The following is a 72,089-nucleotide window of genomic DNA, read 5'->3' on the forward strand; positions in this document are numbered from 1 at the left end:
TGCAAACTCCACACAGACAGGCTGGAATTGAACCTGGGTCCCTGGCGCTGAGAGGCCGTGATGTGGAGATGCCGGTGTTGGATTGGGGTAAGCACCAGGTTAAAGTCCAACAGGTTTATTTGGCGGCATGAGCTTTCGGAGCCTCAAGCTCCTTCATCAGGTGAGTGAGGACTTGTGTTCACAAATAGGGCGTGTACAGGTATAGACAGATTGTGTCTGATTGGTCAGTACACATGTCAATCTCGCTGCTGGAGGCGGGACTGTTTCTTTTCCGAATCCTATTGGCTGTCAGCTGACGGGGGCGAGAATTGCGGAGCTGATTGGTGAAGCGGCCTGCCAATAACAGCGTAAACAATAAGGCAGGGCTACGTGGTGACGTAAGGGCATATTAGCCAATCACCACTGCTCTGGAGTATATCCGTCTCTGATTGGTTACTCAGCCCGTCAATCAAGGCGAGAGTGAGCAGAGACGGACTTTGATTGGTGAAGGAGGCTGTCAGTCAGGTTGGTTGCCATGGTGAGAGGCGGACGGCTCAGGCAGGGCGCCCTGATTGGCGAATCTGACTGTCTGTCAGGCCGGTTGCCAGGGTGAGGGGGGCGGGACTGCAGCCGGGGGGCGGGGGGGACCTGGGGGAGTCGCTCGGCCATGGTGGGGAAGCGGAGGGAGAAGGAGCTGAAGATCCACTTCAGCCCGGGCTCGGTGCGGCTGCTGGAGGTAAGCGGGAGGCCGGCTGCCCCCCTTGGGGGCCCAGGCCGCGGCCCTGAGGCGGTGACAGCGCTGCCGACTCTCGACCCCAGCGAAGCGGATCCAGGCCCCGATCCCGGGGCAGAATCGCAACAGCCCGGCTCCGGGCTTCAGGCCTCGGTCCAGAGACTGGAGCACAAAACCCAGCCTCTGGCTTCAGTGCAGGGGCGGGGGCACCGCCTAGGGGGCAGCATAGAACCCCTACAGTGCAGGAGGAGGCCATTCAGCCCATCGAGTCTGTACTGACCACAATCCCACCCAGTCCCTATCCCCATAACCTTAGCTAGTCCCCCTTGACACTAGGGGTCAATTTAGCATGGCCAATCCACCTGACCTGCGCATCCTTGGACTGTGGGAGGAAACCGGAGCACCCGGAGGAAACCCACGCAGGCACAGGGAGAACGTGCAAACTCCACACAGACAGAGACCCCAGGCTGGAATTGAACCCGGATCCCTGGCGCTGTGAGGCAGCAGTGTTAACCACTGTGCCACCGTGCTGCCCTATCTTGGAGAGTTGTCCACCTGAAGGTGGTTATGAAGATGGTGAAGGCTGAGGCTACAGAGGGATTTGAACATACGGATGAGAATTTTAAACTGAGGTTTTGCCAAACTGGGATCCTGTGACAATTAGGAGTAATGGTGCTTCCGATAAAGTAGTCTAGTTGTAGAATGGGTGTGAAGTTCAGCTTAGTTCAAGGTACAGAACACACGGGAGAGAATTGGCACTTCCCCTCACCCACAGACTTTCTTGGTGTGTAAGTAAGAAGTTTCGCAACACCAGGTTAAAGTCCAACAGGTTTATTTGGAATCATGAGCTTTTGGAGCGTTGCTCCTTCAATCAGGCAAGTGTTCCTTCGCGCTGCTCCCTCATCAGATGCCTCACCTGATGAAGGGGCAGCGCTCCGAAAGCTCGTGATTCCAAATAAACCTGTTGGACTTTAACCTGGTGTTGTGAGACTTCTTACTGTGCCCACCCCAGTCCAACACCGGCATCTCTGCATCTTGGTATGCATTATCCCTGGAGCAGCATCGATCTCAACACCATCAACACCAATTTGGTCATTATCCTCTTGCTGTTTATATTGGGAACATTTGTTCATTGTACAGAACAGATGCAGCTGTCTTTATCAGTCAGGCAGAGATCAGATGTTAATGCTTAACAGTTCAGGCAGGCAACAGACCTGAACAGATAATTGGGGCTGGGCAGGTGTGTTTAAGGCGTCTTAATCTGAATCTTAATCTATGATGTTGGCAAAGGAATCTGGAGTTGGAATTGTCTGTTGTAATAATTAAAGTCCGGAATCTTGAGCAACAGAGTGACGGGAGAACATGAACAGGAGAAGGCCACGTGGTCCCTCAAGCTTGTTCTGCCATTGTCTCTACTTTTATCCCATTGCTCGATTCCCTCAAAGTCCAAAAATTGATTTCAGGCTCGAATATGCTCAACAGCTGAGCATCCATCTCCAGCCCCCTCGGGTGGAGAAATTCAAAGATTCACAACCTTCTTAGCGAAGGTATTTTCCCCATCTCTGTCCTTCCTCTCAGCGTTTATCCTATAAAACCCTCTTAGAATCTTGTGTTTCAATGAGGTTACCCCTGAGGGCTTCTGAACTCTGGAGGGTATAGATCTGTTCTACTCAATCTTTCCTCCGAGGACAACACCCATGAATCAACCTAGTGAACCGTTATTGCAGTCCTCTCTAAGGCAAGTGGAACCTTCCTTAGTGTGATTACCCTGAAGTCCTGTACAGTTGTAACAAAGTTTTCTTACTCTTGTTCTCTAGCCTCCTTGCTTTGTGATTTGATTTGATTTATTCTTGTCACATGTATTTGTATACAGTGAAAAATATTGTTTCTTGCATGCTATACAGACAAGGCATACTGTTCATAGGGAAGGAAAGGTGAGGGCGCAGAATCTAATGTTACAATCGTAGCTCGGGTGTAGAGAAAGATCAACTCCTGATGGCAGCAGGGAAGAAGCTGTTCTTAAGTCGGTTGGTACGTGACCTCAGACGTTTGTATCTTTTTCCCGACAGAAGAAGGTGGAAGAGAGAATGTCCGGGGTGCGTGGGGTCCTTAATTATGCTGGCTGCTTTGCTGAGGCAGCGGGAAGTGTAGACAGAGTCAATGGATGGGAGGCTGGTTTGCATGATGGATTGGGCTTCATTCATGACACTTTGTAGTTTCTTGCGGTCTTGGGCAGAGCAGGAGCTATACCAAGCTGTGATACAACCAGAAAGAATACTTCCTATGGGGCATCTGTAAAAGTTGGTGAGAGTCGTAGCGGACATCCCAAATTTCCTTAGTCCCCTGAGAAAGTAGAAGCATTGGTGGGCTTTCTTAACTATAGTGCCAGGGTGGGGGGGAACAAGGCAGGTTGTTGGTGATCTGGACACTTAAGAACTTGAAGCTTTCGACCCTTTCTACTTCGTCTCCATTGATGAAGACAGGGGCATGTTCACCACTATGCTTTCTGAAATCGATGACTCTGACCTTTGTTTTGTTGACTTTGAGGGAGAGATTATTGTTGCCGCACCAGTTCACCAGATTCTCTATCTCATTCCTGTACTCTGTCTCATTGTTTGAGATCCGACCCACTAGGGTGGTGTCATCGGTAAACTTGAAGATCGAGTTGGAGGGCAATTTCGTGCTAAAAGCGAATTACTGCGGATGCTGGAATCCGAAACCAAAAGAGAAAATGCTGGAAAATCTCAGCAGGTCTGGCAGCATCTGCAAGGAGAGAAAAGAGCTGACGTTTCGAGTCCAGATGATCCTTTGTCAAAGCTAAAAAGGCAGAAAAAGTAGGAGATATTTATCCTGCAGGGTGAGGGAATGAAAGATGAGTCATAGCCACAAAAACAAGAGGAAAGGCTGCTGGTAGCAGTCCATAGAGAGATTGGAAGGTGTGAATGGCCTTCCTGTTTACCTTAATTGCTGACTTTACCTGCATGCTGTGTTTGTGAACAGGGACACACAGATCCCGTTGTACGGCAAAAATTGATCGTTTCTGACCATCTTTTAAAAAAGCTGCCTTCCATCCTCCCTGGGTTGTGCTTCATTTGCCACCTTCTTGTCCACTCACTCCTCTTTATATCCCATTGCAGATTTTGTGTCCTCTTTGCAACTTACTTTCTCACTCATCTTTGTATTGTCAGCAAACTTCAATACATTGTACTCAACCCACTTTAACTAAGCCATTGATATCGATTGTAAACAGCTGGGATCCAAGCACTGATCCTTGCAGCAGTCCACTAACAGCCTGCCCACCTAAAAATAGCCCATTTATTCCTAATCTCTATTTTCTGTCCTTTAACTAATCCTCAATCCATGCCAATATCCTTGAATCCTTGTCTTAACAGCTTTTCTTGGCACTTTATTGAAGCCCAAACATAGAAAGAACAGACTTATATTTACTTAGTGTTGTTGACGACAGCAGGACATCTCAAAGCCTTTGACAGTTCTTTGAGCATTGTCACTGTTTCAATACAGGAAAAGCAGCAGTCATGTTACACAGTGAGTTCCCATCAACAACAGGATGGTAATGACTAAATGCTCTGTTTTTATAATGTTTATTGAAGGATCAATATTGGCCAGGACACTGGGGATAACTCCCCTATTCTACGTTGAAATAGTGCCTTGGGAACCATTACCTCCACCTGAGAGAGCAGGCCAGGACCCCCGGTTTAAAATTGCCCCTGAGAGAAGGGACCTGCAACAGTGCAGTACTCCATCAGTACTGCACAAGACTGTTAACCTAGATTTTTACCATTCTTTATAGTAAAACTTGAGTCCACATATGATTCATTATCATATTGCCTGCTGTATGTGAGAGGCTTCTGTGGTTAGATTCTTAGCTCGTGAACTTTAAACTGAACAATGATCTCAACTTCAATAAAAGAAAGCTTGTTTGCAATTTAGATGCAATTCACCGGACGATTTATATGCTTAAATATAACACAACCTTAGGAATCTCTCATTAGATAATTAACTTCCTGCTTTATAGCTTGTGCCTGTTTTCAAAAACCTGGACTCTAACACGTTTGCAAAGTGCCCTTTTCAGAAATAGGTTGTTAGAGTGGAAATAATTCTTGTGTACTGTAAATCTTTTAGGTTTACAGAAGTGCCCTTTTTTGTGGATTCTGTTTGCGTGCACTGACATGAGAAAGACTCCTTTATGAAGAAAAAAAGGGTGGCACAGTGGTTAGCATTGCTGCCTCACAGCGCCAGGGACCTGTGTTCGATTCCCGGCTTGGGTCACTGTCGGTGTGGAGTTTGCACGTTCTCCCCGTGTCTGCATGGGTTTACTCCGGGTGCTCCGGTTTCCTCCTACAGTCCAAAGATGTGCAGGTTAGCTGCATTGACCATGCTAAATTTCCCCTTAGTGTCCCAGGATACGTAGGTTAGAGGGACTAGCAGGGTTAATATGCGGGGTTGCGGGGATAGGGCTTGGGTGGGATTGTTGTCGGTGCAGATTCGATGGGCCGAATGTCCGCTTCCTGCACTGTAGGGATTCTATGAAGTGTGTGGTTAGGATTTGGAATTTGAGTGTGGTGGAGGCTAATTCAATCCCTGGAATATTGGACAGTGGGAAAATTTGCAGGAGCTCTGGAGAAAAGGTGGGGGAGTGCGTCTAGCTGGGTAACTTTGGACACAATGTGCCAAATGGCCTCGTGTTATAGGGTCATAGAATCCTGCAATGCAGGAGGAGGCCATTCGGCCCATTGAGTCTGCACTGACCACAATCCCACCCAGGCCCTATTCCCACAACCCTGTCAATTTCCCCTAGCTAGCCCCCCGACACTAAGGGGCAATTTAGCACGGCCAATCAACCTAACCTGCACATCTTTGGACTGTGGGAGGAAACCGGAGCACCCGGAGGAAACCCACGCAGACACGGGGAGAATGTGCAGACTCCACACAGACAGTGACCCGAGGCCAGGAATCGAACCCGGGACCCTGGCACTGTGAGGCAGCTGTGCTAACCACTGTGCTGCCCCATGTTGTAACCATTCTATGGTTGTGTACATGTCTGTAATACAGATTTCTCAAATGCAGTTCTAAACGTTTCCATAGTTTCTCAGTAACTTCTTCTAAAGCTGTGGAAGCAGCTCCCTCTCCCCTGCTGCAGGGTAGCTCTTGGAAGGGAGTGTCCTTCCAGACTTGTCAGTTTGCCAGAAAGGTAACCTGGAGAACAACAACAGCTTGTTGCAGCAAAATCTGATAATGGGTCACATGAGCAGAAATAAGGATGAATGACCAAAAGCTTGATCCACTGATCGGTTGTAAGGAGCATCTTAGAGGAAAAACAGTGCTCTTAAATAAATAATGAACAAATGTACATGATTCAGTCCTGAATATGAAAAACATCAAAATCCAATCGCAATGGTAATTTGTGAATTCGTGCTGGAGAGGTTTAGGGAGGGTATTACAGCGCTTGGGGCCCTGGCACTGCTGCCTCACCGCTCCAGGGACCCGGGTTCAATTCCCAGCTCGGGTCACAGTCTGTGTGGAGTTTGCACCTTCGCCCCGTGTCTGTGTGGGTTTCCCCTGGATGCTCCGGTTTCCTCCCACACTCCAAAGACATGTAGGTTAGGTGGTTTAGCCACGGTAAATTGCCCCTTAGTGTCCCAAAGTATGTAGGTTCGGGGGATTAGTTGGGTAAATGCATGGGATTACGGGAATAAAGTGGTGAGTCTGGGTAGGATGCTCTGTCGGAGAGTCAGTGCAGACTCGATGGGCCGAATGGCCTCCTTCTGCACTGTATGGTTCAGTGTTGGAGTGAAGCAAGTGGCTATGAGAGGGGCTAGATTTCAAAGTGTATAGAGACCTCAGCAGGTTGTAACAACACTAGCCACAGAGTCTGAATCTTCATAGGCCTTATGTGTGATCCGTACATCTATAATGTAAAACTCTTTTGCTTCCTGTTTGCACAGCTGACTTTCTGCTGACCTAAGCCACCATTTAGTTGCCACAACAACATCATCCTCATTGAGTGTGGGACTTCCCTATTATAGGAAGGATATTATTAAACTAGAAAGAGTGCAGAAAAGATTTACTAGGATGCTACCAGGACTTGATGGATTGAGTTATAAAGAGAGCTGGATAGACTGGGACTTTTTTCCCCAGCAGCATAGGAGGCTTAGAGGTGATCTTCTAGAGGTCCATAAAATAATGAGGAGCATAGACCAGCTAGATAGTCAATATCTTTTCCCAAAGGTGGGAGAGTCTAAAACTAGAGGGCAAAGGTTTAAGGTGAGAGGGGAGAGATATAAAAGGGTCCAGAGGGGCAATTCTTTCACACAGAGTGTCTGTGTCTGGAACAAGCTGCCAGAGGTAGCAGTAGAGGCGGGTACAATTTTGTCTTTTAAAAAGCATTTAGACAGTTACATGGGTAAGATGGGTAGAGGGAAATGGGCCAAACACGGGCAATTGGGATTAGCTTAATGGTTTAAAAAAAAAGGGCGGCATGGACAAGTTGGGCCGAAGGGCCTGTTTCCGTGCTGTAAACCTCTATGACTCTGGAAATCTGTGATGCTCTTATGATGCAGCTTCTTACACCACTGCAACTATTTACACAAAGGAAAGATTAATTTGTCCATTAAGCTATGGAATGCAGCTGAAATTTTAAGGATTCATCTCTTTTATGGTACTTACAATTTAGCATTTAACTTAAATTCACTGCTTTAAGTTCCTCGTAGGCTTGGGCAGGGCTAATTGAGCAAGTCAGCTCTCTGCTGGAGAGCAGGTGAGATTACGTAACTGGCCTAAATCTGACTCTGTAACTGCCAGATAGTAGAATCACTGATTAGAGGATGAGATCTCGTGAGGAGGAGGATATGGAGGTGTTCCGTTCTGTTTTTAATCGTTCTCGGCCTCCACGGGGCAAGGAGATGTCCAATTACAGCCCCCCCCCACCGCCTTCCATTAAGAACCGCCTTCCATTAAGAAGGGTCAACTAGAATTGAAATGTTGGCTATTCTCTCTCCACAGATGCTGTCTAGACCTGCTGAGATTTTCCAGCATTTTCTGTTTTTGTTTTAGAAAGTTAGATTGGAAAAGTGAATTATTTTTGAAAGAAATAGCCACTTAACTTTATTGCTTGTGTTTTCTTAATTAAATCTAAGTCAAGGGCAGACAAAGTATAGTCGTAAAATTAAACCAAAGTAATAGTTAATGATTTGGACTTAAATGGGGGAGCTCAAACACAGAAAGGAGCTCAAACACAAAGAAACACAGGGAGGCACGGTGGCACAGTGGTTAGCACTGCTGCCTCTCAGCGCCAGAGATCTGGGTTCGATTCCCAGCTTGGGTCACTGTCTGTGTGGAGTTTGCATGTTCTCCCCGTGTCTGCGTGGGTTTCCTCCGGGTGCTCTGGTTTCCTCCCATGTTCTGAAAGACGAGCTGGTTAGGGTGCATTGACCCGAACAGACGCTGGACTGTGGTGACTAGGGGAATTTCACAGTAACTTCATTGTAGTGTTAATGTAAGCCTTTCTTGTGACTAATAAATAAACTTTACTTATTCCCCATAAAAGGGAAGGTTTTGAGAGGGGCTGAGGAAGTGAGAGACCTTGGAGTGTATGTCTGCATGTCCTTGAAGGTGGCAGAACAGGTGGATAATGTGGTTAAAAAAAGCCAATGGAATGCTTTCCTTCATTGGGCGAGGTTTTGAATACGAATACAAAGATGTAATGATGGAACTATATAAAACACTGGTTAGGTCACAGTTGGAATTTTGTGTACAATTCTGGTCTCCACAGGAAGGAGTCTAACAACACCAAGTTAAAGTCCAACAGGTTTATTTGGTAGCAAACGCCACTAGCTTTCGGAGCACTGCTCCTTCGTCAGGTGAGTAGGAGATCTGCTAACATACAGCAAACAGAACCCTGTTTGCTGTTTATTAGCAGATCTCCCACTCACCTGATGAAGGAGCAGCGCTCCGAAAGCTTGTGGCTTTTGCTATCAAATAAACCTGTTGGACTTTAACCTGGTGTTGTTAGACTCCTTACTGTGTTTACCCCAGTCCAACGCCGGCATCTCCACATCATCACCACAGGAAGGACATGATTGCTCTAGAGAGAGTGCAGAGGAGATTTACAAGAATGTGACCAGAGCTTGAAAATTGCACCTATGAGGAAAGATTGAAAAGGATTGTTTTCCTTACAAGAGGCTGAGGGATGACCTCATTTGAGATGTACAAAATTATGAGGGGGTTAGACAGGAAAGACTTGTTTCCCCCCAGCTGAGGGGTCAATAACCAGGGGGCATAGATTCCTTGTTGGTGACACATTTTGGGGCACAGCGTCAGGGACCCGGGTTCAATTCCCGGCTTGGGTCACTGTGTGGAGTTTGCACATTCTCTTTGTGTTTCCACGGATTTCCCCCAGGTGCTCCGGTTTCCTCCTACAGTCCAAAGTTGTGTGGGTTAGGTTGATTGGCCATGCTAAATTGCTCCTTAGTGTCAGGGGGAATGGCAGGGTAAATGCGCAGGGACAGGGCCTGGGTGGGATTGTTGTCGGTGCAGACTCGATAGGCCGAACGGCTTCCTTCGTCACTGTAGGGATTCTATGATTTAAACTGATTGATAGGAGAATTAGGTGGGACATGAGAAAAAACATTTTCACCCAAAAGGGTGATGGGCATCTGGAATTCACACCTTTCCCTTCCTCCGCAACCTGCCTGCTGCCAATCTCTGTGTCTGTCCCTCTGTCTGCTGCCACTCTCTTCACCTGTCACTCCTGTCTCTCTTGCACCATTGAAACCACCCTCCCTTCACTGTTGGGAGGGTGACCACTTTCTCGGGCTCCAGCTCAAGAACACAAGCATTATTCCCATCTGTTGGTACCGAGTCTGGAGGTTGCTGCTGAAGGAGCCTTGGTGAGTTGGTGCAGTGCATCTTGTAGTTGGTACACACTGCTGCCACCGGGTACCATTGGTGAAGGGTGTGAATATTGAACAAGCTTGTCCTGTCTGGTGTTGGTATTGTTAGAACTGCACTCATCCAGGCAAGTGGATAGTATACCATCACACTCCTTACTTAGAAATACTGAAATGTGATATCCTTGCAGTGTTTTAGGGATGTTGTTAAGATTGGGTGCAGAATCAGAGTGCGTTCAGTAGTGATATATCCTGTGTAAAGAAATATCTTGCTTGTCTAATGTACTCTTCACAACCTCTGCGTATACTAGACTGGTTTCCCTGGTTGGAGGTGTTCAGGAGACAGTGATGTTATCAGTGAAAGGATGGTTAGGGACTGAATGGTTGTTGCATCTTATGTTCCAGGTGGATACATGTGTGCCAGACAGACGTGCCCTGATCACTGGGGTGACAGGACTGCTCGGCCGTGCCGTGTACAAGGAGTTTGTGGATAATGGCTGGGACACAGTGGGCTACGGTTACAAGAGAGCTCGACCCAAATTTGAAAAAGTGAACCTGCTGGACCCAGGAGCTGTGCGGCAAATTATCCAGGATTTTAAGGTATTGGAAGCCAGCGGAGAGTTTTAACTTTTCTTGTAAAACAGTTGTTGCCTGGGAAGGGGCTTGGATTCGGGGTGGGGGGGGAGGCGGTGTGGTGGTGCTTAGTGTGGCACGGAGCCTCACTGGGGCGAGACTGAGCACAAGTGAGGCATACTCTTCTGTTGAGGGACTTGCTGTTTGTAATGTCACAGATTCACAAAATAGTTACAGCACAGAAGGAGACCATTTGGCCCATCATGTCAGCGCCGGCTCTCTGAATGAACAAATCACTTGGTGTCAGTACAGCTACAACACTGGCATCCACCAGTAATGTGGAAAATTGCCCAAGTATGTCCTGTACACAAAAAGCAGGACAGATCCAACTAATTATCACCCCACCAGTCTATTCTCGATCATAAGAGTCATAGAGTTTTATAGCACAACAAAAAGAGGCTTTTCAGCCATCATGTCTGTGCAGGCCGTCATGTATCAACCTATTCGAATGCCATTTTCCAGCACATTCCGTAGCTTTGTATGTCATGGCGTTTCAAGTGCTAATCATCAGTAAAGTGATGGAAGGGGTTATCACCAGTGTTATCAAGCAGCACTTGCTTAGCAATAACCTGCTCACTGATGCACAGTTTGGTTTCCGCCAGGATCACTCGATTCTTGACCTCATTATAGCCTTGGTTCAAACAAGGACAAAGGAACTGAACATCAAGAAGTCCGAGTAGAACTGGGGAAATCTCTCTGCTGGTTGGACTCATACCTGGCACAAAGGAAGGTGGTTGTGGTTATTGGAGGTCAGTCATCTCAGCTGCAGGACATAACTGCAGGAATTCCTCAGGATCTCCAGCCATCTTCAGCTGCTTCAACAATGAGTTTCCTCACGGCATAGGGTGAGAAGTGGGGATGTTGTGATGATTGCATAACGCCCAGCACCATTTGTATCCCCTCACATATTGAAGCAGTCCATGTCCAAATTCAGCTAGGCCTGGACAATAGCCAGACTTGGGCTGACCAGTGGCAAGTAACCATCGCACCGCGCAAGTGCCAGGCAATGATCATCTCCAAAAAGGGAGAATCTAACTGTGGTGACCTGAGACCACAAATAAGGTAGCTGAATGTGTTGTTTAAAAGAAGGAGCTTCTTTATATGAATAAATAACAAAGCTTAACAGTAACTCAGCAGAGCAGTAATAACTATGAAAACAGGAGTACTAGTAAAACAGCTCTTGCTTGCAGAGCTCTCTCTTGCAGACTGAAAAGCCCCTGAAAACCTGCACATGCTCAGAACCTTCAACAGATCCTAGTAAAACAATTACACAGGAGAAAAGGCTTATAAGGACACTCTGTACTCAAACACTCTAAAACTCCCCCCACACCCCCTCCAATTCCCCATTGGGACAGAATTATAGTGAAAGTAATGTCCTAACTATACGAAAGTCTGTCAGGAGCTTTCCCGTTGTGACCTGCGCAACACTACTGATAAATCTTGTAACGGTTAATCTGGAATCATAGGTGAAGAGGTAGATTGAGAATCTGTACATGAACGTTCCTCTTTCACTCCCACAGCAGAGTCAGCTGGCAAACCTGGAAACACAGGATCCACTTCCTGGTGAACGCCCACAGCAGCGTTGCTTTCTGCAATGCTCTCTGTAAAGGTTGCTGACTCTGAAACTTTTCCTGACTTTCAGTCAGAACGTAAATGAATATGGTCTTGGTGTCTGTGAAAAACTCTTCTGTGTTGCAGTGTCACAACCCAGGATACTGGACCTCTTTGGTTTTGAAATTGTTCCCAGTAATCACCTCCGTTTACTACCAAAGATCCTGATGGAAATCTGATCATCCGGTTTGAACTGCTTCTCTTTGGTGTGGTAGTCGTGTCCCTCCTCCTGCTTCTCTTGTCTCCTGCTCACTTTCACCCTCAGATCTGGGTGAAGCAGACCCAGATATGACTTGAACCCCAGTATTTGCATCTATTCTGCACACTTAACTCATCCTTGCATTTCACACAAGGTCACAAATCATCATCTTCAATCACAGTTAGCCATTCTTGCATCAGAAATCACTTGACTTGACTTGAGATAGGATAGGATCGGGTCTCTATCCATCCACTGCTTAATTTGTTTAGCACTCGCTGGAGATTGGGCAAGTCTCTCTTGTAAGAAAGTTGTCTCAGGAGGACACAGTACCTGGGATGACAAATCCAGTGAAGGGCAATAATTCAATGTGTCCCCATTTCTGTTGCTTTTCCCTGCTCTGTACACGATATTGTGCGGATAAGCTGAGAATGTCAGCTCCCAGCCCTGTATTCTTGCTGAGGCCATGGGGGAATACATTTTGACTCGCTGAAAAGATTCATCAACGGCTCGTGGTCGGTACATCTGGTGAATGAATGACCAGAGAGGCACTGATGCAATCTTTTCGCTGCAAAAATCAGGTCTCCAAACCTGATAGGTACCCCATGCCCCGGATCAAAGATTTGTACCAAAAGAGAAAATGCTGGAAAATCTCAGCAGGTCTGGCAGCATCTGTAAGGAGAGAAATGAGCTGACGTTTTGAGCTTTGACAATGGGTCGTCTGGACTCGAAACGTCAGCTCTTTTCTCTCCTTACAGATGCTGCCAGACTTGCTGAGATTTTACAGCATTTTCTCTCTTGGTTTCAGATTCCAGCATCCGCAGTAATTTACTTTTATCAAAGACTTGAACGCTAAGTTTCCAGTGGGGAAGACATTCTCCAGTCTGAAAGACATGCTAGTTAGGTGCATTGGCCATGCTAAATTTTCCCTCGGTGTACCCGAACAGGTGCCGAAATGTGGTGGCTAGGGGATTTTCACAGTAATGTCATTGCAGTGTTAATGTAAGCCTGCTTGTGACGCTAATAAATAAACTTAAACTAAGGTTGGACATGAGCCACGCCTTCAGCTTGAACTGAACGAGTTCACTCAGAAATATGTGACAGTCAACACACATAAGGGACCCATGGTAGTGGCCTGACAGGCCAGGGGTGTGTCTACATGTGGACTTTGCAGGCCCTTTTGTGAGTTCAGTGTTTTTAGTCATGGTGAATGCACACTGCCAAGTGGTTGGAAGTGCATGGGGTGCTTGACTTCTCAGGCTATGATCGAGAAATTCATAGAATCATAGAACCCTACAGTGCAGAAAGAGGCCATTCGGCCCATTGAGTCTGCACCGACCACAATCCCACCCAGGCCCTACCCCCATATTCCTATATATTTTATCCACTAATCCCTCGAACCTACGCATCTCAGGAAACTAAGGGGCAATTTTATCATGGCCAATCAACCTAACCCGCACATCTTTGGACTGTGGGAGGAAACCGGAGCACCCGGAGGAAACCCACGCAGACACGAGGAGAATGTGCAAACTCCACACAGACAGTGACCCGAGCCGGGAATCGAACCCAGGTCCCTGGAGCTGTGAAGCAGCAGTGCTAATCACTGTGCTACCGTGCCGCCAAATTATGGCAAAGCTTCAGTATACATGGAATACTGGGGGTCCTGGTTTCTGGTAACGGCACAGCTTTTACTAGCAGTGATTTTCAAACTTTGTGTACTCCAATGGTATCTGACATGTCCGAACTGTGCCTTATTACTAGGGGGCACAGGTTTAAGCTGCAAGGGACAAGGTTTAAAGGAGCTGTACGAGGCAGATTTTTTACACAGAGAGTACTTGGTGCCTGGAACTCTTTGCCAGGGGAGGTAGTGGAAGCAGATACGGTAGTGACTTTTAAGGGGCATCTTGACAAATACATGAATAGGATGGGAATAGAGGGATATGGTCCCCTGAAGGGTAGGGGGTTTTAGTTCAGTCGGGCAGCATGGTTGGTGCAGGCTTGGAGGGCTGAAGGGCCTGTTCCTGTGCTGTAATTTTCTTTGTTCTTGATCATTCACAATGGACTGGCAGAACACATGATTCAAACCTTCAAAAATGGTATGAAGAATCAATGAGTGACATCCATGGAGACTAAATTGGCACAATCTTTATTCGGTTACAGAACCGCACTGCACATAACAGCAGTGTTTGCCCAGTGGAGCTGTTAATAGGGCGACGGCTTCGTACCAGATCGGGTCTGCTATTCCCAAACTTAGCGGAGAGGGTGGAATCCGAACAAGAAAACCAAAAAAGAATTATGACTGTGCAAGGCCAGAAAGAACTTTTGCAATGGGTCCATGTCAGGAACTTCGGGGACTGGTCCCAGATAGGTCCCTGGGATTGTTATGGAGAAAACGGGACCAGCATCTTACAAGGTTGAAGTTCAGGGTAAAACCTTAAAGAAGCACTTGAACTATCTCAGACCCAGGGAGTCCCTGCCCGAGCAGCCCACCACCAGCTGTGGAGATAGCCACTGCCTGTACCAACTCAAAGCTGACTCCGTGTTGGCCCCTCCGGTTAGTGAAGGTGTGGTCTCTGAGATGGAGGCTGAAGAAGCGGGTCTCTGGATGAAGTGGAACCTGAGGAGGAACCCGCATCGGTAACCCTGCAATGCTCCCTCCGAGAGAGAAGATCTCCTGTTTGCTTTACACTACCTGACCCAACCCTGCCTTCAACAGACCACCAACCAAGTGCCAAGCGATGGAAAGGACCTCCTCACAGTGGGGATGCTGGAACAGATCTGGACCTAAAAACTGGGGGGACGTTATGATGGACACACAGGCCTAGGGGATTATCAATAGGTCTCCCTGTGGGCTTCATGGAGTACGAGCTGTCTTATTGAGTGAGTGGAGGCTTGCCCAATGGGAAGCAGCCAGTGGGGTTTTTTAATCCTGCAACTTTACCTTGGCCAGAAGTCCCAAGGTGATTACCTGACTGTCAACTGTGGGAGCGACCAGTTACTTTGGTTCACAAGGATGTTGGTGATGGGAAGCTGGCGTTTGGCTGAATTACTACACAACCCTTATACACGTTGATGGTCAGGTACTGCTTCGAATCTTCCTTGAGCAGGAGTTGTTGATGGGCCTGGTTCATGTCCAGCTTTGGAAGAGTCTTGCCTCCCACAAGAGTCGAAACAAATCTTCCACCCTAGTTAATGGATAAGCACCTAACTTGGAAACTTGTTTAATGGTGAGTTTGTAGTCACCACAAACACACACACTACCGTCATTTGTAAGGACAGGGGGAAACTGAATAGACTCAATGGTTCTCAGCCTTTGCAGCTGTTCCAATTCCTTTGGCAATTTGACTTAAAGTTTTCAAGATAATGAGAGGGGCAGATTGGGTAGATAGCGAGAAACTGGTTAAGGAATTTCGGACCAAGGAGACAGCCTAAAAGTTAGAGCCAGAAATCTCAGGAGTGAAGGTAGAGAACACGTAGCAGCTTGGAACACTCTTCACAGGCACTGATCGAAGTTCGGTCAGATGTAAGCATTTAATCTGAAATTGTTCAATTTTAACCCATTATGGAGAATGGGGAAAAGGTGAGTGAATGGCATTAGGTCACGTGGATCAGCTGTGATCTCACTAAATAGTGCAGAACAGGCTCAAAGAGATAAATGGCCTCCGATTCCTATGTTTCTAATAATGCACAGACACCAGACATTTATTGCATATAATTACAGATCTCCTGTGCTTTGTCATGGTAAGTTCTATGATTCATTGCCATATAGCCATGGATAACTGCAAAGCCATTTATTTATGGTGACCTAATCGAATACAGTTTGTATTTCCTATTAGTCCAGGATTTACAATTTTATTATCTGTCTTGCTACTCTCTAGTTTATAGGTTACAATTGTATCTACTTGACCACAGGCTTTCGGGTCAGACTACGCATGGGATATAAATCATTGTTCCACAGCTCATCATGTAGTTTTGGACGGGACAGTGTAGAGTGTGTTTTACCCTGTATTTTAACCTGGGCAGTATCTGCCCTGGGAGTGTTTGATGGTAAGAGTTTTAACAACACCAGGTTAAAGTCCAACAGGTTTATTTGGTAGCAAATACCATTAGCTTTCGGAGCGCTGCTCCTTCGTCAGATGGAGTGGATATCTGCTCTCAAACAGGGCACAGAGACACAAAATCAAGTTACAGAATACTGATTAGAATGCGAATCCCTACAGCCAGCCAGGTCTTAAAGATACAGACAATGTGGGTGGAGGGAGCATTAAGCACAGGTTAAAGAGATGTGTATTGTCTCCAGACAGGACAGCCAGTGAGATTCTGCAAGTCCAGGACGCAAGCTGTGGGGGTTACTGATAGTGTGACATAAATGACATAAATTTGATGGGATAGTGTAGAGCGTGTTTTACTCTGTATTTTAACATGTGCAATATCTGCCCTGGGAATGTTTGATGGGATAGCGTGAAGGAAGTTTATTTTGGATCTCCTTAAGAGCACTGTGGTTGTATTTACACAGTAAGAAGTCTCACAACACCAGGTTAAAGTCCAACAGGTTTATTTGGTAGCAAACGCCACTAGCTTTCGGAGCGCTGCTCCTTCGTCAGGTGAGTGGGAGATCGGTTCACAAACAGGGCATATAAAGACACAAACTCAATTTACAGAATAATGATTGGAATGCGAGTCTTTACAGCTAATCAAGTCTTAAAGGTACAGACAATGTGAGTGGAGAGAGCATTAAGCACAGGTTAAAGAGATGTGTATTGTCTCCAGACAGGACAGCTAGTGAGATGTTGTATTTGCATCACATGGATTGTTCAAGAAGGCAGTTTACCACCACCTTCTTGAGGGCAAGTAGGGATGGGCAATAAATAACCACCAGAATTTTACCATCCCACTCACCACGGGAATTGGAGCAGGCAAGGGGTAGACCATGGAAAGATCTGTTGACCTCGGGTGGGATTTTCCAGTTTCGGGGCAAGTGAGGCTGGAAAATTCCGCCCCTTGAATGAATTAAAAGCAAATCTAATCTGTGACGCTCTACCTTTGGTGAGATGGTGTAGAGGGAGCTGTGCCGTATCTGCCGAGGGAACGTTAGCTGCTGCTATCTGTCAGCACAATATAACAAGGAATGACGAGAAGGAAGAATGCAGGTTGTGTCCCTGTTAGCTTTATGCACTGTCTCTGTTAACAAAAATTGCAGATCTTTGATTTATTTTCTTTCTTGGATTCAAGTATAATTTGTCGTCTTCCTTGATAAAGTACATGTGATTGGGTCAAACTTGCTTCATCCGTTACCCTTTCTGTCGTGGATTCCCCAAGCCCTGCCCCAAACTGTTGATTTCTTATGTTAATAAACAAGAGTTCCTTCCCCTGCCTTCCCTGAACAGTAAAATCAAGCTGTGCTGTTAAAATCTGTTGGAATACCTTGATGAACGGCGCTGGAAATGGGTGAAAACTGACTGCGGGTCTTGTGTTAATCCCATTACAGCCCCATGCTGTTATACACTGTGCTGCAGAGCGGAGACCTGATGTCGCGGAGAGTCAGCCCGAATATACCAGACAGTTGAATGTTTGCAGCTCAGGATGCATAGCCAAGGAGTCAGGTATTAAAACTCTTTGTGGGCTTGAATGCATAAAAAATAATCCTTAGTGGCTCTTACCTGAAGGGATGTCTGTAAGACAGACATGTTAAGTTCTCAGGTTTTAAAATTATTCCTTGGGGGTGTGGGCGTCACTGGCAGGGTCGACATTCACTGCTCATTCCTGATTGCCCCGAGAAGGTGCAGCACGTTTGACACATACATTCTGGCGATTAAAAGTCAACCACTTTGGTATTGGGCTGGATTCACATATGGACCACAACTGAGTAAAGACAGTGGGTTTCCTCTCCTAATCACTTGATCATCTAGAACTTTATCACAATCTCACAGCCTCATGGTCTCTTGTCCTGGAGCTGACTTTTCAGTTCCAGATTTTTAAACTTGGAACTCCAGGTTCTGAAACTGCTGTCGAGGGATTTGAACTCACAAACTCCGCTGTCCTTAACTCCATTTGATCGACCACTCAGTTGTATCAGCATTTTCTCAGGGCAACTAAGGATGGGCAATAAGTGTCTTGGCGCCCCAGCTGCGTGCACACCCAAAGAACAAATAATCAACGGCAAAATACTTGACATGGTGCTGGGAGCTGAGTAAGCTGTGTCCCAACAAAGATTTGTGTCTTCAGAAAGAGGAAATGGGAGAGATGTTGCTCTCCCCCACCAACACCAAAACACAAATCTCCCTGAAGTAAAATGAGTGTAATTTGACTAGATTGAAACTGCTTCTAATGTTTTTAAAAAGCTGTTGTCTCCATTCTTTCCAGCTGAAATTGGAGCCTTCCTGATCTACATGAGCACAGATTACATCTTCGATGGTTCAAAGCCTCCTTATCGAGAACATGACACCCCGAACCCCCTCAACCAGTACGGGAAAACCAAGCTAGAAGGGGAGAGGATAGTTTTACAAAACCATCCGGGTGAGGCAGGAATCCGACTCCCACTTGCAGTGTTTGTGGTTGCCTCTAGGATGCTGAGGTTAGGAATAACTGGGATATAGCAGTGATCTGACAGGGAAGAATGTTATCAATGGCTTTCTCTGCTCCTGTTGTTTAAGACCAATAAGTCTCTTCCATCTTAATAGTGAGTACTCCACAGACTGCCTTATCTCCTTATGCTGCAGTCTCAGGATAATGGGGTTGATCAAGTCGGACTGAGATGAGGAGAAAATTCTTTACTCTGAGTTGAGAATATTTGGAATGCTCTACCCTAGAGGTTGTGGATGTTCCGTTGTTGAAACATTTAAGGCTGAGATAGATCGAGTTTTGATCTGTAGAATGAAGTGATGTAGGAAATGGTGCATTTGAGACAGAGGGTTAGCCATGCTTAGACTGGCCGAGCAGGCTCAAGGGCCTGTGGTGTCTACTGCTGCTTTTGTTTCTTGCATTCTTATTATTTCTTCCAAGTTTCTTCATGTTACATAGGAACAGAAGAAGCCATTCAGCCCCTCGAGCCTATTTTACCAATCAGTGATTGTGTTGTATCTTGAACCCTCTGGGCTGCTCCAGCTGTATGTTGCCACCCCATGCCCCCTGCTCACAATACTACACCCTGCTCCCTTACTCTTCACATTGCTCCCTTACTCTTCACCTTGCTCTCTTACTCTTCACACTGCTCCCTTACTCTCTTCACACTGCTCCCTTACTCTTCACACTGCTCCCTTACTCTTCACACTGCTCCCTTACTCTTCGCACTGCTCCCTTACTCTTCGCACTGCTCCCTTACTCTTCGCACTGCTCCCTTACTCTTCACACTGCTCCCTTACTCTTCACACTGCTCCCTTACTCTTCACACTGCTCCCTTACTCTTCACACTGCTCCCTTACTCTTCACACTGCTCCCTTACTCTTCACACTGCTCCCTTACTCTTCACACTGCTCCCTTACTCTTCACACTGCTCCCTTACTCTTCACACTGCTCCCTTACTCTTCACCATTGAGGCTGGTCCTCCAGTCATTGCACCCTTCGTTTCCTCTTGCAATTTCCACATCTTCCTTCAACACCACCTATTATTCCCATCCGTGCAGTATCCAATTCCCAATGGAGAATCCTCTTGACAATTAAATGAGAGCATGGGATTGGTTAAATGATTCTTTCAAGCACAGAAACAAAGGGCCGATGTGATGTGAAATGCTGTGACAAGTGCAAGGTGAAGCAGCTGTAAGTTATTTCATATTTATGTTGTCCTTTGTTGCACCTCATTATTTGAATCCTCTCTGCTTAGTTGTTAACTCTGAATTCTATTGCATTGTGGTAGGTGTCCACTGTCGCTCTCTGTTTACAGTGTAGGGAAGTGTTCACTTTCTGTCTCTGCCTGATGCAGGGAAGAGTTCACTATCCGTGGAAGGGTGTTCAGTTTTAGTGTGACTCTGTGTACGGTTCAGGTTGGTGGAGAGTTCTCTTTGTATAGTGCAGGGTGTCAGGGCAGAGACATTTCTTTTTCTGTACAGTGGGCTGTGAGAGGGGTGTACTCTTTGACCCTATAGTGCGGGCGATCTTTTTGCCTATGCGATGTGGGGGCATGCTGGTATTCACACTTTTAGAGTCTGGGGAGGCGTTCACTGTCTTTGCTCTCTGGATTTCAGGTGCTGCGGTGCTCCGTGTTCCACTCCTTTACGGCAAGATCGAAAAGCTGGAGGAAAGTTCAGCCACTGCGCTATTTGCAAAAGTGCAGTGCCACAGCGTAATGGCCTGCATGGACCACTGGGGGCAGAAATTTCCAACACACGTCGATGATGTAGCCAGAGTGTGCCGGCAGTTGTCAGAGCGCCGACTGCAGGTACGGGTAGTGGACACCATTGGCAGCAGCTGTTAGCTAGTTTAAAGCACGTGGGTAGGTTTCACTCAAACCTGACTATCACCTGGCAGTGTTTTCCTCATTCCTGGGTGCAAGTGATCTTAAAGTTCCAGAAACCCAGAACCATGTCCCCCCTTGTAGCGCGAGTGCTTCAAATACCGAGTGTGCACAAATTTTACAAAGGCCTGTCTTTGCCTGGAAGGGGTAACTTGAGCTCAGAGGAATTATTCGCTTTCAAACATGTTAGCGAGAAGAGAACCTGTCCTGACTCTTTACTGTGTGCATGAGGTGCTGTGTGAAACGAAACCAGTGTTGTCCAATAGAAATCACCGGACTGGCCACAGATGTTGCTGTAACTGTAGCCCACAGACTAATTTCGGAAGCAAATCCCTCGCACACAATATCGGTAAATATGGTTATTTGGTTGGTTATTTATGTGGTTATGGTTCATGGGTGTATCTTTTACTGAACAAACATCTTCTGCCATTCACTAGCCAAGAAAATGAAAGAATTCCCAGCAATCAGAAAACACTCATGTTGCTTTCTTAAGCACCTTCCCAACCAGTGTGCAAGAAGGTTATGGTTCACACACTTGCGCTTTGAGATCCCATATTGGTACCTATTAGTCACTAATCAGAAATTCAGTTCACCATAAGACATAGGAGCAGAATTAGGCCACTCGGCCCATCGAATCTGCTCCGCCATTCAATCATGGCTGATATTTTTCTCATCCCCATTCTCCCTGATTCCCTTATTAATCAAGAACCTATCTATCTCTGTCTTAAAGACACTCAATGGCCTCCACAGCCTTCTGCGGCAAAGACTTCCACAGATTTCTGGTTGAAGAAATTCCTCCTCATCTCTGTTTTAAAGGATCGTCCCTTTAGCCTGAGGTTGTGCCCTCTGGTTCTAGTTTTTCCTACTGGTGGAAACATCCTCTCCATGTCCACTCTATCCAGGCCTCGCAGTATCCTGTAAGTTTCAACAAGATACCCCCCTCATTCTTCTAAACTCCAACGAGTACAGACCCAGAGTCCTCAACCGTTCCTCATACGACAAACTCTTCATTCCAGGGATCATTCTTGTGAATCCTAATGTGCACCACTTATGAATTCCCAGTTAGCCATGTGAGGTAAGTGGCTAAGGTATTGAACTGTGGCCCAGATAACCTCCAGCGCCCAGGTGTAAAAGATTCCGAAAGGTACAGGGTCTTTTCCTGGTCAACATTGCAATCTTCAAGCAGAAGGACTAAAACAAAATAATGGAACTGTTGGTGCCCATTTGCCATTAATGGGATCTTGCTGTTGTCATGTTCCGCTGTATCATGAACTTTTGGTCAATATTTTAAACGTTTTGAACACTAGCACAGAAAATTAAAATGACTGCTGCAGACCATGTGACCTTTAGCATTTTGAGCTCCAGAGAATCCCAAGTCTCCACAAGTACATGATTAATAATGGACATTCACAGCTATCCGGAGAGGTCACATTCCTTTACGGATGGAGTATCGACTAAAGAACTGTAGCATTTCAGCCGACTCATCTTTGTCATACCATGGACAAAAGAGACATTAAAACTAGATGAATGTGCGTGGATTTGCATTGACCTCCCATTGTATTGCAATGGTCCCTCATCCAAACTAGACTGGGTGGATTTTTAAGGTGTCAAATGACAACACAGGGTATATAATCAACGCACTGACCCTTTTTAGAAAAAGAACTTTGAACATGTCCAAGATGTACGAATCACATGGTGAGAAAGCCATTTTGTTCTTCTAAAATATCAGCAAGAAGGAGTTCTGCAGAGTGAGTTCCATCAGGAAGCCATCAAACCAGGTGTGAGTTATTTAAGATCATAAGACATAGGAGCAGAATTAGGCCACTTGGCCCATTAAGCAACCAGGGTAATAAATCACAATGCCTTAAAAGTGGGAGAAGGACTCCCGTCAAACTGTTCCAACTTCAAGTTCACCTGAGAGCCAACCTCTCGGAAATTTGACCAGAAGACACTTTGCAGGTACTGAGAATTCTCTCTTTTACAAGATTTTCACTTCAACCAAAGCATCAACTCATCTAAGAAACTACAGGCCTACCACAAAAAAAAAAGAGAGACAATCATAACTATTATTTTACCTTCATTTATATCAAATCTTGTGTGTGATGGTGTGTGAGTTGAGTGAGTGAACGGAACCGGGGCGAGTGATAATAAATAGCATTCTTTATAATCTAAAATACTCTCAAAGTTTGCTGCTGAGATTATTTAAATTAGGGCAATCACTCTGGTGTAAGAAAACTCGCACCTTTTAGATATAAAGATACTGATCACAGGAAATAAAAAAGAACAAAATTCTGTTCATGACACTGTTCATTGGCTTCCAAGAGTGCCTGGATTCAAAAGAAGTTCACCATGAACTCTGAACATGCTACACCTATCGGGGCTTTCAACACAAGAAATGCTCATCTTGGCATAGCACAAGGTGACCAACCATCCTGGAATTTCTGGGAGCACCTGTAGTTTGGCCTTCCCGCCCACACTATGTATTGGAATTGTCCTGGAATTCATCTGTCACTCCATTCTTTGTGTTTTCCCATGCGTCATCCCCGGAAGTCCCATGATTTATGCGTTGAGCTTATCAGTGCTTGTCCAGGAGAATGTTCTATCAAAGTCACGTGGTCGTGGTTGCTCTGAAGCTCCATTGTTATTCGAGAATTGGTCGTCCTGGCAGTGCAGCTCCTCCAACAACATAATTTTCTTATTGTTGCTCTTTATGGATTAATATTTTTAAAATTCTCAGTCATTGTCCTTCAATATGTTCACCCACTCAAACATTGTACCTTCACTGTCACTGCGCCAAATCCTGGAAAACTCTCCCTAACAACAGTGGGCTTACCTTTGCCTCATGGACTTCAGTGATTTAAGAAAGTGACTCGCCCTTGCCTTCTCGAGGACTGTTGGGTAATAAAAATGTTATCCTAACCGGCACCGCGCACACCCCATAAAAGAATGCAGAATAAACCCTGTTTCTCTCGCTCTCGCTCTCTCTCTCCACACACTCCTTTTGTACTTTTTCATGAGTTGAGAGTGACTGATGTGGCCAGTATTTACTGCCCCTGTTAATTGGTGATAAGCTCTTTTGTCAGTTTCCGAGTGTCAGGGCAGTTAAGAGTCAACCATGAAGTGACCTATAGGCTAGATAGGGTAAGTAGATTTCCTTTCCCAAAAGTTGGGTTTTTACAACAAACCATTAATTTGATATACTTTTTTAATTCTGGATTTAATTGAAACTAAATTTACCATCTGCCAAGGTGGGATTTGAACCCCGGATCATTAGCCCAGGCTTTTCAATTACTACTCCAGTATCACAACCACTTGTGTGACTTCTTGCCAGTTCTTGCTTGCGCATATTTTCCCCCACCACCAGAGAGATGGGATCACTCTGAGATGAGAGTGCACTGTCACTGCTTAGCTCTTACAGTACATTAATATAGATCAGTGACGCGATCAGGTTTATTATCTTCAATGAAACTGTTCTAAATGTTTGAATAAATGTTTGACCTAATTGCTTTTAATCTTTATCCTCCATTTAAAATTTATTTCCGTTCTCTGCCTCTTGACAGGACCCATCGATTAGCGGAATTTTCCACTGGTCTGGGAACGAACGAATGACCAAATATGAGATGGCTTGCACAATGGCGGAAATCTTCAATCTGCCAAGCAACCACCTTCGGCCAGTAAGTCCCCTGCAGAGCTGGATGCTTTAAACCTGTGCGCTGCTGCAGTCCGTGTACGGGGGTGCAATTCTCACTCTCTCTCTCTCTTCCTCCTCCTCCTCCTCCTCCTCCTCCTCTCTCTCTCTCTCTCTCTCTCTCTCTCTCTCTCTCTCTCCTCTCTCCCCCCCCCCCCCCCCCCCCCCCCCCCGGCTCAGATTGCTGACAGCTGTCATGACGACAGTGAAGCTTCAATGGTCCTTGTTCCTCTGTGATGGGGAGACGGGGACACCAGGCAGTAATTGCAGCCTGGAGTTTTTCCTATTGAGAAGCGTGCGACATCAGCGTGTTTCAAATAGGCAAAGCTATTATTTTTTTTAAAACCTGAAAATCCTGCACGATAGAGTATCTGTCCTTCCTTTATGGATGCTGTCTGACCTACTGTGTATTTCTAGCATTTTCTATTTATTCTAAGAATCCTGGTGCTCTGATGCACAAACATAGAGTTTTACAGCACAGAAAGAAGCCCTTCTGCCCATCGTACCTGTGCTGGCCATCAAGCACCTATCTATTCTAACCCAATTTTCCAGCACTTTGTTCAGAACCTTGTATGCTACAGTGTTTCAAGTGCTCATCTAAATGATTCTTAAATGTTGAGGGTTCCTGCCTCTACCACCCTTTCAGGCAGAGAGTTCCAGATTCCCACCACCCTCAGTGTGAAAGAGTTTTTCCTCAAATCCCTTCTTAATCTCCTGGTCCTTACCTTAAACCTCTGCCCCCTGGTTATTGACCCCTCTACTAAGAGGAAATGCTTTTTCCTATCTATGTCCCTCATTCTTCTATACACCTCAATCTGATCCCACCTCAACCTTCTCTGCTGCAAGGAAAACAACCCCAGCCTAACCAACCTCTCTTCATAGCTGAAATGCTCCAGTCCAGGCAACATCCTGGTGAATCTTCTCTGCACCTAGTGCAATCACATCCCTACTATGGTGTGGCGTCTAGAACTGCACATAATAATCTAGTTGTGGTCTAACGAGCATTTTGTACAATCCATCAGAACTTACCAGCTCTTATATTCTGCTCACTTCATTGACATCACGGGAAATATAAGGCTGGCTTGTCAGTATTTGTAATGAAAATCGCCTGTTCTCTAACCATCTGTGGAGTCTCCAAGGTGCCAGTGTTAGCAGGGGGTGTCTAAAATTGGTGAGAAAGAACCCCTGTAATTCTAGCAGGAGTGCGGAGGTCCCGATTACATCCATTACGTGTGACCTCTGGGGAGAAATGCTATGGTGCCACCTGGAGCTCTCATTCACATTGAATTAAAATCGTACTTTGAGCATCAGACAGTTTACAAATTGGGGGTGTTAGTATGGTCGCGGTGCAACTGGAATGTGAGGTCAGCCCCCACCGTTCCAACAGCCATTCCATTTTGTCGTTGGTTCAAAGCCTTTACCCAACGGCAGGTTTTAGCAGCTGCCATTGGACGGATGTTCGGAAAGGTGTCAGATAGAGGTTTTAATTGGGTGCTCAGCTTGTTTCCACTTTTATGTGGTGGTGAATTTTTTCAATCTGTTTTTTAAACAAAAACCTTCGTCACACAGCACTGATTCACGAAGGCAGCTCACCACCACCTTCTCAGCGGCAGCTTGGGATGGGGAATTAATGGCGTCTTTACCAACAATACCCTCAACCCGAGAATTAATTCAAAAGTAACAATACAAGTGACCACAAAGCTATCGGATGGTCGCAAAACCCCAATTTATCCAGTAATGGTCTTCAATTAAAAAAAACCTTGCCTCCTTACACTCATAGAGTCATAGAGGTTTACAGCATGGAAACAGGCCCTTCGGCCCAACTTGTCCATGTTGCCCTTTTTTTAAACCCTGAAGCTAGTCCCAATTGCCCACGTTTGGTCTATATCCCTCTATACCCATAGAATCATAGAAACCCTACAGTGTAGAAAGAGGCCATTCGGCCCATCAAGTCTGCACTGACCACAATCCCACCCAGGCCCTACCCTCAAATCCCTACATATTTACCCACTAATCCCTCTAACCGACGCATCTCAGGACACTAAGGCACAATTTTAGCAAAGGCCAATCAACCTACCCCGCACATCTTTGGACTGTGGGAGGAAACCGGAGCACCCGGAGGAAACCCACGCAGACACAAGGAGAATGTGCAAACTCCACACAGACAGTGACCCAAGCCGGGAATCAAACCCAGGTCCCTGGAGCTGTGAAGCAGCCGTGCTAACCACTGTGCTACCATGCCACCCCAATGTGGCCTTACCAATGTCTTGTACAACTTCAACAAGACGTTCCAACTCCTCTATTCAATGTTCTGACCAATGAAACCAAGCATGCTGAATGCCTCCTTCACCACTCTGTCCAGCTGTGATGCCATTGACCATCTATTGACCAGTCCAGGTAAAGTGCTGCATTTTGATTGGAAGGATAAAGGGAGGGGAGAGGTGGAGGATGGCGGTGAGGGGGGGAGGACGGTCCTACAGTCATGAGCCCTCATGGGGTAAAGGGAAACAAATCACTAAATGTTGAATGCAGGCAGTTTTTTTGAAAATCAAATTTGAATTGGGAGGATGTACTTACCAGGAAATGCTGAACAGGCTGCTTTCTCCAGAACAGCAAAGGCTAAGGGATAACCTGAAAAAGGTTGTTCAGATTATGAAAGGATTGGTATGGTTTGATGTAGACGAGATATTTCTAATTGAAGACAAAACCAAAGTTAGTGGTTGTAGGTAATATATTAGCATGGATGGAGCATTGGTGAACAGAGAGGAAGCAGAAATTAGGGCTAAATAGGGTATTTTTAGGTTAGCAAACTGTAAATAAAGGAAAGCTGTAAGGTTCAGTGTTGAGGCCTTTGCTATTTACAATCCATATTAATGGATACGTTACATTCAGTCTCTTTGTCTAAGTTCACTGATGATGCAAAGTTCTGTATTTTGTGAGGCCTCACCTGGAATGCTGTTTACAGGTTGATCTCCTGACCTTAAAAAGGATATAGTAACATTGGAGGCAGTCCAAAGAAGATTCACCAGGCTAATTCCTGGGATGAGAGGGTTGTCCTACCAAGAGAGACTAAATAGTCTGGGTCTGTATTCCTTGGAGTTTAGAAGATTGAGGGTGGCCTTATTCAAATGTATAAGATGCTGAGGGGACTTGACAGGGTGGATGGTGAGATGTTTTGACTAGTTGGAGAGTCTTGAACAAGGGGACGTAGCTACGCGATAGAGGGCCGGTCATTTAAAACTGAAGTGCGTAGAAATTTCTTCTCGCAGAGGGTGGCGAATCTCTGGAATTCTCCGCCCCAAAGGATGGTTCAAAGCGGAGGTGAATAAATGTTTGATAGATTGAGGAATAGAGGGCTATGGGGAAATGGCACAGAGAAGGAGCTGAGGCCGGCATAGGTCAGCTATGATGGTGGGGCAGGCTTAAAGAGAGCCTGGTGGCCAACTCCTGCTTGTGTTTCTTGTGTAGGGAATGTAAGGTGCAAGGAAGATCGAGGCTGCAAGAAAGATGTAGATAGGTTGTGAGTGATAACAAGGTGTAATGTAAGAAGTATGAGGTGATTCACTTTGGTCCTAAAAATAGGAAAGCAGAATATTTTAAGCCTACTTGTGACAATAATAAACTTAAATTTAAACTCTTTTTTAAAGTAGTCATCTGGTAGCAGGTAGCACAGAACTTGAGTATTGCTGAAAAAGTCATCGTCGAAGCTTTTCATCTTGCACATATCAGGGCAATTGCAAAAAATACCAATGTCAGGTTCTGCAAGCAAGGGTTGGTTAGGTACGGTCTGTACTTGCCCATTACAAATAGTGAAAGGGGCATGCTGTTTGATATGATCTGCCAGTCTCTGGGACGTACAGCCAATATACCTAGCTTCACAGTGAAATTCATAAACCACATGACTCATTCTGTGATAGGCAGAATGTCTATGGTTTGACAGCAGCAACCTGTTGGTGGTGAATACCAGTCGTGTTACTGCTGCACAGTAGCAGTGTGCAACAGCAAGCATCACCTGTTGCTCAAACATCTGAGATACCTTACTCTACATCGTGAATACCTTACTCTGCCAGATTAATTGGACAAAGAGTGGGCACTTGCCAGCCAATCAGCAGTCGTCTGCAGTATAAAGTTGTTGTTTCCTCTAACATTGGTATTCTTGCGATTGTCCTGATGAGTGCAAGATGAAAAACTTCCGCACACTGTCTCTTTACAGCGATATTTTCGAAAGGGTGTAAAATTTCTGATGGTTCTGATGTAAAAGGAACACAAAGTTAGTGTTCTGGTGCAGCGGAGTAGGCAAATGGCATGTTCGTCTTTATTGGAAAGGGATTGGAGTATGGGAATAAAGAAATCTTGCTACAATTGTATGGCCTACACGTGAAATACTGTATGCAGTTTTGATCTCCATATCTGAGGAGTGCCATACTTGCAATAGAGCTGGTATGGTAAGGGTTCACTAGATTGGTTCCTGGAACAAGGGGGCTGACCTTTGAGAGGCTGAGTAAACTGGGCCTGCACTCTGGAGGTAGGAAAATGAGAGCTAATCTAATTGAAGCATATAAGATTCTGAAGGGGCTTTACAGGGTGGATGCAGGTTTGCTTCCCCACGCTGTGGAATCTAGAACATGGGGCACAGTCTCAGTTTCTTTAGTAGTGGGATAAGAAAATTCCTCACTGAGACCCCAGAGGATTGTGGATGTTCCAATCTTGAGTATATTTCGATGGAATTTTGATGTCAGGGACTCGAGGGACACAAGGAAGGTGGAGTTGAGGTAGAAGATAGTCAGCAGTGATCCCTGCGCTCCTTTATGCTTTGGAGAACCTACAGCAGGCACCTTCAGAACGCTAAAGTACCACCGCCACCAGTGCTCCAAATCTTGTGGCAAGAAAGCTAGTTCATCGACAGCATCCTCTCCCAAGTCAAGTTGCTCAGCATCGAGGTACTAATCAGTCAGAACTAGCTTTGTCGGGCTGGACATCTCATTTGTGTACCTGAGACCAGGCTCCTGAAGCAGTTGCTCTACTTGGAACTTGGTTGTGGCGGGAGACTCTCAGGAAAACAGCAGAAGCTCTTTAGGGATGTTCTCAAAGTGCTCCTGAAGGGGTCAAACGTCCCCACCAACTCATGGAAGTCCCTGACTTGTGACCGACCAAAATGGAGGCTTATGTGGGAAAGCACCAAGCACATCAAGAGACTTTCTTGGGAACGTGCAAAGTCACAGTGTTGAAAGGTCGGATAGATTGGTCCAGTGTTGGACCCATCTAGCCGACCCTTCAAACCACTGGTCCCACATGTGGCCGAGCCTGCAGATTGTGCATTGAACTTATCAGCCATCTCCGAGTGGAAGCAAATCATCGTCGACCTCGATGGACAGCGGATGGAGAAGAATTGAATGGGGCAAGCTCCAGGAGTCTAATGGTCTACTCTTTTTTTTCTTGTGTCTCAATGCAGTCCAAATGCCACTAAACTCTCCTGGTAGAGTTAAAAGTGAAATTGAACTGTAGACTGAAAATATTCCCCCATGCTGCTTAGGCTTTCCTGTCCGTACTGTCTCCAGCCTCCTCCAGTGTCATTGTTTTGGAACAGATACAAGTGATGTCACTACTTTTCCAATACCCACAGATTTGCCTGTTGCTTATCACTGTGCGTTTATCACAGGTGGAGTTTGTAGGATGTTGAATGCTGGGGAATGAACTCCGTGATCTTCACACCTTTTATTCTGCAGCTGGCCTGAGCCCTGCTGATGTTCACTGATTGAATATCCTGCTATGGAGCACTTACCTGTTGTTGGGTTAAACTCAGAAGAGCCACAGTGTGTTGTTAAAACGTTGCACCATCTGGTTCTGAGTCTGTCAACAGGAAATACTGAGATCATCGTTAATCTGAATGTAATTAAGAGACGCAACGTTATCATTTTAAACCCTCGGAATCGCCATGTTGTAAATTCTGTACCTTTTCAACAGGCAAAACTTGTGCTGTAAACTTCACACACACACAGAATCCAAGTACAGAATTGAACCCTGGAGCTGTGAGGCAACAATGCCACCACTGGAAGCAGTTTCTCCATATTTTCTCCATCAAAACTGTTTATGATTCCGAAAACCTCTACTAAATAGTCATCATTTTCGTCACAGAAGGTGTCCATTCACCCTATAGAGTCTATGCTGGTTGCACACACAACAATCCAGTTAGTCTCACTCCCTGCTCAGTCCCTGTAGCCCTGCAAGTGCCATTCAAGTTATTTTTGAAATAATTGTTTCTTCATCCACCACCTTCCTTGACAGCCAGTTTCAGGTTATTACCACTTGCAGGATTTTAAAAAGTTCTTCCTGACTTTTTCTCCATAGCATCCCTTGGCCAAAATCTTAACTTGGTGTTGCCTAGTCCTTGTACAGATGGGAAGCGATTTTCCTACTTTCCCTAAGCCTGTTATAATCTTTTGCACATTTTAAATCTCCCCTTTAAATGTCCTTTGCTCTGAGGAGAACAACCCCCAGCTTTTCCAACCTAACCTTGTAACTAAAAACCCCCCATCCCTGCAATCATTCTGGCAAACCTCCACTACACCCCTCACTCGATAACCTTTGCATCTTTCCCAAAGTGTCCAGAACAAAAGGCAGTACTCCAGTTGTGGTCTAACCAGAGCTTTATATACGTTCAGTAAATTTTTCCTTTTATGCTCAATGCCGCTGAGTCCCAAGATCCCATCTGCTTTAAAGATCTATGTACATGCACTCCCAGGTTGGCCCCTGTGTCCCTGTCCACCTTGTAGAGCAGTGTTGTTGAGTATTGCCTCTTCCTACCCTTTCTGCAAAAATGCAGCACTTGGTGTTTCTCTGTTAAATTCCGTCTGCCACGTATCTGCCCATTCAGCCAGCCTATGTCCTGTTACAGGCAATTTGTATCACTCCCACTGTTTGCCACTCCAAGTTTACCATCTGCAGATTTAGAAATCTTACCCTCTATTCTAAGATCCTTGCCCTGCACCTTGAACCATATAAAACCCTCTCTGTCCCTAATAGGATCCACTCCACCTCTTAATACTTGCTTCCTTCTCATACTTTCTCTTTGCCACCCTTGCTTTCCTCTTCATGTTTGACCTGGTTTTCACTTGAAGAGCTCAACTAAATGCCCTCATTTTGGAATTGGGTACCTGGTTTGGTGGTGGAGGCAGAAACCTTTACCCCGTTTAAAAAGTACCTGGATGTGCATCTAATGTGCTGCAACCTGTAAGGCTACGGACTGGATGCTGGAAGGTGGGATTAGAACGGGCAGCTAGTTTTCTATTTCTCAGCCAGTACAGGCACGATGGGCCGAATGGTAATCTCTATCTCCCTCATTGTCCCGGGAGCCTCCATTTGTTGGAATGTTGTCAGTCACTGGTTCCATCTCACCCTGACTAGGTCCCTTCTCGTTACATTGAAGTATGCCCTCTTGTGGTCTAGAAGTTCTATATTAGATTGTTACTTGTTTTCCTCCATTACTAATCAAAACCTTATGGAGCTAGAGTGGGAAAGTAGAGTTGGAAGGACATGATTGAACCTTAGAAAATTTAGGGCACAGGATGAGGCCATTCGGCCCATCGTGTCTGTACTGGCTGAGAAATAGAAGACTAGCTGCCTCCACCACCAAACCAGGCACCCAATTCCAAACATCCATCAGCCACTGGATTTCTCTCATGCTCCCTCTAATCCTGTCACCAATCACCTTAAATGGGTGCCCCTTGCTAATTGACCTCTCCGCAAGGGGAAACAGGGCATCCCTTCTCCATCAGGACCCTTATAATTTTGTGTATCTCAATTGGCTCACCCATCAGTCTCCTCATCTCCAAGGAAAGCGACCCTAGCCTATCTGTTCTTCCCTCATAGCTGTAATTTTCAAGCCTTGGCAACATTCTTGTAAATCTCTGCACTCTCCAGAGCAATTATGTCCTACCTGTTGTGTGGTGACCGGAACTGTACACCAAATTCCAGCTGTGGCCCAACTAGCATTTCATACAGTTCCATCATTACATTCCCTGCTTTTGATCCTTGCGGTACCCGAGTGACAACCTGCCAATGCGAGGATGACCTGTTAATTCCTGCTCTTTGTTTTTTGCCTGTCAACCCATGACAGTATGTTGCCTCCTATCCCATGTGCTTTCATTTGGCTAATTAACCTGCTGTGGGGGACTTTATCAAAAGCCTTTTGAAAGTCCAAATATACTATGCCCATTGACTCTCCTTTATCTATCTTGTTAGTAAGCTCCAGCAAGTTTGTCAAACATGATATCTCATTGGCAAATCCATGTTGATTATGCCCAATCAGATCATGATTATCCAAGTGTCTATTTTATGATTTGATTTATTATTGTCACGTGTATTGGGATACAGTGAAAAGTATTGTTTCTTGTGCACTATACAGACAAAACATTCAGTTCATGGAATGCATAGGGGAGAAGGAAAGGAGAGGGTGCAGAATATAGTATTACAGTCATAGCTAGGGTGTAGAGAAAGATCAACTTAATATATGGTAGGTCCATTCAAAAGTCTGATGGCAGCAGGGAAGAAGCTGTTCTTGAGTCGGTTGGTACATGATCTCAGACTTTTGTATCATTTTCCCGACGGAAGAAAGTGGAAGAGAGAATGTCTGGGGTGTGTGGGGTCCTTGATTATGCTGGCTGCTTTTCCGAGGCTATGGAAAGTGTAGATTGAATCAGTGGCTGGAAGATTGATTTGTGTGATGGATTGGCTAAGTTTACAACCCTTTGTAGTTTCTTGTGGTCTTGGTCAGAGCAGGAGCCATACCAAGCTGTGATACAATCAGACAGAATGCTTTCTATGGTGCATCTGTAAGATGAGAGTCGTCTTCTGAGAAAGTAGAGGCTTGGTGGGCTTTCCTAACTATAGTGTCGGCATGGGGGACCAGGACAGGTTGTTGGTGATCTGGACACCTAGATTCCAGCATTATCCCTACCACTGGTGTAAGGCTAACAGGTCTGTAATTCCCTGTTTTCTCTCTCCCTCCCTCCTTAAATAGTGGGGTGATATTTGCTACTATCCGATCTGCAGGAACCATTCCAGAATCTATAGACATTTGGAAGATGATCATCAGTGCGTCCACTGTCTCTATAGCAACCTCTCAACACTCTGGGATGCATAATATCAGGTCCCGGGGACTTAATCATCTTTCACTCCCATCAATTTCTCCAATGCAACCTTCTTATTTGTACTGATTTCCTTTAACTCCGGATTCTCCCTAGCCCCTTGGATCTCTACATCTGGGAGATTTCCTGTATCTTCCTCAGCGAAGACAGCCACAAAGTTATCATTTAGCTTCTGTGCCGTTTCTCTATTCCCCATTACAAGTTCTCCAGACTCTGCCTGCAATGGACCCACATTTGTTTTAGTCAAACGTTTCCTTTTTACCTATAGAAGCTTTTACAGTCCGTTTTATGCTTTTTGCTAGATTACATTCATATTTTACTCTCCCTTTATCCTTTTCTTGGCCTTCCTTTGTTGTATTCTTAAAAAAAAAACCTCCCAATCCTCATGTTTACTCTTATTTCTGGCAACGTCATAAATAAGGCTTTTCCTTTAATCCTATACAATCCTTAATTTCCTTTGTCAGTCACGAATCTTTTTGGGTTTTTCCACTCTGAAGGGATGTATAGGTGACATGTGCCATGTAATAAATCTACACACAGTGATATACCTTTTCATGTCTACTCCTGCTCCCATTTTTTGTGTTCTATTCTGGAAAAACATCTTTTAGTCACAATTATAATAACATGGAGAAAACGCCATATGCATATCGGAGTGGGCCGTTCAGCCTCACGGGCCTGTTAGAGACGGTCCTTCAGTCCCTCAGAACTGCGCTGTCATTTAATAAGATCGTGGATGATCTCCATCTTCTCTCCATTTACCCACATGGGTTCCTTACCATCAGATTCAAGGAGACAGCTTCTTTCCTACTGTTACCAGACTTTTGAACAGACCTCTCGTATACTGATCCCCTCTGCACCTTCTCTGTTGCTGTAACGCTACATTCTGTTCCACTCCCCTGCTGTACTTATATATGATGTGGAGATGCCGGCGTTGGACTGGGGTAAACACAGTAAGAAGTCCCACAACACCAGGTTAAAGTCCAACAGGTTTATTTGGCAGCACAAGCTTTCGGAGCGCTGCTCCTTCATCAGATGAGTGAGGACTTGTGTTGAGTTTGTGTCTGTACACGCCCTGTTTGTGAACACAAGTCCTCACTCACCTGATGAAGGAGCAGCGCTCCGAAAGCTTGTGCTGCCAAATAAACCTGTTGGACTTTAACCTGGTGTTGTGGGACTTCTTATTGTACTTTGGTATGGCATGATTTGCATGGTTAGCAGGCAAAACAATACTTTTCACTGTATCTCGGTACATCTTGCAATAAATCAAATCAAAACCTTCTTGCAGAAAAATCCATCTATCCATTTTGAAATTTTCAATGAACATGCTGCCTCAATTGCTTTTGGGGGGAGGGGAGAGGGGGGGGGTGGGATCCAGGTTTTTGCTTGCCTGCCTGACTGAATGTGGGAACGTGCTTCCTGGTGTTACCCAGTGAATGGCCTCCCCCCCCCCCCCACTCTGCTGCAGTGAATGGCCTTCCCCCTCCCCACCCACCCTCCTCCATCAGTGAATGGCCTCCCCCCCCTCCCCCTCTCCCCCCGCAGTGAATGGCCTCCCCCCCCCTTCCTGCAGTGAATGGCCTCCCCCCCCCCCCCCCCGCAGTGAATGGCCTCCTCCCCCCCCCTTCCTGCAGTGAATGGCCTCCTCCTCCCCCCCCCCCCCCCACCACTACCATCAACACCAGTGAATGGCTTTCCCCCACCCCCTCCAAAGCCACCCTCCTTGACCAGGTGCTGATCAACCTTCCGTATATTTTCTCTGGCCTGCTGACAGTTTTTGTCTGATTTTTGCTCCTGTGAAGTACTTAAAGAATTTGACTATGTTTCAGGGTGCTCTATAAATGCAAGCTATTGTTGTGGAGCCACTTTAATGCAATGTTTCTTTGAGTGGAACAGTCACTTCTCACTCTCTGCTCCCTCCAGGACACAGATTGCGCTCATGACGGTGCCCTTCGACCCCGAGACGTCCAGCTGGACTGCTCCCGTCTGGAGAGGATGGGGATTGGGCAGCGGACCCCGTTCCGAATCGGAATACGACGCTGCCTTTGGCCTTACCTCCTGGACAAGCAGTGGCGGCAGACGGTGTTTCACTGAGACTCTAACCTGGTGAAAGAGGTCGGCGAGGGGGAGGGATAGCAGCAACAAGTGAAATTCGATGGAAGAGCACAAGTGTCAGAGTTCCAGACAACCCTCTCCGCAGCCCCAGAGAATATTTTTTTGAGAGATTATATCTGTGTAAGCTCTCTGCTGTCGCACACCTTGCACATCACTGATTTACTCACTCCACTTGTCCGTCTATGGGTAGACTTTACAATAGTATATGCACATTTTAAACTGTTTCCTTTCTGCTTTGCTTTGTAATTTTGTTTGTATGTGCATGGTAGTTGTACTTGTTTTTAACTTGTTTTGACACACTCTTGCTGGCGTGGGAACAAAGCCAGTAGATATTTTGTGATGAAATGGTGTGTTGGAATTTGCCAATCCTTCCCACATCCTTCCCACATCCTCCCCCAACCCACACTTAATACTGTGTAGCCACTAACTGGAAAAGCGATTTCAGCTGAGGTTGTTTCAGTGTTCTATGGAGTGGATGATTGGTAGAATTTAACCATTGCTGGTCCCTTGTTTGTCTCCCTATTGCTCTCTCTCTCCTTTCTCTCTCTCTCTCTCCCCCACCCCTATTGTGCTCTCTCCCCCCCTCTCTGTCTCTCCCCCTTCTCTGTCTCCCCCCCCCCCCCCCCCCATCGTGCTCTCTCTATCATTTGCGTGCTCTGTCTCTCCCCACCCCCACCCCCCATCGTGCTCTCTCTCTCTCTCTCTTTATCATTTGCGCCCCCCCCCCCCCCCCCCCCCCCCCCAATCATGCTTGTTCTATCGCCTGCATCCCGTCTATCATATTCACACCCTGTCTTGCCTGCGGGCTTTCTCTCCACTTCTTGGGTTTTGCAGTAATTCCCTTCCACTCACTGTCTCCGCATTGCAACAGACACAGTCCATCAAAATTCACAAAGTGAATTTTGTCTCCATCTGTCTCCTTCTGTCTCTCATTGTAGAAATTCACCCTGGACACTGCCTGCCTATCAGAACCTCACTCTTTTGGGGCTGACTGACTGCTTCACAGCTGAGCCCAATCCTGTTTTCACCTGTTTTCATCTGCACCAGAACTTACTGGACCGCAATCAGGAACAGGAGCCCTCGCTGATTTTCAACTCCCTCTTCCCTTTAATTCCCTCGCTTAATCAAGATGCAGTGAAAGCAATTCTGACTCCCACCCTGATGCCTGGTGGTTCTGGTACTGTATGAGCCCCACCAGAAACCAGTTCCTCTCAATCTCATGACTCGTTGACTGGCAGCAGGTGAAGTGAGCATAAAGCTGTTAGATTATCAGTAAAAATCCAACTAGTTCACTCCAGTCCTTCAGGGAAAGGAAACTGCCATCCTCCGCTGCTTTGGTCTGTCTCCCACACTGCATGTCTAAGTCTTAATGCCCGTGGGGCACATGAGGAAATAAATCAGTGTTACTTGTAGGGAGTGGCAGTGCGTGTTGGTTTTGAGACTAAAGTTCATTTTAAAGTCTTTGGTGAAGAGATGACTTCAAGTTTTTAAGAGTTGGGAAATTGATCCAATGGCTTTCACTGTTTCAATTTGTTCATGTTTTGAAACAAAGTTCCTGCACTGGAATCGCTGATGAGGAAACAGTTTTGAATGTGATTTTTATTCAGGGTTGATTGCCGTTTTGTTTTCCATTTGTGAACCATGTTTTCAGCAGGTAAGGTTTCAGATCCTTGCCGACTTTTCCAGTTGGTCAATAATTGCAAACAGCAGAAGCTCCTGGTTTCTAATCTCTGTTTTACCTTTCAGTGCGTCAATCCCTGTCTTGCTTTCTAAGTGATTGTTCTGTTTAGATCTCATCTTACCCAGATATAAACGTTCCACTAGACAGATCATGTAAGACTTGTCACCATCTATAAGTTCGAGGTGGCCCGTGGTTTTGCTATTCGATATTAGCAGAGGACCGTAGGAAAAGAAGTCTCAGGAAACTGAACAGGAATGAGCTCTGTAAACACACCAGTTGGCCATTTCCACTCCAGACCCGTCCATTGCTGGGAAATTGGCACGTCTTCTGTCACGCTGGCTTCTTGCTTTCTCTGCTTCACTCCAAGTACGAATCTTACTCCAAACGATCGGTGTAGGGAATGGAAAACATATCATGAAGATGCATTGTGCGAGATTCACCTGGGAGTGGGTCAGTGTAGAGAGTGTTTTGCCCCGTATCTAACCTGTGCTGTACTGTACCGTACCTGCCTGGGAGTGTTTGGGGCAGTGTAGAGGAAGTTTTACTGTTGATTTCAATTCAAAGGCACTCCTTGCCCATTAATGTGGCTGATTTGTGAATGTCCTGTTGGCTCTGAATGTCTAGCTGAAAGCTGCCAAACCAGTCTACACTGCCAGCTTCCTTTTTACTTTGTTTATTTGCTGAAGATGTATTGATTATCTTTTGTAATTTTTGCTTCGAGTCAATGCTGTCTTTTTGAGAATCATTTGTGATGTGGGATTGCTGTCCCATGCACACATTCCTGAGGCACTGTATAAATGATTATCACCTGTTTGTGTCTCGATGGAGCTGGGCAAAGGGCTATAAATTTGCCTAAAATATTCCCATTAAACATGGACCAAGATCTGATGGCTGAGGAATCCTAGTTCGAAGCTTCACTCTTGGTCTGCTTCATTTCCTGGCCCAGCATTCCTTCACATCCCCGAAGGTGTTAACTCTCACTGAAAATTGGTTCCACAAGTTCAGTCACGTTTCTGACCTGTCAGCCAAGTGCCCATTCCTTGCTTGTGTGAGTAGGCTACTCAACTACTAAAGCATCACATACTTTCACTTGAGCCAAGCCCTCCCACTCGTGCACATTCCCGCACGGTAGAAAAAGGCTGAATCCAGAGCCTTGTGGCACATTCCTCAGTGAGATAACATTTCGTGAGATTGTCATTTTGAGCAGCAGACTGTAGCAGAGGACACTTTGATGTGACTCCGTTCTGGTACATGTATCTCTATAACTTAACAATGAAAATGTAGTGAGTTGTGCAAATTGTGAAACTGCTCAAACATTCCCAGTAGTTACAATCAATACACATCTGTGAAACTGGAGTCTCTCTCTATCTTTATATCTGCAAGCACTGTAGTGAACAAATAACTCTTAAATGTGCAACTCAAAGGAATAATGCTTTTCACATCCCGTCCTGTAGAGAGATATATAGAGAATTTATTAATAAAACTTCTACAAAAATGTTGTTTGTTTCTTTCAAAGTGTACGGGGCGAATGGGATCAAAGGTTATGGGGAGAAAGCAGGATTAAGCTATTGAGTTGGATGATCAGCCATGATCGTGATGAATGGTGGAGCAGGCTCGAAGGGCCAAATGGCCTCCTCCTGCTCCTATCTTCTATGTTTCTATGTTTTACAGTGTGCAACATTTTGGTACTAACCACCTAGTTTTCTTTAACAAATATGCTACCAACCAGAGGCATAGAGATATACAACAAATAAGTGGTAAAAGGGTATTAAGAGGTGATGACTGGTTGTGACCTAATCCTAACCGCACCTCAGGTGAAGAGCAAGGTTGAGAAGGCGGGGCCTTCATGAATAACCTCATGAATCACCCCCAGTCACAGCCTATGGTCACCTGGGACTATGGCGACTTTGTTTTAGTAAAGGAGGAATGGGCCAATTAGAGTCTGAAAAGGAATGATACACAGAGGCAGATGATATGGGCGAGGTATACATGAGCATTTTATATCTGTCTTCAACAAGGAAGAAGATGTTGCCAAAATTATAGTAAAAGACAAGGTAGTTGAGATAATGGATGGGCCAAAAATTTAACAAAGAACAAAGAAAATTACAGCACAGGAAAAGATCCTTTGGCCCTCCAAGCCTGCACCGACCATGCTGTCCGACTGAACTAAAACCCCCTACCCTTCCGGGGACCATATCCCTCCATTCCCATCCTATTCATGTATTTGTCAAGACGCCCCTTAAAAGTCACTATCGTATCTGCTTCCACGATCTTCCCTGGCAACGAGTTCCAGGCACCCACCAACTTTTGTGTAAAAAAAAACTTGCCTCATACATCTGCTTTAAACCTTGCCCCTCGCACCGTAAACCTATGCCCCCTAGTAATTGACTCTTCCACCCTAGGAAAAAGCTTCTGACTAACCACTCTGTCCATGCCCCTCATAATCTTGTAGACTTTATCAGGTCGCCCCTCAACCTCTCGTCGTTCCAGTGAGAACAAACCAAGTTTCTCCAACCCTTCCTCATAGCTAATGCCCTCCATACCAGGCAACATCCTGGTAAATCCTTTCTGCACCCTCTCCAAAGCCTCCACATCCTTCTGGTAGTGTGGCGACCAGAATGGAACACTATATTCCAAGTGTGGCCTAACTAAGATTCTATAAAGCTGCAACATGAATGCCGATTTTTAAACTCAATGCCCCGGCTGATGAAGGCAAGCATGCCGTATGCCTTTTTGACTACCTTCTCCACCTGCATTGCCACTTTCAGTGACCTATGTACCTGTACACCCAGATCCCTCTGCCTATCAATACTCTTCAGGGTTCTGCCATTTACTGTATATTTCCTATCTGTATTAGACCTTCCAAAATGCATTACCTCACATTTGTCCGGATTAAACGCCATCTGCCATCTCTCCGCCCAAGTCTCCAACCGATCTATATCCTGCTGTATCCTCTGAAGTCCTCATTGCTATCCACAAATCTACCAACCTTTGTGTTGTCAGCAAACTTACTAATCAAACTAGTTACGTTTTCCTCCAAATCATTCATACATATTACAAACAGCAAAGAGGCATTTGAAAGGCTAGCTGTACTTAAAAGTTGGTAAGTCACCAAGAGATGGGTCTGGAGATGCTGAGGGTGGAAATTGGAGTTATTGGCTATAACCTTTCAATCTTCTTTAGACACAGCTAGTGACAGAGATCTAGTTTTTTTTAAGTTAATTTATTAGTGTCACAAGTAAACTTACATTAACACTGCAATGGAGTTACTGTAAAAACCCCCTAGTCTCCATACTCTGGTGTCTGTTCGGGTACCTGAGGGAGAATTTAGCATAGCCAATGCACGTAACCAGCACGTCTTTCGGGTTGTGGGAGGAAACTGGAGCACCCGGGGGAAACACGGGGAGAATGTGCAGACTCCACACAGACAGTGACCCAAGCCAGGAATCGAACCCGGGTCCCTGGCACTGAGGCAGCAATGCTAACCACTGTGCTGCTTAGTCTGGAGTATTGCAATTGTTGCACACTTGTTCACAAAGGGGTGAAAAGATAAACCAACAACTACAAGTCTAGCAGTTTAACCTCGGTGATGGGAAATCTTTCAGAAGCTACAACCTGAGACTTATCATTAATCTGGATGAATGTGGATTAATGAAGGAAAGTCAGCTTGGATTTGTTAAAGGCAAATCATGTTGAAGTGATTTGATTGATTTTTTTGCTGAGGTACAGATGGTTGCTGAGGGTAATGTGGTGTACACAGACTTCCAAAAGTTTCTGATGAAGTGCCACATGATCAGCTCTTTGGAGTCCATGGAATAAAAGGGAAAGTAGCAGCAAAGTTGGCTGAGTGACAAGGAAAAAGAAAGCAGTGGCGAATGCTTTCTTCCCAAACTGGAGAAAAGGTTCTTGGTGGTATTCCCCCAGTATCAATACTAGGACCACTGCGTTTCTTTATGAATGATCTACACTTGGGTGTGAAGTTGGAAGTATTGTGAACTGAGGAGGAGGAGGATAACAGTAGACTTTTAAGAGGACCTGTAGGTTGGTGCAGAATGGGTGGACAGATAAAATTTAATGCGTTAGGAGTATAAAGTGGTACATTTTTGTAGGAAGAACGAAGAGAAGCAATATAAAATAACGGCTACCATTTTTAGGGGGGTGCAGGAGCAGAGGGATCTGAGAGTAGACTCTTGTTTATTGATCTTTTAGTTTTATGAAAAAAGATTTATGTGCATAAATTATTGAGGTAGCAGGTCAGGTTGAGAAAGGGGGTCCTTGTGCATGAGACGCAAAAACCCAGTCTGCAGGTGCAACAGGTGATCAAGAAGGCAAATGGGATGTTGGCCTATATCGCAAGGGGGAAAGAATATAAAAGCAGAGATGTCTTGCTGCATCTGTACAGGGCATTGGTGAGGCCGCAGCTGGAATACTGTGTGCAGTATTGGTCCCCTTATTTGTGGAAGGATATATTGGCCTTGGAGGGAGTGCAGAGAAGGTTCACCAGGTTGATACCAGAGATGAGGGGTGTTGATTATGAGGAGAGACTGAGCAGATTGGGTTTGTACTCGTTGGAATTTAGAAGGCTGAGGGGGGATCTTATAGAGACCTATAAGATAATGAAGGGGCTGGATAGGGTAGAGGTGGAGAGATTCTTTCCACTTAGAAAGGAAGCTAGAACTAGAGGGCACAGCCTCAAAATAAAGGGGGGTCAGTTTAGGACAGAGTTGAGGAGGAACTTCTTGTCTCAGAGGGTGGTGAATCTCTGGAATTCTCTGCCCACTAAAGTGGTGGAGCCAACCTCGTTGAATATGTTTAAATCACGGATAGATGGATTCCTGATCGGTAAGGGAATTAGGGGTTATGGGGATCAGGTGGGTAAGTGGAACTGATCCACTTCAGATCAGCCATGATCTTATTGAATGGCGGGGCAGGCTCGAGGGGTGAGATGGCCTACTCCTGCTCCTATTTCTTATGTTCTTATGTTCTAAAAAGGTAAGTGTGTTCCTGGGACTTATGAATAGAGGCACAGAGTACAAAAGTAAGGAAGATGTGCATCTTCAAAGAACTCTTTTGGCCTCAACAGAAGTATTGTATCTACACTTTAGGAAGAATGTGTAGGCTTTTGAGAAGGTGCAGGAAACTTTATGAGAATGGTTCCAGGGATGACGGACTTTAATTACATGGATAGACTGGAGAAACTCCCAGCAATTCTGTAGGGATATTGATGGTTAATGAGTAGTTTTGGTTCAGTTTACACACAATCGAAGTATGTTAACCCAATATGGTTTTATGCTGAATTCTGGATCACAAGGATAGTAAGAAGTCTCACAACTCCAGGTTAAAGTCCAACAGGGTTATTTGGTAGGACAAGCCACAAGCTTTCGGAGCACTGCTCCTTCATCAGGTGAGTGGGAATTCTGTTCACAAACTGCTGTGGACAGTGAGGTGGATGGCTTTGGCGTGGGGGGTGTCATTCATTAACCCACTGAGTCATCTGAAGTAGCAGTCCATTTTCACACAGTTCAACTCATTGAGTCATTGAATCATAGAATCCTACAGCGCAGAAGAGGCCCTTCGACCCACCGTGTCCACACCGACACATTAAAAACACCTGAACTCCCACCTAACCCCATCTGCCAGCACTTCGCCTGTAGCCCTGAATGTTATAGAACATTACAGCGCAGTACAGGCCCTTCGGCCCTCGATGTTGCGCCGACCTGTGAAACCAATCTAAATCCCCTCTAATCTACTCTATTCCAATATCATCCATATGTTTATCCAATGACCATTTAAATGCCCTTAATGTTGGCGAGTCCACCACTGCTGCAGGCAGGGCAGTCCACGCCCTTACTACTTACTCTCTGAGTGAAGAACCTACCTCTGACATCTGTCCTATATCTATCACCCCTCAATTTAAAGCTATGTCCCCTCGTGCTAGCCATCACCATCCGAGGAAAAAGGCTCCCACTGTCCACCCTATCTAATCCTCTGATCAGCTTGTATGCCTCTATTAAGTCACCTCTTAACCTTCTTCTCTCTAACGAAAACAGCCTCAAGCCCCTCAGCCTTTCCTCATAACACTGTCCCACCATACCAGGCAACATCCTAGTAAATCTCCTCTGCACCCTTTCCAATGCTTCCACATCCTTCCTATAATGTGGCGACCAGAACTGTACGCAATACTCCAAGTGTGGCCGCACCAGAGTTTTGTACAGCTTCAACATGACCTCATGGCTCCGAAACTCAATCCCTCTACCAATAAAAGCTAACACGCTGTACACCTTCTTAACAACACTATCAACCTGGGTGCCAACTTTCAGGGATCTATGCACATGGACACTGAGATCTCTCTGCTCATCCACACTACCAAGTATCTTACCATTAGCCCAGTATTCTGTATTCCTGTTACACCTTCCAAAGTGAATCACCTCACACTTTTCCACATTAAACTCAATTTGCCACCTCTCAGCCCAGCTCTGCAGCTTATCTATAGAACATAGAACATAGAACATTACAGCGCAGAACAGGCCCTTCGGCCCACGATGTTGCACCGACCAGTTAAAAAAAAAAAAAACTGTGACCCTCCAACCTAAACCAATTTCTTTTCGTCCATGAACCTATCTACGGATCTCTTAAACGCCCCCAAACTAGGCGCATTTACAACTGATGCTGGCAGGGCATTCCAATCCCTCACCACCCTCTGGGTAAAGAACCTACCCCTGACATCGGTTCTATAACTACCCCCCCTCAATTTAAAGCCATGCCCCCTCGTGCTGGATTTCTCCATCAGAGAAAAAGGCTATCACTATCCACCCTATCTAAACCTCTAATCATCTTATATGTTTCAATAAGATCCCCTCTTAGCCGCCGCCTTTCCAGCGAAAACAATCCCAAATCCCTCAGCCTCTCTATGTCCCTCTGTAACCCGTAACATCCTTCCGCACTGTCCTCAACTCCACCGACTTCAGTGTCATCCGCAAATTTACTAACCCATCCTTCCAAACCCTCATCCAGGTCATTTATAAAAATGACAAACAGCAGTGGCCCCAAAACAGATCCTTGCAGTACACCCTAGTAACTGAACTCCAGGATGAACATTTCCCATCAACCACCACCCTCTGTCTTCTTACAGCTAGCCAATTTCTGATCCAAACCGCTGAATCACCCTCAATCCCATGCATCCGTATTTTCTGCAATAGCTTACCGTGGGGAACCTTATCAAACGCTTTACTGAAATCCATATACACCACATCAACTGCTTTACCCTCATCAACCTCTTTGGTCACCTTCTCAAAGAACTCAATAAGGTTTGTGAGGCAAGACCTACCCTTCACAAAACCGTGTTGACTATCCCTAATCAAATTATTCCTTACTAGATGATTATAAATCCTATCTCTTATAATCCTTTCCAAAACTTTGCCCACAACAGAAGTAAGGCTCACTGGTCTATAATTACCAGGGTTGTCTCTACTCCCCTTCTTGAACAAGGGGACAACATTTGCTATCCTCCAGTCTTCGAGCACTATTCCTGTAGACAATGACGACATAAAGATCAAAGCCAAAGACTCTGCAATCTCCTCCCTAGCCTCCCAGAAAATCCTAGGATAAATCCCATCCGGCCCAGGGAACTTATCTATTTTCACACTTTCCAGAATTGCTAACACCTCCTCCTTATGAACCTCAATCCCGTCTAGTCTAATAGCCTGTATCTCAGTATTCTCCTCGACAACATTGTCTTTTTCCTGTGTGAATACTGACGAAAAATATTCATTTAGCGCTTCTCCTATCTCTTTGGACTTCACGCACATCTTCCCACTACTGTCCTTGACTGGCCCTAATCTTACCCTTGTCATTCTTTTACTCCTGACATACCTATAGAAAGCTTTAGGGTTTTCCTTGATCCTATCTGCCAAAGACTTCTCGCGTCCCCTCCTGGCTCTTCTTAGCTCTCTCTTTAGGTCCTTCCTGGCTAACTTGTAATTCTCAAGCACCCTAACTGAGCCTTCACATCTCATCTTTACACAAGTCTCCTTCTTCCTCTTCACAAGAGATTCCACTTCTTTAGTAAACCACGGTTCCCTCGCTCGACCACTTCCTCCCTGCCTGACAGGTACATACTTATCAAGGACAGGCAGCAGCTGTTCCTTGAACAAGCTCCACATTTCAGGGTGGGGCCTGGTAAGATGCTCTGTTGGAAAGTCAGTGCAGACCAGATGGGCCAAATGGCCTCCTTCTGCACTGTAGGGATTCTATGACAAGCTCATCACATCATTTAGTGTTAGCATTGTACTCAAAATTTGAGAGAGAAAGAAAAGGCCCTTGCTACAAGACATCAAGATTGAACAGTTTCTGGCGTGAATCAACCTCACAATTCAAATGGTCAGCTCTGTTTTCTAAATTCAAAGTCCTATTGTGCGAAGAAAACCAAGTGTTAAAACATTCAGCCTTGTGCAGTTTAACTTGTGATGTTTAAAAGAAGTCACTTTATTCCACAGTACATAACCACCTTTCATTTTATAAATCTGGAAATAAGTTCTGTAATTAGCTTTTGTAACTCTGTGATTGTTTTAAATTTTAATATTTGTTAGTTGAAGGTGCTGTTATGTTTAGCATTCTCAAGCATTGATACACATTTTATATACACTGTAATCGCTATGATTTTGTAAGCTTTGCAAAACTGTTCTGTAAGTTTAATTGACTTATACCAAGCCCTGACAGAGACAACAAAAACACACTAGCCAAAGCACTTGTCTCAATGTTGATAAGCGCCTGTTTTAATGAAGTCCGATAGATCAATCAGACATCCAATTAATCCATGTTCCCAGACATTGCAAGCTGTCTTATCTCCAGTAAAAGCAGACATCTAAACTATACTCACTTTTATTCTGTATATATTTTATTTTAGCACTTTGTAAACTTTTTTATTAGCTTTAAGGTCATAAGCAACTATATCGCTCTATCCTTTGTTTTAAAAGTAATGCAACTCATTCCATGTAACCACAGAGAGAATTAACATCAATCTTCAAATGACCTGTCCACAACAGAGAGTCATTGACAGGGATCTGATTTAATACCAATTAATTGAAGTCTGAGACTGTGAGGTAAAGATATCAATCATTGGGGCACCTTGTATCAGAGTCCACCTGCCAACCAATCAGCACACTCTTCTCATGCAGTATGAATCGTTGTTTTACCTGACACTGATGTTCTTGTGATTGTCCTGATGAGTGCAAGATGAAAAACTTCCACAAAATGTTTTTTTTTTTCTTAGCAATAGAGCTCTTAATGTAGGAAACCATCAAATGATGAGTGTTTAACTCAACAAAAATGCACCCGGAGCCAAAGAAAGGGAGGAGACTATAAGTGGCCAAAGTTTTAAAGAGATTTAATTGTTGGGGAGTCCCATAGAGGGAAAACTTAGGTCTGGACAGCTGAAGGTGTGGCGGGTTGGGCGGTGGGGAGAGAGGAATTGGGGTGGTCTGAACTGCAACTGGAAAAATGTAGAGATTGCAGAGGGCTGGAGTGCTTACAGTGATGGGGAAGGAGAAAGCCATAGAAGGATTTGAAAACAAGGAGGAACATGTTAGAATTGAGGTTTTTCTGAGCCGGACGTCACTGAAGGTCACTGAGTGTGTGGCGTGTGATGGGTGAACAGTACTTGGTGTGTGTTAGAACAGGGGCAGCCGAGCGTTGGGTGAGTGAAGTTAACTGAAGTGGAAACTGGGAACTCGATCGGGACAATGTTGGAGTAATCGAATCTGGAGGTAAAAAAACATGGATGAGGATTTCAGCAATAGATGGGCTGAGGCAGCAGTGAACACAATAAGTCCCGGGATGCTACATAATTCTATCCTAAAGATAGTTCAACACCGGCAACAATTTACCACATGGTCTGCGGAGGTTCAAGAAGGCAGCTCACCACCATCTTCTCCAGAGTAATTCCCATCCAATCCTCTTTCTGCACCTAGTGGGGCACTAAGACAAACTTCAATCTCTTTCCATAGTTAGTAATTCCCGGAACAGGTCACTAATCTCTTACCAGAAGCATATGGCTGAAGGGGCTCCACTCCACATCAAGTGTGGCTGGCCAGGAGTCTCTCCCGCTCTTACTACCAGCCATTGGTGTGTTTGGAAGGATTTGCAGGTTGACACTCAACCTATCTGACCGCGTTATGGACGCACCTTCCTTGGCCATCAGTGGAACTTGAACCCAGAGCTTCTGGCTCAGAGCAGTAATGTTACACGCTGAGCCACAAGCCCTCCCAAGCGTAATTAGGGATGGGCAATACATGCTGGCCTTGCCAGCGATGCTCACATCCCAAGAATGAATAAAAGAAATCCAAAATTCTCAATCAATTTACACACCAGAATGGAAAATTCTGGTACTTCAAAATGAGGGAAACTGCTTTGAGCTTATCATTGTATGAAAATGAATTGCACTCAAAAGTTTCACAGAAATATTACGACACAGAAGAAGGACGTTCAGCCTGTCCTATCTGCACTGGCTCCCGAATGCACATGGAGCCACTCTCATGTAACCCTGCACATTCCCCCTTATCAGATACCAATCCAATTCCCTCTTGAATGCTTTGACTGACCCTGCCTCCACCACACTGTCAGGCAGCGCATTCCAGATCCTAACCACTCGCAGTGTCAAGAGGTTTCTCATCCTGTCTACCTTGCTTCTTGTACCAATTACCATCAATCTGTGCCACTGGCAGGAGGGTCAGGAACCAGAGGGTTTAGGGTTGTCGGTATAAGACAAATGAGGATATCTTTATGCAGTGAATCATTCTGATCTGGATGTGTGACCTGAAAAGGACGCTGGGAACAGATTCAATTACTTGCAACAGGAAATTGGATAAATACTGGAAAAGTATGGGGAAGGAGTATGGGGTGTAGGATCAACAGCTCTTTCAAAGAGCTGGCCCAGACATGATGGGCTGAATGGCCTCCTGCTGTGCTGTGTGATTCTAACTCTCTTCTCTTAGCAGATGGCGTCTTCTCACAAAGGCTTCCAACTGGATACATGGAGTCATGTGACCTAGGGGAAGGAAGGAAGAGTTGTTACAGAGCTTCCTGATCACGTCCAAGAACCCAACCATCTTCAGCTGCTTCATCAGCGACTTTCCCCCCCCAATCACGGGGTCAGAGTGAGGATGTTCGCCGATGACCGCGCAATGTTCAGCACCATTCGCGACTCCTCAGATAGTGAAGCAGTCCATTCCTGCATTCAGCTAGAATTCCACAACATTCAGGCAAGTAACATTCGCGTCACACAAGTGTCATGCAATGGCCATCTCCAACAAGAGAAATTCTAAGCAAACGGTACTCCCATCGCTGAATCCCTTACCATCCTGGGGGTTACCATTGACCAGAAACTGAACTGGACCAGCCATATAAACATTATGGCTGCAAGAGCAGGTCAGGGGCTGGGAATCCTGCGGCGAGTAACTCACCTCCTGACTCCCCAAAGCCTGTTCACCATCTACAAGGCACAAGTCAGGAGTGTGATGGAATACTCCCCACTTGCCTGGATGGGTGCAGCTCCAACAACACTCAAGACACCATCCAGGACAAATAAGCCCGTTTAATTATCATCTGGCCCACCACTTTAAACATTCAATCCCCCATTACTGACACACAGCCGTGTGTACCAACTATAAGATGCAGTCAGCAACTCGCTAAGGCTCCTTAGGCAGCACCTTCCAAACCTGTGACCTCTACCACTGAGAAGGACAAAGGCAGCGGCAGACACATAGGAACACCACCAACCACAAATTCCCCTCCAAGTCACTCACCATCCTGAAAAATATTAGAAATACGTCGCCGTTGCTTCTCTCTCACTGGGTCAAAATGCTGGAATTCACTCCCTTACAGCACTGTGGGTGTACCTACACAACAGGAACTGCAGCGATTCAAGAAGGCAGCTCACCACCACCTTCTCAAGGGCAATTGGGGATGGGTAATAAATGCTAGCCAGTGACGCCCACATCCATTGATTTATATTTTAATAAATTCTCCTTCCTTTCCCTTTTCCTTGTGTCTGCTGCCTCTCGCTGGAGCACCAGTTAGAACATAAGAATTAGGAGCAGGAGTAGGCCATCTGGCCCCTCGAGCCTGCTCTGCCATTCAATAACATCATGGCTGATCTTTTTGTGGACTCAACTCCACTTACCCGCCCGCTCACCATAACCCTGAATTCCTTTACCGTTCAAAAATCCATCCATCCTTGCCTGAAAAACATTCAATGAGGTAGCCTCAACTGCTTCACTGGGCAGGGAGTTCCACAGATTCACAACCCTCTGGGTGAAGAAGTTCCTCCTCAACTCAGTCCTAAAAAATGTCCCGGGCTCGTGTGTGATTTGAAACCGGGAGCTCTTGCATTTGAATGCTATTCTCTAAGTGAGAATCATACCCCTAGACCAACGAGCGAAGCACCAATTCCCAGGCTGCTCCCAGAGTAGCGAGCTATTGGAAGTGTGAGGCCAGTGCATGGCAGAAGCTGTTTAGACTGTGGGAGAGTCATCAAATCTGGCCTTAATTATCTTTGCCGCTTGATTATATTTCACAGATGAAACCTCCACAAGGTGAAAACTCACTTTTGTACTTGCGATACCCAGAGTAACTCGCGAGGAGGAGGATGAAAATGAAGAACATACAGAAAATCCTGATGATAGCGATGGGACTCATTCCTGAATCCAGAGCTATAATATAAACAGCACACAAAGCAGGGTCAGGAAAGGCTGCAGCTTCTCCACACCGGGTGTTCCAAACTCTCAACAAATCTCTTGTGATTGGTGTTTGTTCTACACTGAACCTTATCTCCATTCGCATGAGCCTCAGCTCCAGCCTGGATTCAGGACAGCTCCCACACCTTACAGTTCCATGGTGGCGGGGGAAAGACATATTACAGTATTCAGGGCAGTACTGAGGGAGTGCTGCATTGTTAGAGGGTCAGTGCTGAGGGAGTGCTGCACTGTCAGAGGGTCAGTACTGAGGGAGTGCTGCACTGTCAGAGGTTCAGTACTGAGAGAGTGCTGCACTGTCAGTGGGTCAGTACTGAGGGAGTGCTGCACTGTCAGAGGGTCAGTACTGAGAGAGTGCTGCACTGTTAGAGGATCAGTACTGAGGGAGTGCGGCACTGTCAGAGGGTCAGTACTGAGGGACTGTGGCACTGTCAGTGGGTCAGTACTGAGGGAGCGCTGCACTGTCAGAGGGTCAGTACTGAGGGAGCGCTGCACTGTCAGAGGGTCAGTACTGAGGGAGTGCTGCACTGTCAGAGGGTCAGTACTGAGGGAGCGCTGCACTGTCAGAGGGTCAGTACTGAGGGAGCGCTGCACTGTCAGAGGGTCAGTACTGAGGGAGTGCCGCACTGTCAAAGGAATCTGCTGGCAGTTGGCTGATTTTCTGCTGGGAATCTAATGGGATCTAGAGCTTTGAAAATGAAAGGAAATATCAACAGCTGGGAACTAGCTGCGACCTTACTTTGGTTCAAAGTACCTGTGGGAGGTAGTTAGACTGACTGAGGTGAGTAGTGCCTCAGTGAGGAGGTTCCTGATGAGTACTGAGCCTGGAATTCCATTCCCCCTCCCGTGTGTTGTGTGCGTGTGTGCATTTAATTACACACACATTGAACATTACCTTTGGTAATCGAACATATTTAATACATACCAATAACCAGGAGCTGGTACTGAACTGTGTATTTCCCATTCTCAGTCACACATTTCCATTGGCCTTTGCCCGGCCTTATTCCCCCCTCTGTCAGGAGTCTGGATCCTGGGCTCTTGCTGGCATTCCCAGGATGGCTGCTATTGGCAGAGTTTCTCCACACTGTAGACGGTGCTGAAAGGGCCAAAGACACTTGGCACAATAGAGTTAGAGTCCGTTCTTCCCCAGTGGGATGAGGGGGCACAGCTCCAACTGCGAGGAAAGAGACAGACTGCATTTATATAGCACCTTATAAAAAACACCTCACAGTGCTTCACATACAGAGTCAATGTTACTGACAATGTAAGCATGACATCTGGATTGGAAGAGGATCCAAGACACAGAAGGTTATTTGCCCAGAACCCGTGTGCTTACTGTGAAGTCTTTGTAAATAGCGCAAATAAATAGTTTCAAGCAAAAGTACACACTCACTAATTCAATTCATTCGTGGAATAAGCAAAACCTCACAAAACATGGTGAAATAACTTAAAACATGACACTCCTTCAATACTCTCCCTCCGACTGTATAGCTCTTTCTTGGAATGGCCCTCTGACAGTGCTGCACTCCCTCAGTACTGACCCTCTGACAGTGCAGCACTCCCTCAGTACTGCCCCTCTGACAGTGCAGCACTCCCTCTGTACTGCCCCTCTGACAGTGCAGCACTCCCTCTGTACTGCCCCTCTGACAGTGCAGCACTCCCTTAGTACTGACCCTCTGACAGTGCAGCACTCCCTTAGTACTGATCCTCTGACAGTGCAGCACTCCCTCAGAACTGACCCTCTGACAGTGCTGCACTCCGTCAGTACTGACCCTCTGACAGTGCAGCACTCCCTCAGAACTGACCCTCTGACAGTGCTGCACTCCGTCAGTACTGATCCTCTGACAGTGCAGCACTCCCTCAGAACTGACCCTCTGACAGTGCTGCACTCCGTCAGTACTGATCCTCTGACAGTGCAGCACTCCCTCAGAACTGACCCTTTGACAGTGCAGCATTCCCTCAGTACTGATCCTCTGACAGTGCAGCACTCCCTCAGAACTGACCCTTTGACAGTGCGGCACTCCCTTAGTACTGACCCTCTGACAATGCAGCACTCCCTCAGTACTGATCCTCTGACAGTGCAGCACTCCCTCAGAACTGACCCTCTGACAGTGCAGCACACCCTCAGTACTGACCCTCTGACAGTGCAGCACACCCTCAGTACTGACCCTCCGACAGTGCAGCACTCCCTCAGTACTGTCCCTCTGACAGTGCTGCACTCCCTCAGTACTGACCCTCTGACAGTGCAGCACTCCCTCAGTACTGACCCTCTGACAGTGCAGCACTCCCTCAGTACTGACCCTCTGACAGTGCAGCACTCCCTCAGTACTGACCCTCTGACAGTGCAGCACTCCCTAAGTACTGACCCTCTGACAGTGCAGCACTCCCTCAGTACTGACCCTCTGACAGTGCAGCACTCCCTAAGTACTGACCCTCTGACAGTGCAGCACTCCCTCAGTACTGACCCTCTGACAGTGCAGCACTCCCTAAGTACTGGGCTGGAACATGAACCTTGATTTTTCTGTTCAAGTACTCAGAGTGGGCCTTGAAGCCAGAACCTTGTGAGTGAGAGGCAGAGTGGTTCCACATGAGATGCAGATGACCATTCTGCCTGATTGCTCCCTGTTTTACAGAGTGACTCCTTTACCTTTTACTCTTATGAGTTGGAACAGCATGTCTATGAGGCTTTGATTTCTCTCCTGCTCACAGGTGAAGTTCCCAGTGTCTGTAAACGCCAGCCCATCGATCGGCACGTTGTGGCCAGCCAGGATATGCAGCTGTCTCTGTGAGGAGTAGAGGCTTGGGCCCCTGGGCATCGGACTGGAGTCCTGTGCAGTCGCTGCTTGCTGGAAGCCCTTTGCCTTTCCTGAACAATTGTGCTGCAGCTTCCAGAACCAGGTCACATTAAGGCAGTCTGGGCAAGTCAGCGGGGCTGAGAGGTTGAGTGCGGATCCCACAGTATTGTGCACTGGGCGAGCTGTAAATACCAACATCACAGTTATAGCCCAAGAACCAGAATCTTTAATTCTCCATCTCATTTCATACTGTTCCATTGCTCATTGAATATATGAGCCACTAGCCACAACTGCTGCCTCACAGTGCCACGGACCCGGGTTCAATTCCGGGTCACTGTCTGTGCGGAGTCTGCACGTTCTCCTCATGTCTGCATGGGTTTCCTCCGGGTGCTCCGGTTTCCTCCCACAGTCTAAAGATGTGTGGGTTCGGTGGATTGGCCATTTTGGTAGGTCAAATGGGATGAAGGAGTACAATATAAAGGGAAAGACTCTTAGTACTGTAGAGGATCAGAAGGACCTTGGGGTCCGGGTCCATAGGACTCTAAAATCGGCCCCGCAGGTGGAGGAGGTGGTTAAGAAGGCGCATGGTGTGCTGGCCTTTATCAATCGAGGGATTGAGTTTAGGAGTCCGGGGATAATGATGCAGCTATTTAAGACCCTCGTCAGACCCCACTTGGAGTACTGTGCTCAGTTCTGGTCGCCTCACTATAGGAAGGATGTGGAAAAGATTGAAAGGGTGCAGAGGAGATTTACAAGGATGTTGCCTGGATTGAGTGGCATGCCTTATGAGGATAGGCTGAGGGAGCTCGGTCTTTTCTCCTTGGAGAGACGAAGGATGAGAGGAGACCTAATAGAGGTGTATAAGATATTGAGAGGCATAGATCGGGTGGACTCTCAGAGGCTTTTTCCCAGGGTGGAAATGTCTGCTACGAGAGGACACAGGTTTAGGGTGCTGGGGGGTAGGTACAGGAGAGATGTTAGGGGTAAGTTTTTCACACAGAGGGTGGTGGGCGAGTGGAATCGGCTGCCGTCAGTGGTGGTGGAGGCGAACTCAATAGGGTCTTTTAAGAGACTCCTGGATGAGTACATGGAGCTTAATAGGATGGAGGGTTATAGGTAGGTCTAGAAGGTAGGGATGTGTTCGGCACAACTTGTGGGCCGAAGGGCCTGTTTGTGCTGTACTTTTTCTATGTTTCTATATTGACCCGAGTGTCAGGGGGATTAGTAGGGTAAATGTGTGGGTTATGGGAATAGGGCCTGGGTGGGATTGTGGTCGGTGCAGACTCGATGGGCCAAATGGTCTCCTTCTGCACTGTAGGGATTCTACGATTCTATGATTTATTCCTTAGTTATTCTTGGACATGGTCGTTGCTGGCTGGCCAGCGCTTATTGCCCATCCCTCGTTGCCCTTGAACTGGGTGGCTTACTGGGCCATTTCAGAGGGCAATTGAGAGTTAACCACATTGCTGTGGCTCTGGAGTCACATGTAGGCCAGACCAGGTAAGGACGGCAGATTTCCTTCCTTAAAGGGCATTAGTGAACCAGATGGGTTTTTCCAACAATCGACAATGGTCATCAGTAGATTCTTAATTCCAGGTATTTTATTTTTCACTGAATTCTGCCGTGGCGGGATTTGAACCTGGGTCCCCAGAACTTTAGCAGAGTTTCTGGATTGACAGTCTAGTGATAATACCAGTAGGCCATCACCTTATTGTTTCTAAAAGCAAAAAGGTGGCACGTGTAGCACAGTGGTTAGCACTGCTGCTTCACAGCTCCAGGGACCTGGGTTCGATTCCCGGCTCGGGTCACTGTCTGTGTGGAGTTTGCACATTCTCCTCGTGTCTGCGTGGGTTTCCTCCGGGTGCTCCGGTTTCCTCCCACAGTCCAAAGATGTGCGGGTTAGGTTGATTGGCCATGCTAAAATTGCCCTTAGTGTCCTGAGATATGTAGGTTAGAGGGATTAGTGGGTGGATATGGGAGTAGGGTCTGGGTGGGATTGTGGTCAGTGCAGACTCGATGGGCCGAATGGCCTCTTTCTGTGCTGTAGGGTTTCTATGATTCTATGAAAACACTGCCGGAATCTGAAACAAAAACTGAAAATGCTGGAAAATCTCTGACAGCATCTGTGGAGAGAGAAGAGAGCCAACGTTTCGAGTCCCTTGGTGTCTTGCTGACTCAAGCCATTGGTTCTCTTCTGTCTCCACACGTACAGTCAGACCTGCTGAGATTTATGGGCGGGATTTTGTGGCCTCACTTGTCCTGAAACCATAAAATCCCATCCGAGGTCAATGGACCTTCCCATGGTCCGCCGCTTGCCCGCTCCGATCCCCACGGCGGGCAGCGTGGTAAATTCACGGCCATTGCTTTTGTTTGTTCTCCTGGTGAGGTTGAAGTGTTGGGCTCGGGATAACTTTTCACCAGGGTTAATATCGTTTCGCTGAGGGGATGGAGAGTTGGGTATCAGGTTTGTCGATGACACTATATTGGGAGGCACTGTAGATACTGACAGGATGTTGCAAAGGGGCATTGACAGACTATGTGAGTGAGCCTGTGGCAAGTAGATTTCAATGTGGTTAAAGGTGAGATCAACCACGAAGGCAGATCTGGATTTTGATTTTAAAACGCTGAGACGGTGGGAACTATGTAGGAGCAGGGAGGTTTGTGTTGGCGTTGCATTTGACTTTGCAGTGTTGTCAGGCTGGGGAGTTAATGTGGACAGCAAACACAGGGGAATATATCCTGCAGAATAACAGTCGCCCTGTGAGTGGTGTACAGCTCTGTTCCCGTGTGGTCAGTTACAGGCTGTCTGGGGGCTGTAACACACAGCTCTCACACTGAAATTGACACAGCAACATCTTAACCTTGTGACTTTTAGATAGAGAGGCGACCGCGTCATCAACTCTGGTTTCCGCCTCGCCTGACCCTGCAAATGTGAGCAAAGTGTTGCAGCAAATCACTTACCTCAGGCCATTCAGCCCCTCTGATCCACGCTGGTGTTTATGCTTCACACAAACCTCCTCCTAGTCCTTTCACCCTCACGTATCCACCACTCTCTGGAGAAAGAGATTTCTCCTGAATTATTAGATTTATCTTGTGTTGATGGCCCCTAGTTCTGCTCTCTCCCACAAGCAAAACATTTTCTCCACACCTACCCTATCAAACCTTTTCATAATTTTAAAGACCACCTGGTCATTTATCTCCCTTCTCTTTTTTGAGCCTGTCAACTGCTGTGGATAGTGAGTTGGATGGCTTTGGCGGGGGGGGGGGGGGGGGGGTGTCATTCATTAACCCACTGAGCCATCTGAAGTAGCAGTCCATTTTCACACAGTTCAACTCATTGAGTAATTGAACCATAGAATCATACAGCGCAGAAGAGGCCCTTCGACCCACCGTGTCCACACCGACACATTAAAAACACCTGAACTCCCACCTAATCCCATCTGCCAGCACTTCGCCTGTAGCCCTGAATGTTATAGAACATAACAGCGCAGTACAGGCCCTTCAGCCCTCGATGTTGCGCCAACCTGTGAAACCAATCTAAAGCCCATCTAACCTACACTATTCCAATATCATCCATATGTTTATCTAATGACCATTTAAATGCCCTTAATGTTGGTGAGTCCACTACTGCTGCAGGCAGGGCATTCAACGCCCTTACTACTCTGAGTAAAGAACCTACCTCTGACATCTGTCCTATATCTAGCACCCCTCAATTTAAAGCTATGTCCCCTCGTGCTAGCTATCACCATCCGAGGAAAAAGGCTTTCACTATCCACCCTATCTAATCCTCTGATCATCTTGTATGCCTCTATTAAGTCACCTCTTAACCTTCTTCTCTCTAACGAAAACAACCTCAAGTCCCTCAGCCTTTCCTCATAACACCTTCCCACCATACCAGGCAACATCCTGGTAAATCTCCTCTGCACCCTTTCCAATGCTCCCACATCTTTCCTATAATGCGGTGACCAGAACTGTACGCAATACTCCAAGTGCGGCCGCACCAGAGTTTTGTACAGCTACAACATGACCTCCTGGCTCCGGAATTCAATCCCTCCACCAATGAAAGCTAACACTCCGTACGCCTTCTTAACAACCCTATCAACCTGGGTGCCAACTTTCAGGGATCTATGCACATGGACACCGAGATCTCTCTGCTCATCCACACTACGAAGTATTTTACCATTAGCCCAGTACTCTGTATTCCTGTTACTCCTTCCAAAGTGAATCACCTCACACTTTTCTGCATTGAACTCTATTTGCCACCTCTCAGCCCAGCACTACAGCTTATCTATGTCCCTCTGTAACCTGCAACAACCTTCCGCACTGTCCTCAACTCCACCGACTTTAGTATCATCCGCAAATTTCCTAACCCATCCTTCTATGCCCTCATCCAGGTCATTTATAAAAATGACAAACAGCAGTGGCCCCAAAACAGATCCTTGCGGTACACCACTAATAACTGAACTCCAGGAAGAACAACATTGTCTTTTTCCTGCGCGAATACTGACGAAAAATATTCATTTAGCGCCTCTCCTATCTCTTCAGGCTCCACACACAACTTCTCACTACTGTCCTTATGATTGGCCAAGTGCTCATCCAGATACTTTTTAAAGGTTGTGAGGCAACCCGTCTCTCCCACCCTCCCAGGTAGCGCATTCCAGACCGTCACCACCCTCTGGGTAAAAGAGTTTTTCCTCACATCCCCCCTAAACCTCGTGCCCCTCACCTTGAACCTATGTCCCCACCTGACCGACCCTTCAATTAAGGGGAACAGCTGCTCCTTATCCACTCTGTCCATGTCTCCTCATAATCTTGTACACCTTGATCAGGTCGCCCCTCAGTCTTCTCCGCTCCAATGAAAACTACCCAAGACTATCCAACTCTCTTCATAATTTAAATGTTCCATCCCAGGCAACATCCTGGTGAATCTCCTCTGCAGCCTCTCTGGTGCAATCACATAGAGGTATAGAGCAAAGAAAAAGGCCCTTTGACCCATCATGTCTGTCAGTCAAAGGCAAACGACCCAACTATTCTGATCCCATTTTCCAATAACATTGTGTCTTGGCATCGCGAGTGCACATTGATTTGTGGTCCACTTGTACAAGTGGCACAGCCTGTGATACAACAAGTGTTTCCTGGTCCATAACTGCCAGTTTCTTTGACCCCCTCAGGAACATGGGAACAGCATGAGACCATTCAGCCCCTCGGGGGGAATTTTCCCGTCTCGCCCACCATGAGAGTCGGGGGGGGCTGACCAGCGGGGGTCTGACCAGTGGGGGCGGAGGGGGGGAGCTGACCACGCAAAATCCATTGACCCAAGGTAGGATGTTCTGGTTTTGGGGCAACATGGCTGGAAAATCTCGCCTCCCGATTCTGTTCTGCCATTTAATTAGATCATATCTAATTTTTTTTTAGTTTACTTATTAATGTCACAAGTTGGCTTACAGTAACACTGCAATGAAGTTACTGTGGAATTCCCCTAGTCGCCACACTCCAGCGCCTGTTCGGGTACACCCAGGGAGAGTTTAGCATGGCCAATGCACCCTAACCAGCACGTCTTTCGGACTGTGGGAGGAAACCGGAGCACCCGGAGGAAACTCATGCAGACATGGGGAGAATGTGCAAACTCCACACAGACAGTCACCCAAGCCGGGAATCGAACCCGAATCCCTAGCGTTGTGAGGCAGCAGTGCTAACCACTGTGCCACCGTACTGCAAGTACAATCCTCGATTCCTTAAACCATGTGATCCTAATTACCCAACTAAAATCTATTTACAAACAAAATACTGTGGGTGCTGGAATCTGGAACACGAACAATGCTGGGAAAATTCAGCAGGTCTGGCAGCATCGATAAAGGAGGGAGAGAGAGAGAGAGTTAACAGCTCGAGTCCTTTTGTCCCTTCCTCAGCGCTGGAGGGAGGGAGAACGTGTTAGATATTAAAGTGTAGCTGTGAGAGAGCGCAACAAAATCTAACAACTTTAAGAACAAAATGCAGGTTGCCGGGTGTGGGAGTTTACGTTAAGCCAATACATGCATGGGACAGGTACACGTACAGGCACTATGGCAGAATGGTTAGCACTGCTGCCTCACAGTGCCAGGGACCAGGGTTCGATTCCATAAAACCCCTACAGCTTAAAAGAGACCATTTGGCCCATTGAGTCTACACCAACTCTCTGACCCACGCCCACTCCCTGCCCTACCCCTCCAACTCCACACATTTACCATGCTGATCCATCTAACTTACACATCTTTGGGCACTGAGGGAGAATTGAGCATGGCCAATGCTACTAAGGAGGACTTCTTTTGGACACTGGGAGAAAACCGGAGCACCTGGAGGAATCCCACGCAGACATAAGATCAGAACTAGGAGCAGGAGTAGGCCATCTGGCCCCTCGAGCCTGCTCCGCCATTCAATAAGATCATGGCTGATCTTTCCGTGGACTCAGCTCCACTTACCCGCCCACCCACCATAACCCTTAATTCCTTTACTGTTCAAAAATTTATCTATCCTTGCCTTAAAAACATTCAATGAGGTAGCCTCAACTGGGCAGGGAATTCCACAGATTCACAACCCTTTGGGTGAAGAAGTTCCTCCTCAACTCAGTCCTAAATCTGCTTCCCCTTATTTTGAGGCTATGCCCCCTAGTTCTAGTTTCATCCGCCAGTGGAAACAACTTCCCTGCTTCTATCTTAGCTATTCCCTTCATAATCTTATATGTTTCTATAAGACCTCCCCTCATTCTCCTGAATTGCAATGAGTGTAGCCCCAGTCTACTCAGTCTCTCCTCATAAGCCAACCCTCTCAACTCCGGAATCAACCTAGTGAATCGCCTCTGCACCCCCTCCAGTGCCATGGGGAGAACATGCAGACTCCACACAGACAGTGACCCGAGGCCACATTTGAACCCGGGTCCCTGGCACTATGAGGCAGCAGTGCTAACCACTTTGCCACCGTGCCTCCATTGGATTCCAGCCGAGGGAGACTGTGTGGAGTTTGTACATTCTCCCCGTGTCTGCGTGGGTTTCCTCCGAGTGCCTTTGAATTCTTATCACCAAAGAGAATAACTTCTCACTTCCCCACATAATACTCCCTCAGCCTCCCTGGCAGTGGGTAATAGCTGTCCTTCGAGTGACTGGGAGGGGGAGTCAAGGCTGATTTGAACCAGGTCTGACGGTTAGCTAATTTCAATGGCAGCCTCGAATCAGTGCTAAATCCTTCCTGGTTGGCATGGTTTGTGGCAGCAGAGGGCACCAAACACAGCTCAGTTTAAAGGGATTGAAATCACTGATGATGAGTAATCCCGGTGGCGAGGAATTTCAAGGAGCTGCGGCCAGCTGGACGATAACTAACAGTCCCACAGTTAGACTTTGGTTGTGTTTATTCGTGCTGCAACACCAGGGGGAGCACTTTCTGCACGTGCGCGGATGGTGGGCAGGGATTTCCATGCAAGTCGCTGTGTCCGTCATTGGCTAGTGGTTGGATCTTCCAGCCCCGTCGTTGTCAACAGGATTCCCTGTTGAATGCAACACCCCTCACTGCCGGGAAACCCGTGGCAGGGGGAGGTGGGGGGAGAAGGTGGTGAGCTGTCGGTGGGACTGGAAGATCCTGGCAGCGGGACTGGAAGATCCCGGCGGCGTGAACAGCCGGAAAATTCCAGCCATGGTGTCAGTCGCAGCGAATCAATCTGGGGCTTTCATCAACTGGACAGACATCCAATATTAAATTTTGGGACGCAGACCGAAAGCTGGAATTAGGGAACAAATTACAAACAGAATAATTCCTGGATTGACTGTTCCCCAAAAGGTTTTCTTCATGTGTCAGTCAAAATGATTAAAATTCTCTTCAGAAGTACATCGGGGTATTGCATTTTTCACAGGAATTTTTGCAGATGTTATCAAAATGATTTATTCCAACTTCCACAAATGGTAAATAAATAATAAATGCAGAATAGTAAATTTAAAATATCATCACTCAGTGCGGGGTTCAAGACAGTGGGTGGGGTTCTGCAGTCTTTTCCCACTGGCGAGGGAGATACTAACAGAGTATCTTGGCCAACATTGGACCCACACCGTCAGCACCAGTTAATCTCACCGACTTTACCTTGCTCAGTAAAAGGAGGGAATATTTTGCCACAAGGGGTTCCTGAGGAAGCGCTTAGGGGAGGCGATGGCCTAGTGGTATTATCGCTAGACTATCAATCCTGAGACTCAGCTAATGCTCTGGGGACCCGGGTTCGAATCCCACCATGACAGATGGTGGAATTTGAATTCAATAAAAAATATTTGGATTTAAGAATCTACCGATGACCATGAAACCATTGTTGATTGTCTGAAAAACCCATCTGGTTCACTAATATCCTTTAGGGAAGGAAATCTGCCATCATTACCCGGTCTGGCCTCCATGTGACTCCAGAGCCACAGTAATGTTGTTGACCCTCAACTGCCCTCCAAGGTCAACTCAGAGAGTAGTAAGGGCGTGGAATGCTCTGCCTGCAGCAGTGGTGGACTCGTCAACGTTGAGAGCGTTCAAGTGGTTATTGGATAAACATATGGATGATATTGGAATAGTGTAGGTTAGATGGGCTTTAGATTGGTACCACTGGTCGGCGCAACATCGAGGGCCGAAGGGCCTGTACTGCGCTGTAATGTTCTATGTTCTATGGATAGACAATAAATGCTGGCCAGCCAGCGACATCCATATCCCAGGAATGAATTTCAAAAAAAGCTGTTGCGAGTTTCACTGGCTGTCTTGTCTGGAGACAATACACATCTTTTTAGCCTGTCTTGATGCTCTCTCCACTCCCATTGTTTTGTTTCTTAAAGACTGGATTAGTTGTAAGTATTCGCATTCCAACCATTATTCATGTAAATTGAGTCTGTGTCTTATAAGTTCTGTTTGTGAACAGAATTCCCACTCACCTGAAGAAGGGGCTCAGAGCCTCGAAAGCTTGTGTGGCTTTTGCTACCAAATAAACCTGTTGGACTTTAACCTGGTGTTGTTAAACTTCTTACTGTGTTTACCCCAGTCCAACGCCGGCATCTCCACATCATGGAAATTGGGTGCAGGGTTGTGAAGGAGGAATATGGATTGACCTGGGAAAGGGCTTTTGGAGACAGGACTGACGTAGTGAGTAGCAGCAGAAGAGCTGGAACAAGGACAAGCCTGAAGGCCAAATGGCCTTTGTTGATGTTGTGAATCTGATCAACTCCTTTCACAAGCGGATCTCTGTTCCCTGATTTACAAACATGTTGTTGAGAACTTTATTGAAGCGGTGACTGAGGGGAAGGGGAGAGGGGGGACTGGAAACAATACAACATCCAGCGAGAGTCTGTAAGATTGAAATGGTGGTGGGCGGGGTGGGTTCTGTTTCTGTGGAGTCTATGTTTTTTTCTACTTTACATCGGAATGCCCTTTTTACCGCCTCCCCCACCCCCCCACAAGGGGACACTATTTAAAATGTGAGAAAATTCCACCCACTGTGGCTGCAAGAGCAGGTCAAAGGCTAAGAACACTGCGGCTAGTAACCCACCTCCTGACTCCCCAAAGCCTGTCCACCATCTACAAGGCACAAGTCAGGAGTGTGATGGAATACTCCCCACTTGCCTGGATCGGTGCAGCTCCAACCACACTCAGGAGATTAGACACCATCCAGGACAAAGCAGCCCCGCTTGATTGACACCACATCGACAAACATTCAATCCCTCCACCACTGACACAGTCGCAAATTTGTGTAATACCTACAAGATACACTACAGCAACTCAACAAGGTTCTTGTGACAGCAGCTTTTGAATCCACAACATTTACCACCTAGAGGTTCCCCTTCCGGAGGATGCGGAGACGGGAGAGGTTCCGGAGGATTGGAGGATTGCGGATGTGGTCCCTATATTCAAGAAAGGGAACAGGGACAGCCCGGGAAATTACCGACCGGTGAGTCTAACCTCAGTGGTTGGTAAGTTGATGGAGAGGATCCTGAGAGACAGGATTTATGATCATCTAGAGAAGTTTAGTATGATCAAAAGTAGTCAGCACGGCTTTGTCAGGGGCAGGTCGTGCCTTACGAGCCTGGTTGAGTTCTTTGAAAATGTGACCAAGCACATTGACGAAGGAAGAGCGGTGGATGTGGTCTATATGGACTTCAGCAAAGCGTTCGATAAGGTCCCCCATGCAAGACTTCTTGAGAAAGTGAGAGGGCATGGGATCCAAGGGGCTGTTGCCTTGTGGATCCAGAACTGGCTTGCCTGCAGAAGGCAGAGAGTGGCTGTGGAGGGGTCTTTCTCTGCATGGAGGTCAGTGACCAGTGGAGTGCCCCAGGGATCTGTTCTGGGACCCTTGCTGTTTGTCATTTTCATAAATGACCTGGATGAGGAAGTGGAGGGATGGGTTGGTAAGTTTGCTGACGACACCAAGGTAGGTGGTGTTGTGGATAGTTTGGAGGGATGTCAGAAGTTGCAGCGAGACATAGATAGAATGCAAGACTGGGCGGAGAAGTGGCAGATGGACTTCAACCCGGATAAGTGTGTAGTGATCCATTTTGGCAGATCCAATGGGATGGAGCAGCAGTATAAAATGAAGGGTACCATTCTTAGCAGTGTAGAGGATCAGAAGGACCTTGGGGTCCGGGTCCATAGGACTCTTAAATCGGCCTCGCAGGTGGAGGATGCGGTCAAGAAGGCGTATGGCGTACTAGCCTTCATTAATCGAGGGATTGAGTTTAGGAGTCGGGAGATAATGCTGCAGCTTTATAGGACCCTGCTTAGACCCCACTTGGAGTACTGCGCGCAGTTCTGGTCACCTCATTACAGGAAAGATGTTGAAGCCATTGAAAGGGTGCAGAGGAGATTTACAAGGATGTTGCCTGGATTGGGGGGCATGCCTTATGAGGATAGGTTGAGGGAGCTTGGTCTCTTCTCCCTGGAGAGACGAAGGATGAGAGGTGACCTGATAGAGGTTTACAAGATGTTGAGGGGTCTGGATAGGGTGGACTCTCAGAGGCTATTTCCAAGGGCTGAAATGGTTGCTACGAGAGGACACAGGTTTAAGGTGCTGGGGGGTAGGTACAGGGGGGATGTCAGGGGTAAGTTTTTCACTCAGAGGGTGGTGGGTGAGTGGAATCGGCTGACGTCGGTGGTGGTGGAGGCAAACTCGTTGGGGTCTTTTAAGAGACTTCTGGATGAGTACATGGGATTTAATGGGATTGAGGGCTATAGATAGGCCTAGAGGTGGGGATGTGATCGGCGCAACTTGTGGGCCGAAGGGCCTGTTTGTGCTGTGGCTTTCTATGTTCTATGTTCTATGTTCAAGGCCTGGCACAGTGGTTAACACTGCATGTTCTCTCCATGGGTTTCCTCCGGGTGCTCCGGTTTCCTCCCACAGTCCAAAGATGTGCAGGTTAAGTGGATTGGCTATGCTAAATTGCCCCTTAGTGTCAGGGGGATTAGCAGGTTAATATGTGGGGGTACAGGGATGGGGCCTGGGTGAGATTGTTGTTGGTGCAGACTCGATGGGCTGAATGGCCTCTTTCTGCACTGTAGGGATTTTATGATTCTATGATAAGTGACACACAATCCTGGCTTGGAAATATATCACCATTCCTTCACTGTTACTGGGGTCAAAATCATGAACTCCCCACCCTAACAGCACTGTGGGTGTACCTACATCACAGGGACTGCAGCGGTTCAAGAGGGGCAGTTCACCAGCACATTGTAAAGAGCAATGATAGCTCGGGCTGGCCCCGTGACAGATTCAGCATGCAGTGGACACATTTTGCCACTCTATTTATCAACCACAAGTTCCTATAACATTCTCAGACGTGTTACACACTTCCCAGCAATCTGATCATCCTTACCTTCCAGGCAATAGGTGGGCTCCCAATATTGGAGGAAGACAGATGTCAGGCATAGCAATAGATTTAGACCCATTGTTGCTGCGATGAACTGTCTGCGTCTGACCTGACTGCAAAAAAGTCACTTCCTGTGATTAGCTACTAATTTTAGTATTGAGAGAGACGCAATCGCCGTAACACCTACATCAGCACCTCATATAGACAGCCTAAATACACGTACACTGAACAACTGCCCCTCTGACCGTGCAGAAATCCCTCAGTATTTCCCATTGCATGATTTGGCATCTACAGTGCAGCACTCCCTCAGTACTGACCCTCTGACAGTGCAACACTCCCTCAGTACTGTCCCTCTGACAGTGCAACACTCCCTCAGTACTGACCCTCTGGCAGTGCAGCCCTCCCTCAGTACTGACCCTCTGACAGTGCAGCACTCCCTCAGTACTGACCCTATGATAATGCAGCACTCCCTCTGTACTGACCCTCTGACAGTGCAGCACTCCCTCAGTACTGACCCTATGATAATGCAGCACTCCCTCTGTACTGACCCTCTGACAGTGCTGCCCTCCTCAGTGCTGTCCCTGTGACAGTGCAGCACTCCCTTTATACTGACCCTCTGACAGTGCAGCACTCCCTCAGTGCTGTCCCTGTGACAGTGCAGCACTCCCTTTATACTGACCCTCTGACATCCCTGTGCATCAACAATGCAGTTCTCTCAGTACTGTGCTGCTTAACTCCCTGTAGCGAGCTCTGAACCCACAACTTCCTGACTCACTGCTGACCACTGAGCTACAGCTGTCATCTCCATTTCTGCTGTTCTTATCCGCTCAGGTCCTCTGAGACCTCTGACCCACAGCAAACTGACGGACTTTTAACTGTCTTCTGGATCAGCCCAGTGAGACCGTGACTCACCACGACTTTTGCCATAGAGAGAGGGGTGAACAATAAATGCTGGCCTTACCGGCAAGGCCCACATAGTGTGTATGAATATATTGAAAAGGAGGATTGGATGTGGAGAGGATTAAAGTTTTAGTTTTTGGTACATGGCTGCTAATAGTGGAGTGATTAAAATTGGGAATGGCCAAGAGGTCAGGGTTGGAGGCACTCAAAGTTCCTGGAGATGAAGGCGATTACCGTGATAGAGAGGAGGAGAAGCCATTGATAGATTTGAAAACAAGGATGAGAACTTAAAATGAAGATGGTGTTGGAATGGAGGTTAGTGAGCACAGGGAACAATGGGAACCATAGAACCCTTACAGTGCAGGAGGCCATTTTGACCATTGAGCTGCACCGACAACAATTCCACAAAGACCCTTTCCCTGTAACCTCCCTGCTAGTCTCTGACACCAAGGGGCAATTAAGCATGCCCATGCCACCTAAAGAGTGGCACAGTGGTTAGCACTGCTGCCTCACAGCGCCAAGGATCTGGGTTCGATTCCCAGCTTGGGTCACTGTGTGGAGTCTGCACATTCTCTGTCTGCGTGGGTTTCCTCCGGGTGCTCCGGTTTCCTCCCACAGTCCGAAAGATGTGCTGGTTAGGTGTATTGGCCGTGCTAAATTCTCCCTCAGTGTCCCTAAACAGGCGCCAGAGTGTGGCGACTAGGGGATTTTCACAATAACTTCATTGCAGTGTTAATGTAAGCCTACTTGTGACTAGTAAATAAATTATAACACTTTTGGACTGTGGGAAGAAACTGGAGCACCCGCAGACATGGGGAGAACATGCAAACTCCACACAGACAGTGACCCAAGGCTGAAATTGAACTTGGGTCCCTGGCATTGTGAGGCAGCAGTGCTGACTATTGTGCCACCGTGCTGTGCTAGACTGGGCACAGGTTAGGATTCGAACAGTTTGAGTGAGCCACAAATCTAGTTCTACACAACTGATCCTTGTAATTTAACTCTTTAAGCCCCAGTGTCAGTCCAGTCCAGCAATGCCCGAATGTAAAAATTCTCTGCCCGGTTTTCAAATTCACTCCACAACTTTGCCTCTCCCCATCTGTAACTTCCGTTGCCTCTGATGCGCGATATAACTCACGAGGCTAAAGATGCGCGAGGAAATAAAGGCTTTTATTAACTATTACAATAGAGCTACCATATATAGTACACGATCCCAGACTGAGGAGTCCCAGACAGAGCAGTGACCTTTATACCTCTCCCAGGAGGCAGAGCCCGACTGGGATGTACCATAATAACGATATTACAGGTAGAACAGCCCAACCCTAACCCCAACAGTAACATATATAGAGACTCATAGTACTGGCCAGACCCTGGCTCAGTACTACCTGGTGGGAACCAACGATGGTTCACCACAGCCTCTACAACCCTTGGAGACCTCTGTGCTCCTCCCATTCCAGTCTCTTTGCATATCCTCAGTTTAATAACAGTAATATTCTGTGAAATTTACACACTGCAACTCCTAAATCCAGCGCACTTCAGTGATGGAATTCCACTCCCAAGACACTAACGTGCACGTTCGAATCGGTGCAGTGAGCTAGCCGAAATACAAATCCCGAGGAGAAGCCAATTTACTGTGAATGGACTCCTGTCCAAGGATCCCAATGTGTTTACTTTCCACTCTTGGACAGAGATAAGTAGCTCAAAGTCCTGCTCAATGCGCTTTCCTCTAGCTTTTGAGACTGAATCTCTCTTAATTAAAGTGTACACAGAAACCTTTAATTAAGTGCTGGATGAGACAGACGGTGGGCATTAATGCTTGGAACCATTTCAGTGCAAGAAAATCTAAATGAGGGGTCAGGTCATGCCAGAGTGACTCTGCTGCTTCACACGGTGTTTGTGGAACAGGAGACGACCATTTGGCCCCTCAACTTATATACAAACAAGATTCCACCACTCAACTCGAGTCTATTCCATAGAAACAGAAGGATGTCATTCAGAATCTTGTGTAGGAATGGGAGGGGGAAAAATGAAATCCCTCGGTCTGTAAAAGCGGAACAGGAGGAGGCCATCCAGCCCCCAGAACTGTAAGATAACAAATTAGGGACAGAATTAGGCCATTCAGCCCTTGGAACCTGAATTTAATCTAACTGTTGCAGAATTTGAATCTTTGCCAAGAACAGGGAGAGCCAGTATTATGGACAATGCAAAATGTCATTGGTGAGCGCTCTCTGGGAGCTGGATGGCCTCCTGTTCCGGTTTTACAGACCGAGGGATTTAGTTTCCTCCTCCCATTCCTGTGCAAGATTTTGAATGACATCCTTCTGTTTGTATGGAATAGACTCTGGAGTTGAGTGGTGGAATCTTGTTAGTATATAACGAGTTGAGGGGCCAAATGGTCTCCTCCTGTTCCACGAACACTGGGTGAAGCAGCAGAGTTACACTGTTTGCACCAAGCCAGGAAGCACCGGCATACATGCAGATATTCACTCACAGGGTGGTAGAGTGGTCAGCACCACTGCCTCAGCACCAGGGACCAATTTCCAGCTCAGGTCATTGTCTGTGTGGATCTGCAGGTTCTCTCCGTGTCTTTGTGGGTTTCCTCTGGGATCCCACCTCCTGAAAAACATGGTTAGGCTGCACTAAATTCTCCCTCAATGTACCTGAACATGTGCTGCAGTGTGGCGACTAGGGGATTTTCACTGTAAAACAAACAGATTATTCCTCAAAAATTCAAACTTCCTGAAAACCTGCTAATGGCTCTTCTACTCTTAAAGCATTAAGAATTCTTTAAATTTGGCACGGGCAGTGGTTAGCACTGCTGCCCGAGAGCACCAGGGACCCCATGTTCAATTCTGGCCTCAGGTGACTGTATGGAGTTTGCACCTTCTCCCTGTGGGTTTCCTCTCACCCTCCAAAGGAGTGGATTGGTGAGGAAAATACATGGGATTACTAGGAAAAGGGCCTTGGTGGGATGCTCTGTTGGAAAGAGATTGTAGACTCCTACACTGCAGGAATTCAATGGTTTTTTGGGTAATCATTGAGGTGCAGCTTGGATCATTGACCAAGAGATTAGAAGTCTCCTCAATAAGATTTGTGAGTATATAAAAGTGAGCAAGTTATTCATTTGGATCTCCTGCAGTTATTTCTAGGTGAATTTATCTATTTACTTCTAGATGGGTTTGTTTTATTGTTATTTTTAGGCAGACATGTTATCCTTCATTTAATCCTAGATGGATTTATTATTTTACACCAAGGTAATGGTTGCAATATTAGTGTAATTCAGGATTTAACCTTAAATTATAAAGCAACTATTATAAAAGTTGCAGGCTCACTCTTCATACCACAGGACTCTATCTTCTCTAGAATTTGTCAATGGCAACGAGGAGGCCATTTAGCCCCTCAAGCCTATCCCAATAATCATTTTGTCTGATCTCTCCCTCAACTGCATTTGCTCCATATTTATAAATGAACAAAAAACAAAACAACCTTAGACTAGAAATCTCCAATTAACCCCCAACTGCCCCACTTTGTTTTGAGTATTGTACCACACTAAATGAATTTTTAAAAATTCATTTATGGGACATGGGCATTGCTGGTTGGCCAGCATTTACTGCCCACCCCTAGTTGGGCAAGGGCAGTTGAGTCAACCACATTGCTGTGGCTCTGGAGTCACATGTTGGTCAGACCAGGATGGCAGATTTCCTTCCCTAAAGCACATTAGTGAACCACATGGGTTTTGTGACAATTGACTGGTCTCATGGTCATCAGTTGATTCTTAATTCCAGATATCTCATCGAATTCAAATTCCACCATCCAGGGGTGGTGCATCACCATGGAAAAGGAGGCAGCCCCAGCTCCACAAGGAGATTCCCAGACTTGATCACACCCCACTGGGGTCTGAAACAGCCAGAAAACCAACAGCAGCCCCAGCAAATTGAGAGTTAGTGTTTCTCTCTCAACCCTCAGTAAACCAATCAATCATTCAGGAGGCCCAGTCTGCATTGGGATTGGCTCACCCCAGACATCAGTCCCATGGTGTCTAACTAACAGAGCTATTGATCAATGCATCCTCCAGACACAAGGAATAAGGATTCAGGGCTTTATTGATCATTGGTTGAACAGAGTTTGTGTTTCTTGTACAGGAACAAGGTGATTAATGAAGCAGAGATCAGAGAGACAGCTGTCACAGTCAGGGTCACAATCAGGACCACCTCAGACTTCACACCTACAAAACAATGAGAAACCAATGGTTAGTGAAACTAACACTGAGGGAGAAATGGAAACCAGTAGTCAGCCAACTTACCCCCTGGAGACCTCTCCTGTATCTTTCCCTCAGCCTCATTCAGGGAGGCTTTTACCAGGTTGGTCACATCAGTATCCAAAATGATCAGGGGTCCAAGTGAGGCCTCAGCCTCCCACTTCAATCCAGCTTCACTCTCTGCAATATCAACCATTCCAGTTAGAAAGGGGAAAGAGGGAAGCTCCCACATCTAGAGGATTAATGTCCTTACCAGCTTCAGCTACAAGATCTCTCCTTCCTCTGGATCCAAATCCCAAATCCCTTGTGGCTCCACAGTTCCCAAGATGGCAACAGGCACAAATGTCAAAGCTTGATTCCTCCAATGGGGTCCAGCTAAATGAGAAAAAGTCAACCAGGTTGTGCATCACGTCTCCACACAGATACGTCCCTAAGAGAGAGAAACACTTACACATTCTGCATCTTCTGCAAAGTACAAGCTTTGTTCCTAGAATCTCTCCGATTCACTGGAATAACTTTCAGGTGACAGGTGATGAAAATCTGAGGGACACATTCAACACAAGTCATTATTTAGTGACTCCCTCCCAACCTGCAGACCCCAATGATCAGCTTCCTCTTACCAAGGAACGTTCATCTCCAAAGAAACGGAAGGCATCCAGGTCAAAGCGGAGCTTGTCCGGCTCCCGCTCGTCTCCTGGCAACACAAAGGTTGAAAAGGAGTCCTCAGCTTTGCTGTCCAGGAGGCAACTGAAGAAAGATGGAAAAAGACATGAAGTGAATCCAGAGAGGCCATAGAGATGGGAGCAGCTGGAAAAAGCAAGAGAGCTCCTTACCCATTGTAGTCAATGATGTTATATCTTGGGGTGGAGTCCTGGTCTGGCCTCAATGTAGCTACACAGCGGTCAATGTAGAGCTTCAGGGCCATGTGGTTGCTCATTGAAACAGAGGCCTCAATGTGAATGAGCTCACCCAGGTAGTAGACAGTTGAAGTGCGCTCTGTAAGCCAATCACCTGAAGGACAAGAGGACAAGGGTTGGAAACAGTGGGTGTAACTCCAAGAGTGGGGACAGGAAATCACTCCCCATCCACCCACCACATACCATTCATCAGACGCAGCGAGAATGACAGATGCCCTTCTCCAGATCTGGTGGAGCTGAATGGGATCCAGGTGGGCTTGATGGGGTTACTGCTCACATTGCCCTTCCTGGAAAGGAAATGGAGCCATTTTAAGACAAGGTCAGAGGTCACTAGCAGCTAGAGATCTTAACAATCGATTAGAAATTCTCACCTAAAATAACGACACTCAATGGGAACGACTGCTCCATTGGTTCTCACAATAACAGATCCATGATACTCTGGGCGGTGGGTCAGGTGGGTGCTGTAGATCAGGAAATCGCCAGACATCTGAAAGACATCAGTTTAAGGAATGAAGAACTGATCTGAAAATGAGAATGTTCTAGACCGGGGTTAACAATGAACTCATCCCATTAAAACAGTTCTTCAGGAGGGTCAACAGGGTCAGTGTGAAGAGGCTGCTTCCCCCAAGCTGGAGAGTCTTAGAGGGGACTCATCTCAGCTAGGATTAGTGTAATGAGGAATTTCTTCATTCAGCAGCTGATGAATCTTTGGCACCATCTCCAGTCCCAGAGAGCTGGGAATGGTCAGTCACTGAGGATATTCAGGACAGATGGATTTATTTTTGCCCATTGTGGACAGGAACACGAGGGCTGTGGGAAGCTCAGTTCTGACCATAATGACTGGGGAACAGGCTGCAGGGCTGAATGGCCTCATTTCAGGAATTTCTTCAGCCATTGAGTGGTGGATCTGTGGAACTCTTTACCGCAGAAGGCTGTGGAGGCCAGGTCATTGCATGTCTTTAAGATAGAGATAGATAGGTTCTTGATTAATAAGGGGATCAGGGGCTATGGGGAAAGGCAGGAGAATGGGGATGAGAAAAATATCAACCACAATGGAATGGCAGAGCAGACTTGATGGGCCAAGTGGCCTAATTCTGCTCCTGTCTTATGGTCTTATTTGGTTAGCTGTGTTGCTAGGCAACCTCTGCTCTTGCAGCAAGGAGAGATAATTAGCACAAGACCAAAATCAATTAACAGGGAAGTGATTCAATTAAAGGACATCTTCAGTTAACAGGAAAAGGAGCCACAAGTTGCAAGGAAATAGAACAGTTGGTAGTCAGGGCCCCATTTATTCCAACTGGGAAAGTGGAAAGTTCCTCTTCAATCTAATCCATCTTAATTCTCTTTCATTCAGACTCAACCCAATTGGATTAAACTGGACTGAAACTCAACCCTCAGTTGAGTTGATCTGAATGAGGGGAAATTAAACTGAAAATCCTCAAAAACAGAAGGAAAAGCTTGGAGGAAGCTTCCAAAACAATGGGGTTGGA

General features: G+C 46.4%; 1 protein-coding gene across 1 annotated transcript; it reads left to right on the forward strand.

The window, feature by feature from the left end:
- Positions 1-625: 625 nt before the first annotated feature.
- On the forward strand, positions 626-36,048 carry mat2b (methionine adenosyltransferase 2 non-catalytic beta subunit methionine). Its single transcript, XM_078231557.1, has 7 exons — positions 626-715; positions 10,027-10,221; positions 17,550-17,664; positions 18,425-18,577; positions 20,242-20,435; positions 24,071-24,184; positions 35,265-36,048. Exons 1-7 carry the CDS (start codon positions 647-649, stop codon positions 35,433-35,435), a joined length of 1,011 nt encoding a protein of 336 aa, XP_078087683.1. The 5' UTR covers positions 626-646; the 3' UTR covers positions 35,436-36,048.
- The last annotated feature ends 36,041 nt before the right edge of the window (positions 36,049-72,089 follow it).

This window comes from Mustelus asterias, chromosome 16, assembly GCF_964213995.1.
Source record: "Mustelus asterias chromosome 16, sMusAst1.hap1.1, whole genome shotgun sequence".
In the NCBI taxonomy this organism is placed as follows: domain Eukaryota; kingdom Metazoa; phylum Chordata; class Chondrichthyes; order Carcharhiniformes; family Triakidae; genus Mustelus; species Mustelus asterias.

Excerpts from the sequence above, each read along its gene's own strand:
- mat2b (XM_078231557.1), top strand. The coding sequence starts at position 647 with ATGGTGGGGAAGCGGAGGGAGAAGGAGCTGAAGATCCACTTCAGCCCG. Across the intron at positions 17,665-18,424 it reads ATGCATAGCCAAGGAGTCAG|CTGAAATTGGAGCCTTCCTG; the intron begins GTATTAAAACTC and ends CATTCTTTCCAG. Across the intron at positions 20,436-24,070 it reads TGTCAGAGCGCCGACTGCAG|GACCCATCGATTAGCGGAAT; the intron begins GTACGGGTAGTG and ends GCCTCTTGACAG.